The sequence below is a fragment of the Styela clava genome, chromosome 8, assembly GCF_964204865.1.
Source record: "Styela clava chromosome 8, kaStyClav1.hap1.2, whole genome shotgun sequence".
NCBI lineage: Eukaryota > Metazoa > Chordata > Ascidiacea > Stolidobranchia > Styelidae > Styela > Styela clava.
In genome coordinates, this window is record NC_135257.1 from 17147906 (window position 1) to 17219994 (window position 72089).

Below are 72089 nucleotides of genomic sequence, written 5' to 3' on the forward strand. Positions count from 1 at the left end.
CTAGCGATTGGTGTTAAACTGATTTTACTGGCTCAGATCGGGATCTTCTTTTTCGAATCACTTTCAAATCGAAAATTTTGACCGTATATATATCCAAGTGTATAATGACTGTATAAAAATGTATATATCCAAATAGTTTTTATGTGGATTTTTCAATTATTGAAATCGATATTTCTTCTTAAGTCGTTCAAATTTTCTCCGACCATGATTGTAAACTTCATATTCATGTCGCAAAAGTGAATTCTTTAAATTATCAATTGAGGTTTGAGATTGAATACCTTTCCGCCTAGTATCTGTCTCCTTCCGCCATCTTTTACCACTTCGCTTATATTATTTTAATGCTTCAGTGAAATAATTTAAAAGCATTTTTTCAAATAACTGTAATGTATTTTCAAATTCTTTTGTTAGTCCAATTGCTTAGTAATGGCAATGGGTTTCTCAGATACGAAGTGAACATACTTTTCGTTTTGCAAAATTGTTGTTTTATTTGTTATTACTTAATAATTAAAGAGATACAAAAAACTGATTTACAAACCTATGTTAAGGGCTTTTCTTCAAATTTTAGCTAAGCTGGAATGCTTTATATAAACTATATTTTATTATTTTTTTTTATTTAAATTGAATCAACTAAACAAATTTTCAAATTAATTCGTGGTACAAGGTTCATTGGTTTTGAGAAAGGAGATTGGATTTAAAATTTCTTGAATGTTTCTCAATCAAACACATCTGGCATTTACATCAAAGCCATGAGCAAAGTAACAAACACTATTTTTGAATCCATCTGAAATATGAAAATAAAAAATAACAAAATAGTATTTCTACAAAATCTGTACGCACTCTGTAGTACTAAGGTTTTGGCAAGGGGGTTATGAGACCATCGCTAAGTCGAAGAATTGTTTGATATAATTCTTATCTTAGCGATAGGACTCATTATTTCATTCTGTTTTGGTTTATTGAAAACATTATTTGTAGTTCAGATATCTACGAATAGTTTAATCCGACAATAGAACATGTCGATCCCTCAATCACTGTTCGAGCCTATTTCTGACCAAAGCGTAGTAATGATCTGTAACCAGTAAGACCATCTGTATATAGTAGTCTATGAGCATCTCCCATCGGTGGCTTCTTGCACATGACTTTATGCGGAGCAATGTGAAATAAATAGAATCGCCATTTGAGTAAACTGACATCCAATTTGTCTTATTGCGCAAAATTTTGCAATTTCCAGTTCGTTCTTAACATTCGTCGGGCAAACTTATATCTATAGACGTAACTTATCGCGTCTAAAAACCCAATTAGTGGGTTGGATGTGGATGTGATAGTGGTTTGGCGCTGGATGTGATGGCACTAAATCGTAATCTTACTCAAAACCTCAACCAGTTTTGTGTTTCTATTAGGTCATATATAGGAGCCATAGCCGAAAAGATTTGAATAAACATTTAAATAAAATCTCTTTCGTTCCGTCTGGCGGATTACGCTTGCACATACAGTCTTGTGAAATATTTCTTTTTAGATAATTCCATTTTCCCAGGACTGAAAAATGCTTAAACCTACTCTCAAGAAATTTGGTGGTTGCTTGCTTACTTACGACCTTGTTCGAAAATCCCAGTACCAGTGTAAATCAATATTTAATAATCAGTATTTTGATGATCGAAGACTAAGGACCAATGAACATCTCACTCAGAGCTTGGTTCGGTAAACCAGGGAAATCCAATCCATAACATATAATGACTTAAACAACTTAGTGAATGCTGAGTGGACGAAGTGTACATGACTTCGTTTAAAAACGAAGTAAACCTCTTCCGGCTCATAAATGTAGTAGTAGCCTGAAAATTCTTTGGTGCTACTTTGGTATGCGATCAAACGCATAGTAATCTTTTCTCAAGTTTATTAGATTCTATTGCGTTACGCAATGCGTCAGTATTGGAACGAATAATTACTATCCAACATTTGCTCAATTTTCTGGAATTCTTAAAGACTAAAAAGCCACGCATGGCAAAACCCCAATCAAAAAAATATATTGCTATGTGACATAATATACATATATATGTGTTATGTTATATTAATAACATGCAAAATTTAATCAAAGAGTAAAAGCTCGGAGAATATATATACAAGCATTCAGCAATAGCAATATCACATAAGTGTTATTAAATCAATGTAATTAGTTGTAAGTTTATAGCGGAGTTTTACGCCTGATAGGCCGTGATTGGTATTGCAATGTTTAAGAACTAATTTTAATAAAATCGGACGTAAATTTGTTCACCAAGTTTAAGTCTCGTTTAACCTTTCTTTTATTAGATTGATTTGATTTGATATTAACTTGCTGCATTTATTTTACAAATTATTTCAATCCCGGTCATTTCATTTTCTATTTCAACCCTATCAACCGAAAGAAATTTTATAGAAAGTTGCAAACGAATTTCTTTGTATATTTACAAATTGGCAGAGAGCAAAACAAATATATGTTTTTTTACAAGTGCCTACTTGTAATCATTGTTAAGGCCAAAAATCTAAAACAAATTGGAAGCATTTTTATGAAAATATCAACTGTTGAAAGCGTCATGTTATATATAACATGCAATACATTTATGTCACATATACTTGTCACATTTGCCAATATTAGGTTTCTCACTATCACAGGAAACCTTTTTCAATACTCCGATTGTGTGAGAAGAAAGTAAAGAAGGATTTTCACAAATATACCAAGAATGATGAATTCGGTAAAAAAGGTTTATTCATCTGGCGGAGCAAGGATGTCTTCCGGTCATCAGTATAGATATGTTGTGGGAATAGTGAGCCAGCTTTCCACGCGATATAATCGGGAATGGCAACTTATCGTCAAAACTAAGTGAAACAGTGTTAAAATGTGTTTCACCAAATACAGAATTTGAAATATAATTCAAACATAAGGACATCTTGAATACATTGAATTCTATTTTTCACAAATGACGCCGTGAAATTTGCTTGTAGGTGGATCGTTTCCCATTCCTTGTCTGCTGGATGATGGGTCAGTTTGAACGTGGATATACAAACCTGATTCTCCTGCGTTCGGAAATCCACCAGTCCACCACTTGACATACGACGCCCTTGTTCCGTCTCGCATGAGTACTGCATTCGTCTGTTTAATACAGATTTTAAAGTATGACAAATGATTTAATTTAGAAATCCTATCCATAAGATGTAATTTAACATTAGAATCGTTCCAAATTCCAATAATAAAAAAAATTTAACATAAAATTTATTACATCGTGTTGCGGAAAATGTTCGTGGTAAGCTACTTACTGATATATCGACTTGCATGCCTGTCCAGATAAACGTATCTGCCGATATTTTTCTGCGAATATCAGCCATCAGGTCGTTCAGATGTTGCTCGTTATAAACATTTGCAGGAAGCCCATTGTTTACTCCACAAATTCTTTTCGCTTCATCCACATTGATATCCTTAGATGAATGCACTACTGACCAGAAGCAATGACCTAGATATTGTACGGGACAAAGTCCTGTAGAAAAACAATGCAAAATTTTCCGTTAAACTTTCCGTTTTTCTAGCATTGGAGACTTAAGAATAAATCAGGCAACGTCAACTACTAGAGTTTGGTCGCTTGAATGACATAACATGTGGATCCTAATACTGCTTTGGCCACTTATAATAACTCTACTAATTCTGTTCGTTTCACTTTTAGCTTAAGGTTTGTGATTTAGTTTTTAAATAAATTAAAAGTGTTAAACGTTTTCATACAGACAAATACAAATAAACACTAATATTATATTAAATCATTTATCTCTCTATAACGCAGAAACTTGTTTATTTATAAGATCGTTCAATCTGTTAATGATAGTCTTTGTGCATATTTTATAATAAACGTTGATGATTGTCATTATAGGTTTATTTCTCTTGTGTTGATTACTGTTACGAAATAAATCCACAGATACTTCGTCAGAAATAGCTTTTTTTGATAGTTTACCTTGTAACTTCAGCTGCCTGTGAGGATCGGAAACAGTTCTATTCATTTTTCGAATCATTTCTTCCATTTTATTTATTCTTCCAACCAATCCCGTGTTCACTTTATTGCATTCTGTAAAGTAAGATGAAATCTTTTACACGACCCAGCCTACTAACTAAACACATATTATATTGTAATTTAACCAGAAAACAAGTAGGCTACATGCGTATCAAAGAAATATAAAAGACATCGCTGGAGTGTGCATTCTAGTGGCAATAGAGCTGACATAATCTCAAGTTTAAGATACTGGTCACACCACATTCCAATAAAATGAGAGACATTTGTGCAAACTTTTGTTCAAAGAAAAGGCTCGAAAAACGTTTATCGGCACAAGCTGTATCATAGATTAACCGAAACTAGGCTTCGAAAATTGGGACTTGTCGTATTATCCTAATTTCTATGATTTATTGATATTATTTCGAAAAAAATAAATAGAGGTTCCCATTGTTTTCATATTTGGCATAATTTCGACACAAAATTATGGAAAAATACCGTAAACACGACTTCTCGACAACGTTAAATTATCAAACAATTTCAATGAATTTTTTATTCGAATTCGACTGCACTCTTGCCACACGATGAAGATGTCTGTTTGTTTGTTGTATACTGATAAAAGCAAATAATCTTAATTATAACCTGAATATTCCATTCAAAAAAGTTTTTTATTTTTTTTCTCTGGAACACCGGTTATCAGGCTTAGATTAGATTTTGTCCATATTATTCTGAAACTTACCGATTTCGACATTTTCTTGAATTGCTCGGTTTATTCTTCTATAATCAACTTCTCCGGACGATCCCTTTAATCCTGCTGGGCCAACATCGCCTTTGGCGCCTCGTTTTCCTGGTCTAGAAGAATACGGATTTCTGAAATATAAATGTAATCAACCAGTGTGAATCAACAGTAAATTTAGATTTTGTAAAATGCATTATGGCTAATTAAAGTAACCTATATTTCAATATATTATTTTATATTTCAGTAATTTTTTTAAAATTTTAGTTAGGGAAAGCAATAGAATATAATATATATATATAAATATCCTGGTATCGTCCGAAAATCGGTGTTTCCATAACGAGTCACGTATGTCAAGACCTGTTTTATTTGTATTTTTATGCGGTGTTTTCATGTCTAAGATGATTTTCGCCGAACAAATAATCCTTTCTACGCAGACACGGAATGGTTTAGAAGAATGGAAACAATTTATTGCACCTCTGGTGAGTTGGTGTATTGCAGGACATGGAAATTGAGATCCTATAGTTTTATCTCTCATGAATTTCGGTCGATTGGATTACCGCTTATTAGACTGTAAGGCACTGAACCGCCCAAGGACTACTAGGCAGTGGTGGGATTCAGCCGGTTCCCACCGGTTCTATAGAACCGTCTCACGGAATTTTATAAGATTAGAGAACCGGTTAGCATTACTGGTTTATTTGCTAAAAAAAAAGATGATTTTTGAAACAGAACCGGCTGAAAAATATGACTTTTGTGATGGAACAGGCTGACAAAAAATTTGAATCCCACCACTGCTTCTAGGGTGTCTCTAGTCTAACTCTAAATCATTATAATCGCAACCATAATCATAAGATGGTAACATATATCTTACCTTGTACGTTCAATCACAGATTCTTCTTCTTTGACATTTATGGCTTCCAGTTGTTCCAGTTAGCCCTTAGATTAGACTCTAGGACACTGAACCATTCAGAAGGTACTACGATGTTTCAAACACAAATGATCACCATAATATTACAACTAATTCCTTACCTTGTTCTTCCAATCCAAGATTGTACTTCTTCGTTATGTATGTCTTCAAGTTGCATGCAGATGCGTTGTTGATTCACTCCATTTGCCATGCAAGCGACAAACAAGGCGAAGAAGAGCAGTTGAACAATTTTCATCGAAGCCATTTTTATTTGAAACTGCAAAAACAAAATCACGATTGTAATCATCTAAATTCTAAAATACAACACGCGTCGAAAAGCCTACCATTAAAAAGCCAAAACCTAATTGGATTTATATGAGAGTTTACTATACTAAGTTTACTATTCTGTAATTATTTGGACAATTTGTAACTTGAATAATTTAAATTTTGTATGTAGCTGTTTTTTATTTAAAAAATGAGGAGCACAAAATTCTTTTCCTTGGGCAGTAGTTTGCCCATCCCTGTCGTATTATATTTCATTTGTGATGCCTCTGTCCGTCCTTTACAAAGGCGTCAAATTATTATATTATTATAATTAAAATGATAATAATCTATAATACATAAATAATCTAATACAGATTTTATCGCTTTCTTATCGTTTTCAAAACATAAAAGGCATTAATTAACTATGGTAAAAAGATTTTTTAAATAAAAATAGAGTTTTAATTTCTTTCATGAGTAATTGTTAGAGTTTTCCAATTTCAGGCAAACTGATTTATTGGGCCGTATTCAATTTTCCAACCTTTCAAACAGAAATATTCGGAAAAGAGTATAATTAAAATGATTGAAAATAAAACAAATTTTACTTCTTATAATTAAAACCGCTGGAATTATTTAACACGTTAACCTGATTTAAAAACAGAGAAAAAAAATGAGGAATAGTTCCAACTTTAAAAGTAAATACCCCAATAATATTGAGGCGTTAACTTTTAGCCTGCTTTCTTGCCTCCAAAAAACAAACATGCAACTTCACAAATAGATATTACTGACAATTTACCTTTGATTTAGTTTGTCCTTGTTATCACTTGCCCCAGTTTATACCAATCTGCTTGCCGGATTTAGCAAATAATTTGCAATGTTTGTTATCGCGGCTTATATAAGAGACGAAAGTTTTTCTTGTCGCTGAAATTTATTTTAACATTGATAAAGGTTTATGAGAGAGACAATTGTTTTGTGCGAAGCCTCTCGAAGTTAGTAAAAATGTTTTTAGATGAATGGGCCTACTGAAACGATCGTTCCGCCATACTTAAAACAGTTGGTAACATGCAAGGTAATGCGATGGACAAAAAGAGTGACTACGAGTTGTGAGTCAGCGCGGATTCGTATTTTCTAACTACCCAAATTTCTAGAGTTTGGAACTAGATAGCGATCGCAGACCGCCGACTTATCAATCTTGCGGTTTCGATTCCTTCGCTCTGACTCAATAGTGACACCGCGTCTCCCATCACTAATTAATTAATAACTTGATATATTTATAACACATCCATCCCAATCAATAGGCTTCTGGTCCGAGGTATTATAAATGCACATGCAAAATTTGGAGCAGATTCAACCTCGCTTCCGTGAGATATCGCGTAACATACGAAAGTGAAACAAAAATACCTATTAACATACTTAGCGATCGAGATCGATAAGTAATGATTCAAACTACATATTATCCATTGCATCCATGCAATAACATCGGTGGCGACTCATGTCGACTGTTGCATAATGTATTTGAATATACAGTAACTGATGCAAAGGAAAAGCTATAGGAAAACCCGTTCAAGAATATTTCTGAATAAGATAACATATTTCAATACGTCATGTCACGGTTAAGTTGACAAATCTGTGCATGAATAATTAATTGTTTTTTTATTACTTAGTTTAAAAGCGAAATGTCTATAAAATTCAGAGGATTTTAGTAGAGCTGTTTTCGAGTTTTCGTTCAGAGTTCAAATTTTCTCTGAAGAACATCGTAAAACATTGAAATTTTTCATATCAGTAAGGCAATTGAAATGACAAATGTTCGCGTAAAAGATTAAGGAGGTTTAGATTCCCAAGATAAAAAAAAACCTGGTGTATATAAAACCGGAAAAATTCAAGGAGTTTTGTTTTCTAGTTTTTGACAAATCTTATTATGAGAAAGTTGTGCGATATCAATTAACAACATGATAAACAAAATTCCATATTTTTACGCACAAAGTTTCCTAAAGTTTCTCAATTTAAACTTGACTACGTGAGGAATCTATCTTATCCAAGTATACATCGTACTTATATCAATATTTGCTGATATTTTTATTACCGGATGGCAAGCTAGCAACGCAGTGGTATTGCATGTTTTGACTTGAATTGAAATTAACAATAACAATCTATTCAATTTTAAAATTTGAAATTGCCTCGCGCTGGATTGCAGATCGACTTTTGACAAAACAAATAAGGTGCTCCAGAAGCATGCGTACCAAGATGTCGCACAACCTGAATCCTAACAGGTACACACATACTATGTTCAGGTTGTGCGCCATCTTGATGCGCATACTTCTGGAGGTCCACAAATAAATATGACACCTGAAAGCAAGGCACATGTAGACATAATTGTATCGAAAATATTGATTTTTTCTAAATAATAGTCAAAGCATTAGCGCTTCACAAGACAAAAGCCAACAGTTCATAATTTCTTTACAATACTTCTCCAAATTTTTATCGTGAGAAAATTTGAAATTATTTAGAAATACTCTAATTTGAAAATACATTTCCACATCATATATTTGCTGATACATTTTGAATTTTTAAAGCAGTAAAACAATAATCGAAGAAATAAAATAAATGATATTTGTACAGAAAATGTTAACGAATTTCAAGGAATTCATAGTGTCTTCTGTCTTTATAAATAAATTTATCTCTTTTCGGTTCATTCTTCCTTCTACAAATATAAACACCAAGTGTAAGTTGGATCAAACAAGATCACGAGTTTTTTTTTCGTAACAGATTTCTGGTGATAAAGACGCGGCCTTTAATATGATTAAATGAAGGTATATCGTTACAATGTGGATGCAACGAATAGCCTGGAATTTGAACCCCTTGAGGTCACACTGACGTGAATACAATGCATTGTTCGCAGAGAAAATGTGAAATTGTAGCTCCGTGGTCATCTGTTGTTCGTCGTGAAAAAAATCAAAGTTCTTTTAGTCATACCTTTTTTATGCGTTCAATCTTATCAATACAAAAATTCTAACATACGGAAGTTACGTGGAACAGGACCATAGGCAAGCAGCCAAAGTTTGAAACCGTTTCTTAATGACAAAGATTAAATTTTCAGATTTTCAGCTCATATTAACTTAAAGTTATATTTTGATCGGAAATGTTTAACCATTTCCGTTTGATAAATTACTAACACAAGTTTGAGTGTTATATAATCTATATCAAATGTTAAAAAAAATCTCAAAAGATATTAGGATGGATGTTTTGACTTCCCTGACAAGATAGATTATTCGGCACTCTCGAAGTATGTGTACCAAAGTGGCGCACAACCTGAACCCCAACCTGGTACATATACTATGTTCAGGTTGTGCGCCATCTTAGTGCACATACTTTTTGGGGTCCGATTATTCTTGTAGTCAAGTATAATGTTGCTATTTGGTCAAGCATAATATATTGCAATGTACTCCAGAGTTTTGCCATCTCTGGCGCAATTTTCAATTGCATGCTTCTGGTAGAACAGACAGGTTCTTGACATGATATTTTTTGGATTTGTTGTTGTAAAGTAGAAGCAACGGATAACGTGGAATTTGAATCTTTTGAGACCACACTGACGTAAATACAATGCATTGTTTGCCGAGAAACTGTGAAATTTTAGCTTCGTAGTCATCTGTTGTTGATTGTGAATAAAATCAAAGTTCTTTCAGTCTTACATTTGTTTCATTTTGAAAAGTATTTCGAAAACATTACTCAAAAAAGCACTGTTCATTTTTTTAAAAAGTTGTGTTTAAATAAAGGTCATGTGATACGCAAAATACCTTACCGAATATTCGACCTAATTTTATTTTATATATTTCCCTTCCTCCAAGCTTTCTGAAACATAACATAAGATAATAAAAAAAAACTGGTGTATAGAAAATCGGAAGAATTCAATAAGTTTTGTTTTCTAGTTTTTGACAAATCTTATTATGAGAAAGTTGTGCAATATCAATTAACAACATGATGAACAAAATTCCAGTTTTTTACGCACGAGGCTTCCCAATTTAAACTTACGTGAGGAAGCTACCCTGTCCAAGTATACATCGTACTTGTATCGATATTTTCTGAAATTTATTTTATCGGATGTCAAGCTAGCAACGCCGTGGCATTGAATGTTTTGACTTGAATTGAAATTAACAATAACAATCTATTCAATTTTAAAATTTAAAATTGCCTCGCTCTGGATTGCAGATCGACTTTTGACAAAGCAAATAAATACGACACCTGAAGGCAAGGCACATGTAGTCAAAATTGTATCAAAAATATTGATATTTTTTAAATAATAGTCAAAGCCTTTGCGCTTCACAAGACAAAAGCCAACAGTTAATAATTTCTTTACAATACTTCTCTAAATTTTTATCGTGAGAAAATTTGAAGATTGATTTCGGTTTTCTATTCAAACATATTTAGAAATCCTTCAATTTAAAAATACATTTCCACATCATATATTTGCTGATACATTTTGAATTTCTAAAGCTGTAGAACAATAATCGAAGGAATATGATAAATGATATTTGTACAGAATTGTTAACGAATTTCAAAACCCTATTTCTCGAGGAAGAAAATTTTTTGTTTACAAAAAGGTTTGACGCTCCAAAAGTATGTACACCAAGATGGCGCACAACCTTAACATAGTATGTGTACCAGGTCGGGGTTATCAGGCTGTGCGCCATCTTGGTGCACATACTTTGGGAGCACCAAAGGGGTACCTTGTGCTATGTAAAACCAAACTAACATTTTCATAAATATTCAACTATCTTTGTGGAGAGCACTTTATTCAAAAAGAGTTCGCTTTATAATTACATACGAGACGGCAGTGCCCAACTTGCTCTTGTTGTTGATCTGGAGTGGAGAAATGAACCGGAAAGAGCCAGCTTTAAAATAACGCATTTAAAATTCATTGTATGTCTATCATGCTTGGATAACTTACAACTCCTGAATCGATATCTTCCATTTTATATCTTGTCAAGGAATTCATAGTGTCTATCTTTATAATTAAATTTATCTTATTTTTTACAAACCCTTTTCAGCTCATTTCTTTTCTACAAAGACAAACATCAAGTGTAAGTTGAATCAAACAAGATCACGAGTTTTCTTCCGTAACAGATTTCTTGTGGTAAAGACGCGGCATTTAATATGAATAAATGAAGGTATATCGTTACAATGTAAATGCAACGGATAGCCTGGAATTCAAACCTCTTGAGGTCACACTGACGTGAATACAATGCATTGTAAGAAAGAAAGAGGTGAAGAAGAAGAAATAAAGTTACATTTTGGTCGGACATGTTTAGTGACCGCAAATAACAATTCCCGTTAAATAATCCACTAACACAAGTTTGAGTGTTATATACTCTGCAGTATATCGAATGTTGATAAAAATCTCAAAAGATATTAGAATGAATGCTATTCATTCCCGGACAAGATAGGTTATTCTTGTAGTCAAGTATGATGTTGCTATTTGGCCAAGCATAATATATTGCAATGTACTTCATAGTTTTTCCATCTCTTGCGCAATTTTCAACTGCATGCTTCTGGTGGAACAGACACGTTCTTGACATGATATTTTACATATTTGTTGTTATAAAGTAGAAGCAACAAATAACGTAGAATTTAAAACTTTTGAGGCCACGCTGACGTAAATACAACGCATTGTTTGCGGAGAAACTGTGAAATTTTAGCTTCGTAGTCATCTGATGTTGATTGTGAATAAAATCAAAGTTCTTTCAGTCTTACATTTGTTTCATTTTGAAAAGTATTTCGAAAAGATGACCCAAAAAAGCACGGTTTTTTTTTTAAGAAAGTTGTGTTTAAATAAAGGTCATGTGATACGCAAAATACTTAACCGAATATTCGACTAATTTTTATATATTTCCCTTCCTCCAAGCTTTCTGAAACATAACATAAGATAATAATAAAAAAAACTGGTGTATAGAAAATCGGAAGAATTCAAGGAGTTTGTTTTCTAGTTTTTGACAAATCTTATTATGAGAAAGTTGTGCGATATCAATTAACAACATGATAAACAAAATTCCAGTTTTTTACGCACGAAGCTTCCCAATTTAAACTTACGTGAGGAAGCTACCCTGTCCAAGTATACATCGTACTTATATCGATATTTTCTGAAATTTATTTTATCAGATGCCACGATAGCAACGCCGTGGTATTGAATGTTTCGACTTGAATTGAAATTAACAATAACAATCTATTCAATTTTAAAATTTGAAATTGCCTCGCTCTGGATTGCAGATCGACTTCTGACAAAACAAATAAATACGACACCTGAAAGCAAGGCACATGTAGACAAAATTGTATCAAAAATATTGATATTTTTTAAATAATAGTCAAAGCATTTGCGCTTCACAAGACAAAAGCCAACAGTTAATAATTTCTTTACAATACCTCTCTAAATTTTTATCGTGGGAAAATTTGAAGTTTGATTTCAGTTTTCTATTCAAACATATTTAGAAATCCTTCAATTTAAAATACATTTCCACATCATATATTTGCTGATACATTTTGAATTTTTAAAGCAGTAGAACAATAATCGAAGGAATATGATAAATGATATTTGTACAGAATTGTTAACGAATTTCAAAACCCTATTTCTCGAGGAAGAAAAATTTTTGTTCACAAAAAGGTTTGGCGCTCCAAAAGTGTGTACATCAAAATGGCGCACAACCTGAAAATAGTATGTGTACCAGGTAAGGGTTATTAGGTTGTGTGTCAACTTGGTGCACATACTTCAAGAGCACCAAAGGTTGTGCTATGTAAAAACAAATTAACATTTTCATAAATATTTAAATATCTTTGTGAAGAGCACTTTATTCAAAAAGAGTTCGCTTTACAATTACACACGAGACGGCAGTGCGCAACTTGCTCTTGTTGTTGATCTTGAGTGAAGAAATAAACCGGAAAGAGCCAGCTTTAAAATAACGCATTTAAAATTCATTGTATGTCTATCATGATTGGACAACTTACAACTTCTGAATCGATTTCTTACATTTTATTTGGTGCACCAAGATGGCGCACAACCTGAACTCTAACCTGGTATACACACACTATGTTCAGGTTGTGCGCCATCTTGGTGCACATACTTCTAGAGGTCCTATTTTATACATTGTCTATCTTTATAATTACATTTATCTTAATTTTTTACAAACCCTTTTTGGTTCATTCTTCCTTCTACAAATATAAACACCAAGTGTAAGTTGAATCAAACAAGATCACGAGTTTTCTTTCGTAACAGATTTCTGGTGATAAAGACGCGGCCTTTAATATGATTAAATGAAGGTATATCGTTACAATGTAGATGCAACGGATAGCCTGGAATTTAAACCCCTTGAGGTAACACTGGCGTGAATACAATGCATTGTTCGCAGAGAAAATGTGAAATTGTAGCTCCGTGGTCATCTGTTGTTCGTCGTGAAAAAAATCAAAGTTCTTTTAGTCATACCTTTTTTATGCGTTCAATCTTATCAATACAAAAATTCTAACATACGGAAGTTACGTGTAACAGGACCATAGGCAAGCAGCCAAAGTTTGAAACCCTTTCTTAATGACGAAGATTAAATTTTCAGATCTTCAGCTCATATTAACTTGAAGTTATATTTTGATCGGAAATGTTTATCCATTTCCGTTTGATAATTTACTAACACAAGTTTGAGTGTTATATAATCTATATCAAATGTTAAAAAAAATCTCAGAAGATATTAGAATGGATGTTTTGACTTCCCTGACAAGATAGATTATTCGGCACTCTCGAAGTATGTGTACCAAAGTGGCGCACAACCTGAACCCCAACCTGGTACACATACTATGTTCAGGTTGTGCGCCATCTTAGTGCACATACTTTATGGGGTCCGATTATTCTTGTAGTCAAGTATAATGTTGCTATTTGGTCAGGCATAATATATTGCAATGTACTCCAGAGTTTTGCTATCTCTGGCGCAATTTTCAATTGCATGCTTCTGGTAGAACAGACAGGTTCTTGACATGATATTTTATGGATTTGTTGTTGTAAAGTAGAAGCAACGGATAACGTGGAATTTGAATCTTTTGAGACCACACTGGCGTGAATACAATGCATTGTTTGCCGAGAAATTGTGAAATTTTAGCTTCGTAGTCATCTGTTGTTGATTGTGAATAAAATCAAAGTTCTTTCAGTCTTACATTTGTTTCATTTTGAAAAGTATTTCGAAAAGATTACTTAAAAAAGCACTGTTCATTTTTTTAAAAAGTTGTGTTTAAATAAAGGTCATGTGATACGCAAAATACTTTACCGAATATTCGACCTAATTTTATTTTATATATTTCCCTTCCTCCAGCCTTTCTGAAACATAATATAAAATAATAATAAAAAAACTGGTGTATAGAAAATCGGAAGAATTCAATAAGTTTTGTTTTCTAGTTTTTGACAAATCTTATTATGAGAAAGTTGTGCAATATCAATTAACAACATGATAAACAAATTTCCAGTTTTTTACGCACGAAGCTTCCCAATTTAAACTTACGTGAGGAAGCTACCGTGTCCAAGTATACATCGTACTTATATCAATATTTGCTGATATTTTTATTATCGGATGTCAAGCTAGCAACGCAATGGTATGGAATGTTTTGACTTGAATTGAAATTAACAATAACAATCTATTCAATTTTAAAATTTGAAATTGCCTTGCTCTGGATTGCAGATCGACTTTTGACAAAGCAAATAAATACGACACCTGAAGGCAAGGCACATGTAGTCAAAATTGTATCAAAAATATTGATATTTTTTAAATAATAGTCAAAGCCTTTGCGCTTCACAAGACAAAAGCCAACAGTTAATAATTTCTTTACAATACTTCTCTAAATTTTTATCGTGAGAAAATTTGAAGTTTGATTTCAGTTTCTATTCAAACATATTTAGAAATCCTTCAATTTAAAAATACATTTCCACATCATATATTTGCTGATACATTTTGAATTTTTAAAGCAGTAGGACAATAATCGAAGGAATATCATAAATGATATTTGTACAGAATTGTTGACAAATTTCAAAACCCTATTTCTCGAGGAAGAAAAATTTTTGTTCACAAAAAGGTTTGGCGCTCCAAAAGTATGTACACCAAGATGGCGCACAACCTTAACATAGTATGTGTACCAGGTCGGGGTTATCAGGCTGTGCGTCATCTTGGTGCACATACTTTGGGAGCACCAAAGGGGTACCTTGTGCTATGTAAAACCAAACTAACATTTTGATGAATATTCAACTATCTTTGTGGAGAGCACTTTATTCAAAAAGAGTTCGCTTTATAATTACATACGAGACGGCAGTGCCCAACTTGCTCTTGTTGTTGATCTGGAGTGGAGAAATGAACCGGAAAGAGCCAGCTTTAAAATAACGCATTTAAAATTCATTGTATGTCTATCATGCTTGGATAACTTACAACTCCTGAATCGATATCTTCCATTTTATATCTTGTCAAGGAATTCATAGTGTCTATCTTTATAATTAAATTTATCTTATTTTTTACAAACCCTTTTCAGTTCATTTCTCTTTCTACAAAGACAAACATCAAGTGTAAGTTGAATCAAACAAGATCACGAATTTTCTTCCGTAACAGATTTCTTGTGGTAAAGACGCGGCATTTAATATGAATAAATGAAGGTATATCGTTACAATGTAAATGCAACGGATAGCCTGGAATTCAAACCTCCTGAGGTCACACTGACGTGAATACAATGCATTGTAAGAAAGAAAGAGGTGAAGAAGAAGAAAAAAAATTACATTTTGGTCGGACATGTTTAGTGACCGCAAATAACAATTCCCGTTAAATAATTCACTAACACAAGTTTGAGTGTTATATACTCTGCAGTATATCGAATGTTGAAAAAAATCTCAAAAAATATTAGAATGAATGCTATTCATTCACGGACAAGATAGGTTATTCTTGTAGTCAAGTATGATGTTGCTATTTGGCCAAGCATAATATATTGCAATGTACTTCATAGTTTTTCCATCTCTTGCGCAATTTTCAACTGCATGCTTCTGGTGGAACAGACACGTTCTTGACATGATATTTTACATATTTGTTGTTATAAAGTAGAAGCAACGAATAACGTAGAATTTAAAACTTTTGAGGCCACACTGACGTAAATACAACGCATTGTTTGCGGAGAAACTGTGAAATTCTAACTTCGTAGTCATCTGTTGTTGATTGTGAATAAAATCAAAGTTCTTTCAGTCTTATATTTGTTTCATTTTGAAAAGTATTTCGAAAAGATGACCCAAAAAAGCACTGTTTTTTTTTTTTAAGAAAGTTGTGTTTAAATAAAGGTCATGTGATACGCAAAATACTTAACCGAATATTCGACTAATTTTATTTTATATATTTCCCTTCCTCCAAGCTTTCTGAAACATAACATAAGATAATAAAAAAAACTGGTATATAGAAAATCGGAAAAATTCAAGGAGTTTTGTTTTCTAGTTTTTGACAAAATTATTATGAGAAAAGTGTGCGATATCAATTAACAACATGATGAACAAAACTCCAGTTTTTTACGCACGAAGCTTCCCAATTTAAACTTGACTACGTGAGAAATCTATCCTGTCCAAGTATACATCGTACTTATATCAATATTTGCTGATATGTTTATTATCGGATGTCAAGCTAGCAACGCAATGGTCTGAAATATTTTGACTTGAATTGAAATTAACAATAACAATCTATTCACTTTTAAAATTTGAAATTGCCTAGCGCTGGATTGCAGATCGACTTTTGAGAAAGCAAATAAATAGGACACCTGAAGCAAGGCAGCATGTAGACATAATTGTATCGAAAATATTGATTTTTTCTAAATAATAGTCAAAGCATTTGCGCTTCACAAGACAAAAGCCAACAGTTAATAATTTCTTTACAATACTTCTCCAAATTTTTATCGTGAGAAAATTTGAAGTTTGATTTCAGTTTTCTATTCAAACATATTTAGAAATACTTTAATTTAAAAATACATTTCCACATCATATATTTGCTGATACATATTGAATTTTTAAAGCATAACAATAATCGAAGAAATAAAATAAATGAAATTTGTACAGAAAATGTTAACGAATTTCAAAACCATATATTTCAATGAAGAAAAATTTTTGTTCACAGAAAGGTTTGGCGCTCCATAAGTATGTGCACCAAAATGGCGCACAACATTAACCCTAACGTGGTACACGTACTATGTTCAGGTTGTGCGTCATCTTGGTGAACATACTTATAGAGGTCCCATTTTATACATTGTCAAGGAATACATAGCTTTATATACATAGCAAATACAAACATCAAGTGTAAGTTGAATCAAACAAGCTCACGAGTTTCTTCCGTAACAGATTTCCGGTGGTAAAGACGCGGCCTTTAATATGATTAAAGGCTCATGGTAACTCGAAGTTACATTTTGGTCGGAAATGTTTAGTGACCGCAAATAACAATTCCCGTCAAATTATCTACTAACACAAGTTTGAGTGTTAAAAAAAATTTCAGAAAATATTAGGATGAATGCTATTCATTACCAGACAAGATAGATTATTCTTGTAGTCAAGTATGATGTTGTTATTTGGCCAAGCATAATATATTGCAATGTACTCCGTAGTTTTGCCATCTCTGGCGCAATTTTCAATTGCATGCTTCTGGTGGAACAGACACGTTCTTGACATGATATTTTATAGATTTGTTGTTGTAAAGTAGAAGCAACGGATAACGTGGAATTCGAACCCATTGAGGTCACACTGACGTGAATACAACGCATTGTATGTGGAGAAACTGTGAAATTTTAGCTTCGTAGTCATCTGTTGTTGATTGTGAATAAACTCGTAGTTCTTTCAGTCTTACATTTGTTTCATTTTAAAAAATATTTCGGAAAGATCACCCAAAATAGCACTGGTAATTTTTTTAGGAAAGTCGTGTTTGAACAAAGGTCACGTGATACGCAAAATACTCCACCTAATATTCGACCTAATTTTATTTTATATATTTCCCTTCCTCCAAGCTCTCTGGAAAATAACGTATTGCATAAGCGAATCAGATAACAATAATGATTCATTTTTTTTTCGTTTATATATGTAACTCCTGGCCTTTATATATTTGTCTGATATTTAAACACAACCACACATATTACTCTTTCTTATGGATTGTTTTCCAAAATACGTTTATAGAATTAGTGTCTTTGCGGGGTTTTTTCACCTGTGGGTTTGGCTTGTTGACGATTGTGTCTTTGAACCACGATTTCACCAAATCCCGGTTTTCATGTTTCCTACTGGGGCAGATAAATTTTATGTAGTCCTCTTCCATACATGAGCGTCATCTCATTGTGTTGAGGCAGTTTATGCTGGATGTGTTATGTATGGATCCGGAGAAGACAGGTCTTACAGCGCGCCCCGTCTATGCCGAGGAAAGATGACAATTTGGCACGGTAGAAGTCGAAAACCCATGCTGCGATATAAATCTACATTCCTTCTTTAACAAGTTTGGCGATTTCGAGTCACAACCTACTCGTATTGCCCTAGTTAAAAAATTAAATTATTAGTCATCTGTATTTAGGCTATCAATTATGGTGTTTGACTATAAAACAAAGTCCAAGTCGCGTCATAGCCCTTAAAAAAGCCATACACCGAGAGAGAGAGAGAGAGAGAGAGAGAGAGAGAGATTTATTTTTTCGTCAACCAAAATAAAATAACAGTCATCATAATGAAAAAATAATAACATGTAATAAAATAGTTTGGTATAGACATGAGGGAGTGATACGACTACACGGTCATCAAAGTCATCTCCCCCCTTCACGCTATTATGTTTAAGATTCACAAATTCAGATGACTAAATATTATAGTGCAACATTCGAAAGACTTATATTCACAAAATGAAAGAATAAAATTGGGGAGGGGAACCCCAAAGTAAATCAAAGTATATTATCCATCATTATTCAGGCTACCAAATATGGTGCTTGACTATAAAACAAAGTCTAATACATCCTTGCCGCAACATATCCGTTGAATGAAGCCACGCACCGCACACCGCTTGGTTACATTCCTTAGTTTATCCGGATTTTTTTTGCGGTTGAAAATGTCGAATGTCACTTGTAGAACCTTTGTTAAAAATATTAAATCATTAAACATCAGTACTTAGGCTACCAATTATGGTGCTTTGCTATAAAACAAAGTCCAACTAATACATCTATGTCAGTGGTTCTCACCCTTTTTTCTTTCGTGGCCCATTTTCGCTGCACAAAAGATCTCGTGGCCCATTAACTTTTAATTGCAAGGTATAAACTACAACAAAAATCTAAATTTTTATTCAAAAATGGACGCTTTCCCATTTATTAATTAGAATAAAAATTACCATTCAGTAGCAGAAAACAGCATCATCAATCGTTGGTACTACAATTAAAATTAAAGATAGTGATACGAACAAAACTAGCAATTCTTGATAGTTCTGTGGCCTCCTCAAAATCTTTCTGTGACCCAGCAGTGGGCTATGGCCCACTGGTTGAGAACTAGTGATCTATGTTAAATAAAAATGGATTTTCAGTCAAGTTTGAAAGGCGTTAATTTAATTTCTGAATGTTCAATTTTATTGAGGGTTTCCACAACATTCCTAATACAAGAAACGGAACCCAAATAAATGCCTCAATGTATTCAATATAGTTGTATGTTTTAGCGTTAAGCGCCTTTAACTTCGTTGGCGTATTTCTGGAGGATATAAATAACAAAAGTTTGAAATTACTTTAATCTGGTTTGCAGTCTAATAGCTCAGAAGGTTTGCGGTTGAGTGTTGTGTAGTGGTGATTCCAGATAGTGGTAGAGGGTTGGGGGTTGGATATAGGTAGGTGAGATATAGGTAGTCCTAGTAGGATTAGACACAGGGAGTTCAGGTAGGGTTCCTGCGTCGGATTGGCAACAGGAAAGTTGATAGGGGTAAAGGGGTTAGCACCTTTCCACCTATACCCATTCAGTGTATTTTTTCACGAACTTCAACTATTCTTGTAACTTTATCACGTTGCGTTATCTTTGTATCGAATTGGTCATTATCAGTACCTGTAATTATTAGTATTTTAAAAGTACAACATACCGATATCAATATACCTACATTTGCGTATTTTTTGTGTGTTTGTTTCTGGCCCAAGCCTCGTTTAACAAGGTTTGTGTATCTTTTGTGAGTCTGTGGTAAATGATATTTTTGATGTTTTCAACATTTATAATGGTTCTGCTCGCTCTGCAGAATTTTTAATCTATGTATATTTTGGAGTTTTTAAACTATTTATCTATATTTACAGAAAAATTTGTGGCACCAATAGGTATATGAATGAAACTATTTGGCTCCAGAAGTGGTTTGAACTAACGCCAAAAGTAAGGTTTCGTTTTTTATCAATTCTAAAAAAAACATCGTGTTTTAAAACAAGGGCTTGTTTCAAATCAATTTTTTTTCTGTATTTTTTGATTTTTTTTATATTGAAATACCCTTTGCATCGCCGCGAAACTACGCCAAAACGTTGCATTCTGGCAGCTGCACACGTAGCCGGAATTGTAATTTCAAAAATGTAAGTGAAATTTTTTATTTTGACTTTTACCACTATTGTGTACATTTATCGCCACTTTATATCTCCACCAAAGTCATAAGATTTTACCCGGCAAGTGCAGCCCTTCGGCAAAATGAGTGGGTTGCGATAATGAAGAATAATATGCTTATATCGGCGGTAATCTACTGATATGAACGATGAGACACCCTAACCTAGCCAATTTTAATTGTAAGTCCTCTGATGCAAAGGCGCCACAACTAATCTGTTATGACCCATAATATGGATTTCGAGGTCATGCTTTGTCATTTTTCTCATAAAACCAAGTCATTGTTACGGTTAATACTGTTCGGTTAATTTGTGCTTATCATACTCTGTTTTTCAAGGTTAATACAAACTGATTTATTCGATCGCATTTCAATTTTCGCAAGGTGGTTTCATCGCAGCAGGGTCGTTCACGCAATGGCTTATCGGTTGCGTCTTACTGCGCCAACTACTGAACTACAGCTTGAGAAGGAGTGCATGAGCCTCTATCGATATTTGTGGCGTTTTGAAAGATTTATTGCAAATAAGTAGCGCTTGGCAAGTTTTTACATCCATTTTTCTTCAACCTATTTAATACAAAAAAATCAAATAGTACAGCTATTTTGAACAAAACAGGCAAAAAAAATGATTTAAAACAATTGTTTTAAAAAATTTTTTTTTTTTTTGAACAAATCCCTAGCCATAAGAAACTTTCAATTCAAAGATTTTGCAAGATCCAAACGTTGTCACATATTAAATTATAGGTCAAGCCGTGAGTGTGACTGAGGAGAAACGAAACCTGAATAATGCAGTCTACAGGGTTGAGATTTAAAGAACTCTGAAAGAAATAGGGCAAAGTAAGTGCCAATTATAAAATATCGCTTTATTTCAGAAATATTGGGTAGGGTCATTTTGGGTGTGGGTGTGTTGGATCATTTTTGTCATTTATTGAAAACATTATCAAATTTACAATATTTTGTATCACAATCACGTCGGATAGAATGGTGATTTAGTATTCGCTAACCCAACTTTATCAACAACTTGAATAAGCGATACTGATGGTGATACTCGTTTCCAAAATGTGTCCACGCGGAATCTTTCCAATATACAACGAGTTTCCAAATCAATATAGCCTACATTCAAACTTCATAAAACTAACTGAGTATGCAATTGTGAGTTTTTCTCCATTTGATAATATTAGTTGTCGTTTAACATTTTTTAGTTATATATATATATGCGCTACAGTGATTGCTATCTCAATATACAATATGAGAAAATAAATGGAAATCGTGCCGTTAAAAGTTTGAGATTTTTTTATCTGCTCTGCATATACGTAAAATTGTCTTTATGAACAGGAACGGTGGATAAAATTCATCATTCAAGTTTAGTAGACTAGATCATCTGGAACATCCAAAATTGTACGTTCGTACGACAAAATAGATTTTACATTCGTAAAAATCTTCATCTCCAACGTTGATTAGCATGCTACGAAGAAAAGTATGACTCATATTTTTCATTAAAAAAATTAAGATATATATTTTAGTGAACATTTAAAGCAAAAAAATGAATATATCTGATCTGTTTATTCGTCTATTTCGGAAGAAGTATCTATTTGGACACGATAAGCCTAACTGATATATATATATATATATACTTTTTTCTCCTAGGATAAATCTTGAATTGTGGAGTTTTGCGAATTTTGGTTGTAAATTCCAAGTTTGAATCACTTTCTCTAAGTATAAGCCAGCGTTTTAAAGGATATGATACAAAACAATGCAAACTTTAAATTCATGACTGATGTACTTACGTAGATTACAATTTACTCCTGTCCAACCTTCATCGCAGGTGCATACTTCGGTTTTGTAGGTCCCGTGAAGACAAACTAAATGTACAAAAAATAATATGTTACCACCTATACAGGGACATCTATATTTATAATATTGAAAGACGTATTATATAACTTCATATTTGTCAAAGCTTTTACACGCGGATTATTCAGCTATGTCCAACCCACAATACTTACGTATGTCGCATGCAGGACCGTGCCAGTTTTCAAAACAGTAACATGATATTAATCCGAACTGGGGTTCTCCGTTTATGCAAGCTGTTATCAAAAAAATAAATGTTAGTTTTGTTATCTTTTCTTTGATACGGTATTTTACTTATTCCGAATTCTTTACTTATAATAAATACATATAAATTTATTCTCAACATCTAAAATTAACGATAATATATCGGTATCTCCCCTTTCCTTAAAACATTTCTTTATTGCTTCTCACGAAATAATGGCAACCCTTTCCTCATAGCAGTTAATTTTGAAAAAGACAGGTAAAATGGTTTTAAGATTTTACTTTGGTTAAATTACACATAATTTGAATTAAGATGTATGCAATCAACTTACGTACGATCATGTAACCTAAGTCGGGGCCCCAACTTGTTGTTGTTATTCCGTTTTGGGTGCTTCCAAAAAATGTTGGTACCTCAAAAAGTTGTCTGTAAACCACAGATCCACCTTCATTGGCTTTGTAAGAGATACGATGGAAATACGTTAGGAAGGATTCAAAGTTTCGGGACGAACTTCTCTTATGTATTAAAATTGCGAACAACAGTTTTTTTCGTTTAAAAAAAATGCACACACGCCGCACTAACGGCCTTTTATGCGCCTAAATTTAAGTCTGCTTTCTCATTGCATATATATATGTGAATATATACAATTGCGAGTTATCGTACATTTTATTTCAGTTTTGGATCTGAATATATATAATCTTTTAGTTGTTCTGGAAGGAGCTGAACCTAGAGGATTGTATTTTGTCACTTAGTATACCTTTTATTTTGCCATCGTGTATTGCAGCAGGACAAATTTGAGTACGTTGTGTGTATTGTCCAGTTCCCTGTAATTCGTTGAAGATGTATAAGTCACAGTTTGCCGGACAGACAATAATTGTTGCGTAATTTGTGACCACATCCCCACCCACCATTAAACACATCGGCGGAATCACCACTAAATAAAAATAAATAGTTACAATGTGAATAAACTATGTATCTACCATTTAACAAGTAGTAACAAAACATGGATCTTTTGTAGAAAACGTCCGTCACCAATACAAAATGTGAGATTCAAATGATCAGGAACGGTTAGGAATGTTTTGAAAATTTGAATTTTTCGAGCAATCTGAATTCGTAACCCTAACTGGGTAATTACTAATTTTCTTATTTTGAGCATTGGCGGCGGTGTTTTTTTTTTGGCGGGGGTTTTGTACAAAAGATCCCAAATCCTCGCCGAAGCAAGAGTTATTTTTAGGAACTCCAGTTAGACGGAATTCAATCAGTATTCACTACCACGTCGTTTTATACGATAAGTGTTATAGCCTCAGTATCACTTGGCACTGGCCGTAATTTTGCTTACAACCCAATTTTCCTTTATTTTTGAGTGAGTGCCCGTGACCCTGGTTTTATTAAATTTCCTAAAAGAGGGGGAATAAAAAATTCAAATTCGCTCAATTGCCATTACCCGTTTGGTTGACAGCGGTGCGCGCCTGAGATTAATTTTCTTTGCTTTTAAATGAGAGCGCGTGGATGGGCCTTGAGCAAATTCTATTAAAAAGCTGTATTGACATCTAAAGTAACTTACTGTTAAAAACAAATCCTGGATAAAAAGAATCCCAAGTTTCAGTGGTAACGCCATTTGCTGAATTTCCCTGGTAGGATCCGAGTCCCGGAGTTTTAACAACGACTAAACTTACGATAACTGGAAACAAGCAACACATGAATATTCGAAAGGGCTTAAAAGTAGAGATGTACCAATGTAGTGATATCGACAAGATCGACCATTTGTCGGAATTGGTATTTGATCGGTATCGGATAAATGTAGACCGATATATTTAGGTTTTAATTAGATCAAAAAATTTTTAAAAAATAAGTCAGAATAAGGATGTTCAAATTTATTTTTCCGTGCAGGGATCATGTTCGTGGTGTTTGCTCCGTTTCAACCATGCTCGTCCCCGCACCCGCAAGTAGTAACGGGAACAAAATTCTCATTACATGATAATTATGAAGAAATATATCAGTCGAATAAAAGTGGATTTTCCAATGCGTAAAATGCAAGGTAAGACGTTATATTGACACAGTCCTGCGCACGCAACTCAATGAATCCGTTTGATAGGATAAGTAAACATTTATTTATTTTACCATTCTTTCTAGCCAAACCCTATCCATGAGTTTCCTAATTAAACACCGAGATTCCTAGCGTCGGTGCAAAATGCATCTGAGTCACAATTTATTGTTATCTGGAATATCTCTTTTCCAAGCTAAAATAATGTGCACTATGAATGATGCTCACAGGCTAATGTTTTACCGCCTGCCTTGCACACTTGAGGTAATAATAAAACAGTATCGGTATCGGTCTTTTGAAATATCGATTTCGGCGTTTTTCGTTTGAACAAAAGTGGCATCGATACATGTCTACTTAAAGTGAATGAGAGGTCATATCGATGTATATTTTTCATTGCATTTTTCAATTATTTGCTTCCAGAGTTTACCCGCCATATTATATGGGGTACTCCCGAAGTATGTGAACCAAGATGGCGGACACCGCAACGTAGTATGTGTACCAGGTTAGGGTTAGGCCATAATTTCAGGTACAAATACTATGGGAGTCACTTGGGTAGTCCCCGAACTCGTAATAGAACTAAAATAAGGAAAATTGGAATAAATTATGGTCTAACTAACCCTAACCTGGTACACATACTACGTTCGGTGTCCGCCATCTTGATTCACATATAGAGAGGACCTATTATATAATGTACGGTATAAACATGATAAATGTAATGAATGCGTAGAAAAAGGTATAATATATATATTAATAATCTGTTTTATTGAAAAATAACCAATAAATATCAGAAGAATGCTAATGAGGGCTAATAGCCAAAAGAATGTGAAATACCATTTTCTTCCTCCAGTAATCCGTGATGTAACGCTGCCGTACAAATCTGAGAATCTCTTGTATACTCCCCCGTTCCCCAGGCATCGCTGACAAATGTGTGGCAACCTCGAACACATGGGTATGTAAATACCTTTAAATCAATATCTTCCGCCACCGTTGTACAAGCCGGAGAAATGGTCCCTGTAAGCGTAATTTGCAAGGGAATGTTTATCATGACAATGAACTATTTTGGCCTCACCCCAATCTGGTACACACATTCTACGTTCCGGTGTTCGCCATCTTGATTCCCATACTCTGGGAGTACCAGTATAATATATCATTTTTGTCCTAGGTAAGAGTAACGCTAATAGAACGGCTTGATCATACAGCCTCTCACCCGGTTGCCAGTCTATGCGGGTATGGGAAGTTTGTCAGTTATTTTCTTTTCAGATGCATAGACTTGATGAAGTCCAGCAACAATCCGCTCACACAAAACTATCCCCCGTGGGATTCAAACCTGCGAACCCACGCGGCGTATTCAGAGGTGACAGGGCAAGTCTTATGTGCCATAAGCCTATATTCTGCAAAAAAAGATTCGTGTCTCATTTTTCTTGGTGATTTTATTGAAGACCGCACACGCATTCTGACTCCCATTAATTAAGCAGATTAACTTTCTTGAGTAATGGGAATTCTAGACAATAATATATTTCATCGTCTGTTGTGATCTCGCTGCTTACATCTTTTAATGCTCGATACTTATAGCCTATCACAGTCAACTTTACGACCTCGGATGTGAATGCAATGAATGCCGCAAATGTAATTACGTTTTCTGAAAATCGCGATAAGTCAAGCTAGCTGAACACTTTATTTCTGCAAGACTAAAGCAGATAACATATAACTATATAGAAGTTTTTTTTGAGCATATGCAAGTAAGATTATCATAAAAGGGGAATATAAATATATATAAAGTTCGTTAGACAATAATTAAAACTTCAGAACACATATATATAGAATTTAAAGAGCTTTATTTTCATTCTCCACTAGTTTATTTTTCATTTAATAATGATAACTTATATTTCGTTTTCTAAAGGATACAACGTTTAGAAATTGATATCTCAACGGTTGACGTTTTAAATAGCTTGACAGCAGAACTATGAATTACATCAGCGATTATTTTTATCACAATTCATACTTACTGGAGAATGTGAAACTGTCGTAAGCACCGTTGTATGTTTGAGTCGTCACATCGTTTTGCTCTGATCCAGGAAATGATGATTCCCCTGTAGCTTTCTCAACCACCACTGTTCCTCCGAATTCCTCTTTTGGAAACAAGATAATATAAATTTTGTGCTTCACAGATTACGCTACTAAATTTTGTCGATTTCTTGTCATCGGATGTATATAATAATTTTTTCCTTCAAGAAAGACGGAAGGAGCAAGTTTGTATAATCATCTCGAAGTATATGAACCAAGATGGCGGACACCGGAACGTAGTATGTGTACCAGGTTAAAGTCAGGCCATAATTTCAGGTCCAAATACTGCGGGAGTCACTTGGCTAGTCCCCGAACTCGTAATACACAAATATCGGAAATGCGTTTAACCATAGAAATAACATTCCGGTATAATCGTACAAACCTAATACGTTTGAATCAATCTCTCCGGTAAAATACAGAATGTATAATTTTTCAGTACAGGTATATAACATATATACATGAAGTCAATATAAAGAAATACCATATATACCTGTTATTCGCTCATCGTGAATAGCAGCCGCACAAATAAGAGAGTCTATAGTATATGGCGCAGATCCGTAAACTCCGAGAACATTTCCAGTAAAACAACCAGGAGGGCAGGTGAAAGTAAAAACATTCCGTGAAATTGATTCAGCGGTTTTATCACAGCCCGCTGGTTGTAGAGTTGGTACTGCTGATCCAGTTGGTCCAGCTACAGAATGTTACGAAATATTTTGTTTGTGTATGTGCTCGTTTGATCTAAAAGCAACATAGACGACCGACCGAATCATTTCTGGGCCATTTTCACAATATACGGAAAATATACTGCGTATACGTATACCACACTTTTTTCTGACGAATAAAAGTAATTTTCTGCGAAGAAATGGGAAAATAATGTACGTGTATCTCCCACAGCCGTCCTATACATGAATTCCTACAAACCCCTAACCAGTGTTCCCTCTAAGGTGTGCGCGTGTGCGCGCGCACACAGCTTTCCGAGGCTGCACACATGCATAGATTTACTGCGCACAGACGTATTTCGATGTAATGTAACAATGTGCTCGGTTGGCAGGTTGAGAAAGTTTGTTGTTGGCCCACTTATTACCCGGTTAGAACGCCAAAATTTCTTCATCGGTTTTTGCACAAATATTAGTCATTTCCAAAAAATTGCGCACACACCAAAATTTCTGCGCACACATACTACAAAAAATTAGAGGGAACATTGCTCCCAACCCTTGTTGTAAATAAGAAATTCGCTACTCTAGGGAAATGCTCATAATTGTTAGTTTCTATTTCTTCAAGAATATTTATTCAAATAAATGTATTCAAAAAATAAATAAAAAGCCCGAAATAGTTTGCTATTTGTCTATCCTCACTTACATCTAGAAAGAATCAAGAAAATCTAAATTTTTAAACATGATATATATCTACAAGATAGATCGAAAACAAATAAACAATCAAGTTTACACACATCTTACCTTCGATATAAACATTCGAAATAATGATCGAGACAGTCATCGTCATTCGGATGAATTTTAGAAATAACGCCATGTCTCGTTGAAGATGGATACTTCTTATGCTTCCAAAACAATCACTGAACACTATCCGGCTATATCAGAATTCTTGTTCTGGTTTCTTGGAAAAGGAACTCGCGTGTATATTGCCCGGAAAAGGAGTATTACAATGATTCATTACCCGGGAAAATTATTCGAACAAATAAACTCGAGTGGCTGAGCAGCAATGCTACAAATGATGACGATAGACCCAAAAGATCTGTATAGTTCCCATGATTACATTTGGGCTAAATATCTACTCATCCAGTAATCACGTGTCTTGTTGGGTTATTGTCAGGACACTTAAAGACGTTGCTATAAACAAATGAATACAATACTCGAGACTTCCAGGAACACAGCTCGTATTGTTGAAAACATCGGATTGAATAAAGAACAGTATAAAGCAGCACGTAGCATTAAGTTATAAACTCCAAGTGACTATTGCGCATGCCTTGGGTGCAGGTTACAGTCTATTACTATGACGTTATAAATATATTCGCGCAAAGCATTATTATGACCTTAAATTATTATAGAACATCATGTCTGGTCAATTTATATCACTTCTGAGTACTGATCAAATGCAAAATAATTACTAATAAACGGACTTTTCGGTATTTTTTAAAACACCTTCTGCGCGGATTTAGTCAAGAGGAAGAAGATACGAGTAAATGCGATGAAAAACATTGTCAAACAAAAATTACTAGCGAAATAAGAGCAATAAGGTGAATATATTCGCGCAAAGCATTATTATGACCTTAAATTATTATAGAACATCATGTCTGGTCAATTTATATCACTTCTGAGTTCTGATCAAATGCAAAATAATTACTAATAAACGGACTTTTCGGTATTTTTTAAAACACCTTCTGCGCGGATTTAGTCAAGAGGAAGAAGATACGAGTAAATGCGATGAAAAACATTGTCAAACAAAAATTACTAGCGAAATGAGAGCAATAAGGTGAATATATTCGCGCAAAGCATTATTATGACCTTAAATTAGTATAGAACATCATGTCTGGTCAATTTATATCACTTCTGAGTTCTGATCAAATGCAAAATAATTACTAATAAACGGACTTTTCGGTATTTTTTAAAACACCTTCTGCGCGGATTTAGTCAAGAGGAAGAAGATACGAGTAAATGCGATGAAAAACATTGTCAAACAAAAATTACTAGCGAAATAAGAGCAATAAGGTGAATATATTCGCGCAAAGCATTATTATGACCTTAAATTATTATAGAACATCATGTCTGGTCAATTTATATCACTTCTGAGTTCTGATCAAATGCAAAATAATTACTAATAAACGGACTTTTCGGTATTTTTTAAAACACCTTCTGCGCGGATTTAGTCAAGAGGAAGAATATACGAGTAAATGCGATGAAAAACATTGTCAAACAAAAATTACTAGCGAAATAAGAGCAATAAGGTGAACCTAATGATCACCAATGTAAAATGCCTCGACAAAGTTGAACAAGAAACAATATTTGATTTAAATCAAGAAATCTTTTCAACATTCCTCACAATTGACTGCTCTTGGTTTTTATTATCTTGCTGTAGGTAGACACTATTCGTGGACTGATTCTCCTGGACCGTTCGCAATCTGGAAATTATATGTGCATTCATCATTAATTCTCACTGCCACGTTGAATACTTTCATTATTCACTTTTCTTCAGCTTCGATGAAGGTGCGAGCACACTTCATAAATGATTCACTGTACTTGTTAACACGTTTCAATGTTTGCAAGCCCACATCCTTGTTCATAGTAGAAGTGCCAAATTATTTTTGTACCCATATCTACAAAATAAGCTGTGTAAGTGCAGGGTTCTGAAACTCGGGTCCGCGAACCCTCTGGGAGCCTTGGAACTAAATAAATTGCGTTTTTCAGTATTGAAGTGATGTCAAAACTGATGCGTACAGATTTTAACCGGACGCTTGTTCTAGCGTATATCGTGAAATTGTGTTTACGCAGATTCCCAAAACACAGAAAAATTGTCCGAATGATTTGCCACTAGTCAGCATAGGGAGCAGAGGGGGTTGAAACAGGTAGTTTGCACAGGGCTAGCGGGTGGAGTTGGGTAGTAAAGTAATCGTTTAGTTCGGACAGGGTGGAGTCCGGTAGTAAATAAAAAATCGAAAAAATGAAAATATTTTGTTTCCATTTTTATTGGAAGAAGTCAAGAATTAAATAAACAAGTCAATTCAATTTTATTTTTCCTACCAGAAAAAAATCAATCCAATACAATATTCGAGAGAAAAATATAATCACACAATTTACTGGGGAATGGAAGCCGCGGGGAACCAAAGCTGGGTATCGAGCTATTGGATTGGGCATCATTAGAATATACGAACATTTGGCATTCAATAAAGAATATTAAAATACACAGTCACTATTCTTAAGTACCTACTTGCTACAGTACAAATATCAGATTCAAAAAAAAATGTATACATAATTAAGTATTGTCGACGAATACCGTATGGTTCTACCGAATTATCTAACTAACATGCTAGAAATAGATATTCATGAACAAGGTAAAAAGATTACTTCAGATCTTTCGCGACATATCACAAAGCGTTGTCGCCATTCAGCAGCTTTTGCAAACCAAATAAACCATTAGGCATGGGTATCTACGCTAATAATGACGCTTTTTTTACTAAATATACATGGAGATGGTCAACAAAATTGTTACACTTTTATTGACGATTTATTGTATCTAGATCAATACTTTTAGACCATTGAATCATAGCCGCAATTACATGAATTATGTTATTATGCTACAAATGATTCGGTGTGTTTTAAAAAAATTAGATTTTTGCATTATGAAATAGATCTTTTGCATGTGTTTGACCTTTAGACCTTACACCTGACATGGCGAACCACGGCCCGCTGGCCAAATCCAGCTCGTTGGGTAATTCAATCCGTCTCGCCTGATGCTGCCACAACCAAACTAAAGCTGAGTTTTGATATTTAAGCTAAAAAAAAAATAGCTCACGGAATTTGTTAAGATTGCGATTAAATTTAGTTTTGGCACGAGGCTTATTCATTTCCACTTTTGTAACACTGTAAATATTGTTCATATTGTAACTTTTTACGTCACACTTACATGACCCCCCGAGTCTAAGTGGACAAACTTTTTGGTCCCTAGTCCTAAAACCTTGTCCATCTCTGCCTGAGGCATACAATGAATGTATCACAATAATGAAGGTATTACACAAAAAATAAAGCATCTCTTGGTCTCTAAGCACTTATTGTATCAAACACTCTCGAATTGTGCCCTGTAGGGCATGTCCCACTGAACCCCGGTCCATTGTTCTCCATAGGAAACAAATATTTTCAGACCATCCCACGGCGAAATTCGGAAGGCACATCCACTTGCCAACGTTATGAATATTTTAAAGTGTACTGAAGCTGAAAAATATCAGACGGTGGTTTGTCATGTTGGAAAGGCTAAAGTCGAAAAAAGAAAAAAATGGAACGGTGAAATTTTAGTTCCAACCTCCCCAAACCAATTTTACCTCATAGCTTGCGCCGCTCTACCCGTCCGTTGTCCGTTCGCGGGGACGTTGTAACTCACCGAAGGGAGGATTGAAACATCGAACCGCGAACAGGATTGCGGATATAGTATTAGTGTGAGAGCTGATTTTCCACTGTGCCCCATGTCCCAACGTGCCCCACCTTCCCCTATGCATCTGCGATGAAGGCTGGACAGGAGTAAATTGTAATTTACGTAAGTACATCAGTCATGAGTTTAAAGTTTGCATTGTTTTTGTATCATCTCTTTCGAAACGCTGCTTATACTTAGAAAGTGATTCAAACTTTTGTATCATCTCTTTCAAAACGCTGCTTATACTTAGAAAGTGATTCAAACTTAGAAGTTACAACCATAATTCGCAAAACTCTACAATTCAAGATTTATCCTAGAAAAAAAAAGTATATATATATATATATATATATATATATCAGTTAGGCTTATCGTTGCCGAATAGATACTTTTTCTTGCGAAATAGACTAATAAACAGATCAGATATATTCATTTTTTTGCTTTACATGTTCACTCAAATAAATTTCTTGAATTTTTTTTTAAATATATATGAGTTATACTTGTCTTGGCAGCATGCTAATCAACATTAGAGATGAATTTGGGGCACGACCGTACAATTGTGGAACTCCCAGATGATCTAGTCCAGTAAATTTGAATGATGAATTCTATCTACTCATCCCGTCCATAAAGACAATTGAACGTGTCTAGATAGCAGATTTGAAAATATCAAACTTCTATCGGCACGGTCTCCATTAGTTTTCTTATTACTTATCGATCTTAAGATCGGTAAGTATATTGATAGGTATTTGTCTGTATGTATGTCTGTCTGTGTGTGTGTCTGTTAGATGAACGCGATATCTCGCGAATGCGAGGTTGAATCTGCTCCAAATTTTGCATGTGCATACATCATATCTCGGACCAGAAGCCTATTGATTTTGGGTTGATTATGTCGTATATTTAGCGAGTTATTAACTAATTACCAATCTAAGATCGATAAGTCTTCGGTCTCCGACCGATATTCTCGTATTATATATTGAGTTAGCAATCACTGTACCTAATATATATACATATATATATAACTAAAAAATGTTAAACGGCAATTTAAATTGTCAAATACAAAGAGACTCATAATTGCATGCCCATTTAGTTTTATGAAGTACGAATGTAGGCTATATTGAATATACCCCACCTAATATTCAAGAAATAAAAGCGATATTTTATAACTTGCACTTACTTTGCTCTATTTTTTTTCAGAGTTCTTTAGAACTCAACCCTGTAGATTGCATTATTCTGGTTTCATAGACGGTCAAGTGTGTTCCACTTCAGTCACACTCACGACTTGACTTATAATTTAATATGCGACAACGTTTGGATTTTGCGAAATCTTTGAAATAAGAACTACCGGTAACTGTCATCCATCTCTCTCATATCGGGATCGTTGCGACGAGAAAACGAGAGAAATAGCTCTTCGATTTCGGGTGCCCGTCTCGAATGACAGTTCGTATAGTTTGAAGGGCTCTATTACGTCACTGTGAGGTCGTACTGACGTAATTTTTAGGTGGCGTAGTCAGATGGGGGTTAGGATTGACAGATAAAAATTGTTATGCTACGTCCACTAGAAGTATGTTAGGTACGAAACTACATGAGACCCCATTTTTGTTGGGTCTTATTTGAGCAGTTACGGCGTTTATTTCTCATCGCAATTTTGTTAGGCGCTATTTAAGCAATTACGGCGTTTACGTTACTAGACCCTTCATTTTCACACCACATTTCTGTTTACTGGTTTAGGGGTAGTTACAGACTTAAGCAGTTACGGCGTTTGCTTCACGAGACCCCAGTTATTTGTTTGAGATGCATGGACTTAACGATAGAGGAAGATATACCGTACAGATGAATATACCGACCAGGAGTTACTGAGTTATGTGAACCCACCCTTAGATCATAAGATGGAGAATGATTGATTGGTCAGTTACCGTAGTAGGGGAATCCAGCAATCTTCTGGCATATAGCCTAATTGTCCTCCACCGCATTCAAACCAGCGAATGATAATCCAGTAATCAGAGGTCAGGAGGTGCAATGTCAGAATGTCAAGCATATTCCTAACCCATTAACCCTTAGCATGCTACACCAACCTTTGAAAACTACAATTTGTTTGTCTTAAATGCATAAAATGGAACATGCAGCGGATAAATAATGCGTTGTATTATTGCAAATAACTGATTTTAATATATTGACATTGCATATGAAAACAAACAAAAAATATCTAAATTAGAGACTATTGAGTGATTGGTATGTATTGTCATATTGTGGCTAGTTTTTTCAATAATTGACTTGCTCATAAGACTGTACAGCCCGACAGCTGTAGGATAGCATAATTTATACATAACCTATATTTTGTATTTACTGTTTTTACGCTTTCATAATCTACAAAATAATTCATTAAAGAAATATGAAGCTTATTGCTGTATTGTAACTAGGTATTTGATTTGAAGCCATTGTGATTTTTCCTTGAAAAAGGCACAAGCAGTGCCATGGCATCTCATCTCTCTACTGGTGTGGTAAACCTGGCAATGGTCAGGGAAGAAGCAAGACGAGAATTGTTACGTTTACTTGACAAGTGTGCTGGACCGAAGGTAGATCTACTATAGGATTTTATTTTGGAAGTTGAAAAAATTACATTATTAACTCGTATGTTAAACAGGGTGCCATCTAGCCTCCATTGAAGGTTTAACTTTTCATGCTCATCACACCATACTAACCCAGTCGGACTGCCCATTGGATTAGCCTTTGGTATCACAAGATGATATATACGAAAATTTGAGGTGAATGTATTCATGCAACATTCATTTTTTCATACCACGCATGTTTTATGATGTCTATTCATGACGACCAAATCCCTGCCCTAGCAACCATTGATATCTAACTACAGTAAAGAACTACTATTTTTTCATAGGGAACGCTATCTGTCTTGTTAAGCATTGCCTACCCAATTCATCACACTCTTGATGAGGTTTGCGGGCATGGGATTCGAACAGACTATGACAACACATGCTTGAACCGCACACATTTATTTATATTACATTCGAATAAAAATCTATTCGCATTATATTATCAAAATAAGCGATGGCTATTGTTTTATTACCAGCTTTATATGTATCCTCTTTAGCCATGATCTCATTAAAATATTACCTTTCTAGGCATTGGTTTGGGACTATGCTCTCACAGATCGATTTGGTCTCATTGCTGAGTTTCCGCTGCTGAAAGAACATGAGGTTGAGAGAATGTTTCCACTTGCTGGAGGAAAACTTGCAAAATCTACTGTACAGCATATTATATTTATAACAAGGCCAAAATTAGATCAAATGGACTTTATTGCTCAGAATATACAGAGAGAGGAAGATGGAACAGGCTTTGGAAAAGAGTTTCACGTTTTCTTTGTACCGTGGAAAAGTTATCTTTGCCTTCAAAAGCTGGAGGTATTATTTCTTCGATCAAACGAGTGGCCGTATGATTACTGCCTTGTCGACTTTCCTTCCCCCAATGGGTTAAATATGAAATAAAATTGCTTTTATTTTTACCAGGAACTTGGAGTTTCAAGCATGCTGAAAAATATAGAAGAATACAGACTTGATCTTATTCCTCTGGAGTACGATCTTCTGTCTATGGAACATTATTCTTCATTATTTGACTGCACAATCAATGAAGATTACTCGTCACTTTATTTGGTTGCTAGAGCATTGAACAGCTTACAGAAACAGTTTGGAATTATTCCAAATATTCATTGCAAAGGCAGATATGCCCAGGTATTCTATGTGTATAATCTTACATTTGGTATATGGTTACATTATTAGAATTTACCATATAAGTATTTAATTTTGGCGTGATGGCATTTGAACATAAAATCCCATTAAAATATTGAAATATATCAATCGCAATTCCAAAATATTGCTTTATTTTTTATAGGCTTAGTCATCTATTTTCAGACAGGGATAGTGAACCACTGACCCATTGTGACACACCATGTCATTTTCGCCAATTCATGATTTATTTTAAAGAACATGCTAACATTTTTAATGATAAAAAAAATTTCGTAATAAGGCCACCCTTAATTCAATCGTCCAATAAGACACAACGCAGGATTATATAAGACTTGTCGAAGAGATGCAACAGCAAGTTTTTTATTGATGCAGACATTGTATAAATCTATGACGCTAAATTTTTCATCGAAACATGAAATAAAATATTTATTATTATAACCTTTGGATATCACCTCCCTGACCAAGCGAGTACTAAATGTAAATTTATTTTTTATTCATAGATGGTTTGTGAAATTATGAAAAGAATCCGACTTGAATCAAAAAGTAGTGAAGATGAAGGAGAGGTTCCTCCACAAATTGATAGATTATTGATTCTAGATCGTTCTGTTGATTTGTTGTCGCCGCTTGTTACCCAACTGACATACGAAGGATTGATAGATGAAGTTTATGAAATTAAAAATGGTAAATTTTTGATCAGCAAGTATAGGATGATTAATATTTTAAATTTGATCATGTTCTACTAGGGCCCTGGGGTCAAAGTTCATTATTTTTGCACTGGATTCAGAGTTGGAGCTGGAGACGTATTTTTCTAACTCCCCACAGTGGAAATTGTGAATGCCCTGGAGTCTTTAATTGGAGTTGTAGCCTTTCTCAATGGTGATAAATAAAGTCAAAACTTTTCACTAAAACTCAATGGGCATCTATTTTACTGGTGCTCCAGAAGTATGTGTACCAATATGGAGGTGACTAGTTTTGTTCGCCTACTTGGCATCAAATTGTGTAGGGAGGGACTGAAGCCCATGGGGGTATATGCACTTGGCTAACACAGAAAGTACCTGAACTCCCTAAACTATCCCTGTAAATAACTAAAATAAGGAAAATCGAAATAAAATTATGGCCTAACCCTAACCTAGTACACATACTACGGGAGTACCGTTTTAGTAATCATTCTTAGCAGTCTATTAATGAAGGCTTGCATACGCCAAAGTTGTGTCATCAAAATTTGATTTTCCTGGAGATGGAGTTGAAATTTTCTACAACCCGAAGTTTTGTTTTCTGTATAGAAGTCAAGTGCATCCTATTTACTTGTAATCCTTATCTTTTATTATGCCTTCAGCAACTGCAAAATTTCCACCTGAAAAGTTTTCCAAAGAAGGTCAAAATGATGGAGGCACTACTGAACCGAAGAAGATCATACTCTCATCCAAAGATGAATTATTTGCAATACTACGAGACAGAAACTTCAATGCCGTGGGCCCCACTTTGAAAGTGACAGCAAAGCAGATTACTGAGCAGTTTGAGGTACTGTTTTATTTATGTGTGGAAACTCCTAACATAGTAATCATTAGTCTATATTTTCACCCTACTGAAAATACAGTTTGTACAAGCAGAATATAAAATAAAGTAAAAATGGCAATTAAGGTGAAGGGAGGCGTGAAAAACAATGTTTTCTCGAACAGCGATACCCGTGATCCAAGCCTAACATTAATTCATACCAAAGTAAAAAGTTTGAATATTGAATAAAGTTATTTTTTAAACTACTCGAGAGGCAACCTGATTCTTTACAAACAAAAATTTTTTATTCTGATTTTTCTCATTTTAGTTCTATTTCAGTCCCTTTACACAACTTGATGTAAAATAGACAAACAAAATTAGTCACCTTCATATGGCTACACACACTTCTGGAGTGCCCAATTATCAATTCAGAGCACTGGCAAGTGAGGCGACCACAGGAACGGCATCACCTTGACACCAAGATTTTTGATACTCGTTTGTCACCAATCCAAAATAACCACACTGTTCTTTATTTCATGTACATGCGAAGAAACATTAGTGAGAGGTTAATTCGGAGCTTTGTAAAATCTTCATAAAATATCATTGTATTTTATAGGAGAGGCACGCAGCAAAAACAGTTGGTGAAATTAAGAAGTTTGTTTCCCATTTGCCACAAATGCAACAGGCAAAAGCAAATTTAGCGAGCCACACATCAATAGCAGAATTAATCAAGGAACATACTGGTGAGACTTTCAAACAATTTTCATGTTCTATTTATAAGAAAAGATGGTATGATGGCATAATCATATGGTGAACCACGGTCTATTGTCTCTGTCAGATATGGGAATAGTTATTCAGTTCAGATGCATATACTTGAGAGTGGAGGACATCTACTGATTTACTGAACTGACCAGCTGTTTCTCGAACCACCTTCCAACATAGATGAGTTCAGCAATTCTTTCGTATATAATTACGCGACAGGATTCAAACTTGAAACCCATGTAGGGTTCATTGTCAAGCCTGTTGTTGAATAGTATAATTGTTCAATTTTTCTTTTTCTCGATAAATTAGTAATACCGGTGAGTGGGATAATTGACCATGTCCATGAGACCAGAAAAAAATGAATCACAGAATCAGTATGAAAAAATGATTAGGTTCTATCTATAAATTACAACATGCTTAGATTTGAAGGCTTCAATTTAGCTTGTTCTGGCTCATTCTTGAAGTTCAGTTTTAAGGTATAATTTATCATCAAACCATACTAAAACCGACATTTATTTATTTTTTTTGTGCTATTAATAAGATATTTTGTTTTAGTAAATCAGAATTGTTTATTTTCAGACACTGAGGGATTTCTAGACACAATAGCTGTTGAACAGGAGTTTTTAAATGGAATCGGAACAGACAAAGTGAATCCTTATATAGAGGATTGTCTATTCAAGAAAAAACCATTGCATAAAGTTCTGCGACTTTTATGCCTTCAAAATTTAACCAATAATGGTTTAAAGCCGAAGGTGCTCGATTATTACAAGCGAGAAATACTACATGTGAGTTTATGATATATTGACTTTAATTTGCATAAGGTCAACACTGAAAGAATGTTTTGTGTTGAAGTTTTTTTGGTACTCCCATAGTATGTGTACCAGGTTAGGCCATATTTTATTCCGATTTACCTTACTGTATTTTAGTTCTATTACGAGTTCGGGACTGTCTGTGTTAGCCAAGCGAATATACCCCCTGCCCATATGTTTTAGTCCCTTTACACAACTTGATGTTAAGTAGGCAAATAAAATTAGTTACCTCCATATTGGTACACATACCTACTTCTGGAGTGCCCAAGCATCCATTGATATCTAAAAATATTTAAGGATGAACAATTTTTGGGAGGACCTGACTCTTTTCAGTTTGGCGTTGGTTACTCCAGTTATTACAACTTGTTTAAGGTGATGGGCATGAGATTAGAATCCGAGATGGCAACACAGTTTATTGTAACACTTTGATCGCTAGACTAATGCGCCGCCTGTAATGTGATATCTTTATACAAATCTGTATTGAAATGAGTTCCAAGGACCCAAGTTCCACTTCCAAAACGTTAATTTCCTATTTAGAGTGATTGAGTATTGTCATAAACTTTTCTGGTGAAAACAGCATTTTGTGGCATCACCCCATAATTCAGTGGTTCTCAAACGATCGGCTACAAAGGGACATAGACAATTTTTTGAGGGACTGTGAAGCTAATTAAATATAAAAAGTTGGAGACCCACTGTTCTGATCGAACATAAAATAAAAGTGAAATATAGTTAGAATTCCTATTGATTGTTTTGTACAGACCTATGGTTTCGAGAATGTCATAACGTTGAGAAACCTCGAAAAAAGTGGTTTGATGCAATTGCCATGCAAGTTATGGAATTACAACACCATCCGTAAATCCCTGCGTCTCGTAGTAGAAGACATCAATGAAAAGGTATACTTCACTTGAGAGTTTAAGATAAGATGAGATAGTGTAAATAACATTTTAGTCATGGTATTTGCAAGTGTTGACGTATCATGATAAGCATTAGGAACATGCTTGTTGTCGCACCTCTGTTCAAGTTTGCAGTTTCATAACCGCTGGCCAGTTATGGCTTCCTTCTGAAACAAGTAACTGTTTATCTATCATACCAGAGATGGACTGGTAAACGGACAAGGGTCTTGATTTGCCATATGATTAAGCCATCTTATCATCATTCCTCTCACCCGAGATAAACATTAAAAAACCTAGTGTGCAATCCTAGGTGCAGATAATAAATAATTTGCTTTATATAGAGATGATTATATTTGTGGATAATACAGTGGGATCTGTAAACTGGAAGATTCGCCAAATCTCATTGTTCAATATAAAATTATTCTGAAGACTAATTTAGAGGGAAATCATGAATTTATAGGCACCATATGTCATTCTCCAACTTTTTATTTCTCACTAAGCATACCTTTTGTGTTTTTATATTTCTGAGCACTATCTGCACGAATTCGCTCCCATTTTTTTCTTTTTCAGGATCCTCGAGACATAGCTTATGTTCACAGTGGATATGCTCCACTTAGTGCAAGATTGACTCAAATTCACTCTCATCCTGGTTGGAGGAGTATTGAGGAAGTTCTACGCTTGCTGCCTGGTCCACCCGCTCAACCAATAAAGCAGTCAGCCCCTCGTAGAAAACGTAAGTATATTATCACTTCCTATTCAAGAGCTGTGAAGTGGAGAGTTGGGCATGTTTTTACTGAAGTTGTATTTTCAAACTCTACAGAGTTGGAAGTTTGAATTCCTAGTCAGAATTCGACATTCATCAGGGAAAGCTTGCATGCTCAACAAAAGTATCCAAATTTGATTTTTTGGGTCCAGTGTATTTCGTACCTCAAGTAGCCTACTTCTAGTGGGCGTAGCATAACCCCACCTGACTGCGTCATCCATGTCACAGTGATGAAGAAGGCATTCCAAACTATACGAACTGTCATCCAAGACGTACAGACGATCACCCGAAATCGAGCAAGCTATTCCTCTCGTTGCAACGATCCCCATATGGGAGAGATCGCTGTTGTTAGTGAGTTCTTTATCGTTGGTGCAGATGCCATTTCGGGCGATCGTATGCACACTCTGGCAAGCTCTACGGCGTGATGGTGACATTATTTTTGAATGGCGTGGCCAGGTGAGGGTTATGTGCAAAAATCGTTATGCTGCGCCCACTAGAAGTACCGTACTTGAGATGCGAAACTACACTAGACCTGATTTTTTATCCCCGTTTTAACGGCCTTGCTGATGGGTATTTGCAGAAATAAAATTGAACTCTTGTGTCAGTCACTCATTACTTATCGATCTTAAGATCGGTAAGTATGTTGATAGGTATTCGTCTGTTTGTTTGTTAGATACACGCAATATCTCCCGAAAACGAGGATGAATCCGCTCCAAATTTTGCATATGCATTCATCATATCTCTGATCAGAAGCCTATTGATTTTGGATGAATTATATCGTATAATTAGCGAGTTAATAATTAATTAGTGATGGGACACAAGGTGTCACTATGGAGTAAGAGCGCTGTTTTGGGGGATCCCCTGACTTTCGATCGATAAGTCTTCGGTCTCTGACCGATATTCTCGTTATTACTTTTTTACAGGAATGGGAACCAACACTAGTAATGGATCAATTGTCACTCTTGTGTTCTTTGTTGGTGGCGTTACTTATGCAGAAATATCCGCTCTAAGATTCCTTTCCTCATTGGAAAGTGGTGGACCAAAAGATGAATATATTGTTGCTACAACTTCTATTATCAATGGGAACTCCATGATCAAAGGCTTCTTAGAGACTTGTAATGATAAATCATAAATCTAGCATCTTCTACATATATTATTGTGCAATAATTAATTTGAAATTGAGCAAAGTTGTTTGGCTTGCCTGAGATGGTCGGGGTTTAAGAGGGAAGGCGTGGTTGATATATTTGGGTCAAACATGGTTCGATCTTGTTGGTTTTGGGCATTAGAATTGTCATGTTAATGGCGTTGTGTGAAACTTTGTTGCTGTCATTGAAGCTGCCCACTATTGACAAGGATAGGATGAGAGATGAGGAAATTCACACCATGTAGGCAGCAGGTCTCACGACCGACAGTAACTTCCTTGGTCATTGTAGCCGCACACTTACAGCAAGAATAGATGAGAGGTAACAGGTTTCTAAAACATTTCATAAAAAAATTTTAAATTATACATGCTTCAGACAGGTATTATTCACTTGGAAGTACGTATAATGCTTCAGTTTTTTATGCAATCCTCAGAGGAACAAGAGGCTACAATCTGATATGTTACTATAAGCTCCAATCGAAAGTACCACAAGGTGACAAAGCCATTCATTCATGAAAAGTTCTGATCAATCGATATGCTGATTGGCAGGTAAGGCAGCTTATCTCATGTATCCAACGATCTTATTCCAAAATTCTGATCTCACATTAAAAACGAAACTTTTCTAAACGATGATCAACAATAATTCCAGTAAAGAATATTGTTTGTAAGAGAGGAATCCCGATATTACAGCATAATCATATCGCTTATCATGTCATGCGGTCAAGTAGTTGAATTCCATATATTTAAACTAATTGTCTGGTCATCCATGTCAATATCTCACCCAGGCTGATTACTGGACGAGTCCTGGTTTGGTTATAAACTCTTTCCTTTGGAGAAAAATCCTATAACAAGTTATGGTCACAATTCAAAGTTCCAATATTTGAAAGAATATATCACCGTAAAGGTGTAAAATTTCTTTAAAGGTCTACTCTAATAAATATACAGCCTTTTCCGATGACTAATCTGAATCCCCCAAAATCCCTTAACATTACCAAAACAACTCCCAGCCCTTAACATAACATAATGCAAACACATGTATATACGCAGACACGAATTTATGCAAGATATCAGCTATAATTCAGTTGAATTTCAATAGACTGGCATTCGTTGTCATGGTTTTGTTAAAAGTACACAGAATGATTCGTTGCCTTAGATCCTTTTTAAACCAGTACAATGCAATGAGCATGTCCTTTGAACAGTTGTTATTCGTCTTTCTTCACCCAGTTGCATGGATTCTGAATACTTTATGTAAAAATAAAACAAAACGCTGTTAAAATGATTTAGTGAAAAAAATAATAGCAATATGAATGAATTGAAGACCTGAGTTAATAGATTGGATAAAATTATATGCAAAGTAGTCCAAGATTCAAAATTAATTACCGTAAATATCAATTTTTCTGAACTTCCTCATAAATTTTAAAATGTTTGAAAAAAAAAACCCAAAATGGAAATAATTTTTCTCCCGGTCTTCATAACATTCTAAAAATCAGTACCACACACTCCTTTCAGGAGTTCAAAATTATTCTTAGGTCACATCACTTGTCCCAAGTCCAAATACATATATAATGGCTCTGTAGTGATTATTTTCTTGCATTCCGTGAAGCAAACATTCAGTCACACAATCTGAATTCTTTCCATTCTCATTTGAACACCACTATAAAGTTGTACTTCAAATAAACGGCTTAAATTTTTTTAATACCTAACGCATGGATGTAATTTATACTATACTATTATCCACTGAACCCAGGGATAGTACAAAGGATATAGTATAATCGATGTAGAATCAAGAGTCATCATCAAGGTAACTATTCCAACCATCATCTGTTGAAACTGGAGGCTCCAACCATTTTGTAGGTATTCTGGTACCAGAGCTAGAAATGAATTGGTCCCATTGTTGCCTGGAAAATAATTGGAGTATTCTCAAATTAGGTCAGCTATGACATTTAAGCATAGATGAAAGGTACGGTACTCCCGAGGTATGTGAACCAAGATGGCGGACACCGGAACGTAGTAGATGTACCAGGTTAGGGTTAGGCCATAATTTCACGTACGAATACTACGGGAGTGTCTTAGCTAATCCTCGAACTTGTAATAGAACTAAAATAAGGAACTAATTGGAATAAATTATGGCCTAACCTGGTACACATACTACGTTCCGTGTCTGCTATCTTGGCTCACATACTTCGGGAGTACCGGATAAAATGCAAGGAAAGACACAAGACCAAATATAGCAGTAATATTGGGACTAACACAAATTGTGAGTATATCCAACTTTGAAAAAAAAACGAACAGATATCTTCAAAGTTTCACAGGGTGATTAACTGGGAATTGTCCTGAAATTCATACAAACATCACGCTAGAGATATTAATATGAGAGTTAGGTATGAATTGGTCATTATCAAGACTTGCTTTATGTATTGTTAATATTTGTTCACTTCCATATTTCAAGCAGTTAACAGCGGCAATATTTCAAAACAATAATGGAAAAACTATACCAGTTTCAGGGATTTTTTGTTAGAAAGCAAACCAAGCGCAGAAAAAGTTAGCATAAATATGTATGAAAATAGGAATTGATTGCTCCATAATATACCTAGTGTTTGTCAGCGCAAATAACGTTGAACTGGCTTGTTTGTGTAATTCTTGTATTGGCCACATTGAATCAAAAGCATTCAGTTGATCTAAATGAAATGGTAATTTAGTCAAACAGCAAAATACTTTTCCAGTTCTAAATCAATTAACAGACTAGATCTGCACTCAGCTACAGCGTGCAAACTTGGTGATCTAAGGTGAATGAAATGCTGGTGAAAGAAATCAAATCAACTTCAATTTTTAGAACTTGTATATAGAATACTAAAAAAATTACTAAATGCTTTAAAAACTTTTGAAACTATTTGATCACAAGAGCTGAAAAGGCGAACAGGGTGTGGTTAGTGTTACTGAACATTTTTCTGCATATGACAAAATAGAAATTCAGATCTATTCTATCAGTTACGTTTGAAGAATAGGACAATGGAAAAAAGTTACAGACTGAGTGTTTTCAAAACTTATTTTGAATGCATTTGAATTTCAGAATCATTACAGGAGCACCAAGTTGTGCAAGGGCAAAACAATAATTGTAAAAACCGCTGTGTTTTGATCACCAGTCCTCAGCAGACTTATTTATACATCGCTTATTCACACTCTTCACTCTGAGCAAGGCACTGTACAAGTGACCACTGTTATCTAACGGTATGTAAGACGCCACCACTCCAGGAATCTTTCCAGTTGAGCATTACCATCCAATTTATTACACCCTGGGTGAGGTGTGGGATTCAAATCAGGAATGTGTAATCTGAGATGCCAATAGGTTTAAGCCCAAAGATTTAACCGCTGGATCATCGACTTCAAATGCTATATCAAAATGTTAAGACCACATATGACGATTTTGCTGTAGAAAATAGGATAAAATATTACTGCAAAAGTGACAATAGCATTTACCATGCGTTCCGAACAAGACTTCCCAACGATGTTTGTTCCAATCATTATGTTTCTCCTCTTCAACTTTTGATTTTTGTTTTTTAATTTTATCTTCCTCTTTCTTATGCTCTTCTTCCAGAAAACTTCTCAATGACTTTTCTTCCTGATTAAATTTAGCTAAAGTACACACAATATAATCTTTAGCTTCTGAATGTGCATTTGAAAAAACTTTATCATGAGTTTCTGATGCTTGTTGATGTCCTTTCTGAATAGCCGATTCTTTTCTTACTTTTCGAAGTTTTCCCAGAGCATTTATTATTTCAAGGGATTTTTTCAACTTCTCTTTACTTTGAGAAATTTCTTGTAAATGCTTGTCCAGCTGTTTTTGTACTTCTTTTTCCTGGTAAAACAATAATTGTTATTTATTGTTAGGAAGAAAAAGCTTTAAAATATAAGTTTGAAGCAAACAAAATTGGACAATATGAAGCAACCAGGGATGGGAGTCGCAGCTGGAGCCAAAGCTACCAGGAATGTTAGTAGCTTCAGCTCCTTCCTACCCATCTTATTATTTTTCCACATTTATAATTTTGTGATACACTGTATAAATAAATAAAATCTATCCCTCTCAGATTCAGCATATATTTTTTTTAAATTCAATTTGTTAAGTTTCAAGTTGAATTAGTATAACTGAAGATAAATTTCAAAATTTGGACTGACGTGTCATGGTAGTTCGACTGTGAAGCTAAAAAATAAAGCTTCAGACCTGGAGCCATCGTAATTTATATCCAGCTCCTCAGTCCTGGAAGCAACATTACTTTAACCTAGGCTTTAGTCCTTCACTCAATTTGACTTACTAAATATTCATTTAGGAATCAGTGATTCAAGTTATCTATATGAAATGACTAATCAACAAACTCATAGTGATTGGCCAGACTTCGAGACTCAAATAGAGACTCTGATGACCTGTGACTCAACTTGACTCGCTCGCGGTTTAGGGAGTCTTTTATGCATTGTTTGAGGGAAAAAAGGTTAAAAGATGTTAAATATTGTTTTTGAGCATAGTTTAAAAGTCAAAACAATAGATTGGCAAGTGAGCCTTCGAGCTGCATCTTACCAGATATTACAACCGCTTCATACATGAGTTTTAGGAAGAGATTAATACTAGGAAAAAAGTACGTCAATGATGCCGGTAATGGGGTTTAGAGCCTGCCATAGAATGATAGAACCCATGCCCTGCTTGTGGCGAGGTTATATTTAAAAATGGCAACGTAACAGAATCTTGTATTTTGACTCCTAATGGAAATATTAATTTACGAATTTTTCAACTCACTCGTTTTTGTCTTTGTTCTAATTCTGCTTGTTTTCTGACCCATTCATCGAATTCCTTATGTTTTTGCTCTAGATCGGCTTGTAATTGTTGCTTCTCCAAATACTTTGATTTTCTTTTTTCTTTCATTTTTTGCCTTTTCTTCGCTCGTTTTCGTAATTTTTCTGAAAGATTCGACACCATGGCTTCATCTGAGAGTTTGGACAAAACCTTATCCAGCTCTGCCTGTTAAAAACATTAACAGACAAAAAAAGAATGTTTTTTATATTTTATCGATAAACCTTATATAGCTCCTATATTGTTCAATATGTGACATCTATAATCCAATTAATATTTCACAGTAGGCTTGCACGTAATTGACAAAAATCAATTCCGTAATTACGGCAAAATCAATTACGTAATGACCCCGTAATTGTGATATTTTTCCACGCATTTAAACCTATCATAACAACCAATTGAATCCACTTCTTTTCCGAATGGGACATTGAAGTTGGGTTTTCATATTCTTGGCAGTACTACACGCCATCGGCAGATGTTAAAGACAAATATCAAGGAGTGAATTCAAATTAATTTTATTCTGATTTTTATCTTTTGTGTTAGCTTTGATTTCCTTTATCACCTTCGCAAATTAACCGTCCCATTTTTATGCGATCAATTTTATTTTATCAATACCGACACTGGTATACGGTTATTTATGAAAACGATAGTTTTTTAAAACCACCTTAGTACTGAATAAAAATTAAGGGTTTCTAATTTATTAACCAACGACGAGCGTATTCACTCATTTGATTATACTTGCGATTTCCTCGCGACGAAGACTTGTTTTTGCAGCGTCTTCTGCATTATCCGACATTACTGCCTTGTTAGCATTTTATAATAATAATTATTGATGTCGACTTATTGACGATATTCCGATTACCATGCTTCATTTTACATTTAATCATTTCGCGGACTGAATGTTTAAAACATTATTTGCGATAAATTTAGATTAAATATTATTTATTTGAGTATAGTTTAAATATCGAACTTATATGATATGCCTTCTCCGAAAATACAAAAGTTATATCGCAAAACAATGCATTTTGTGACATTTATTTTACACTCACGACATTAATTTGCTAACTCAAGTCGGCGATCCTATCGGCCAAGATTGACACAAGTTTGGTCGAGTGCCGGTGGTATTCAAGTCGACGATAAATCAAAATAAGTTGCCGCATTTGGTAAGACAGTTAATCATACATGGCCGAAATATTGAGAGGAATTGTGAAAAACATCATGCGCAAGACCAAGTCCGGACTGATATATAACGATAAAACCGTTAACAGAACATCAAGATTTTGTAATAGAAAATGGATCTCGCACAGAATAAACACACTGGCTCATATTTGATTATATATGATAGCAGTTAAATTTTTTTGCGGTCCGCGAGGAATCCGTCGTTTTGCTGTTTCTCTGCCGTCTCAATCGCTTTACCGATGCCGAGAAGACGAAGTTGCGTTGGTTCATTACGCAATCTCTCTTTTGTCGTCATATTGCTATTTGATAAGCGCGACATTAATTATCACGGCGAGGTATTGGCGCGAGTGATCAATCGCTCTTTTGGCTTATTTGGTTCCAATTCGTCGCGAAAGCTCTTCGTTAAATTTCACAAAATCGTCGTGTTGAAAGGTTATGGATATTTTCCTGTTTATACCCTAAGTATGAAATAAAACAGCCAAAAACAGTATGATATTCCATGTTCATATATCAAGTGTTGATATTAACATTAAAGAATGGTTAAGCATTGCTAATCCACACTTGGTGGGGAATTCCCACTATTTAAACGCGTGACTATAAAATAAAATGAAATAGAAACGGAACATATATACCATAAGTAACGGAAAACTGGAACAAGTAAATAATAAATAAAAGTAAAATGGATACAAATGTTTGATAGACCATGTTTGAAAGATTGATCTCCTGCGTTCATTAGTCATTTCACCCGAAGAAGTTGAAACCGGGCGTGTTAGCGTCCATCGGTCTTAACACAATTCTTCCCCCTATCTACGGTTATTATGTACATTGGCCATGGCCATGCTAGATAAGATGCGAGAGAAGTTGAAACCAGGTGTGTTGGCGTCAATCGGTCTTAACGCAATTTTATCCCTTATCTACGGTTAAGTTACGGGAGAAGTATAAACCAGGTGTGTTGGCGTCGAACGGTCTTAACGCAATTCTATCCCCTATCTACGGTTAAGTTACGGGAGAAGTTAAAACCAGGTGTGTTAGCGTCAATCGGTCCCAACGCAATTCTATCTCTTATCTACGGTTAAGTTACGGGAGAAGTTAAAACCAGGTGTGTTGGCGTCAAACGGCCCTACTCAGTTCTTCCCCCTTAACTACGTTAATAATTTACATTGGCCATGCCAGAGAAGTTGATAATAGGTTAGTGAATGGCAACGCGTCATGCCCTCCTTCACCTACGTAACAAGAGAGAGAAAAACGGCTGCGAATACCGGAACTCTAACTTCTACTTGTTGAGCTTTCATTTTTCGCAATCGACGAAATTGACTGCTTTGAAGAAAGCTCGTTTCAATGCAATAATTACGACTTTACGGAATTCGTAACTTCCCTTCCGTAACTCAAAATAATTACGTAATTCCGTAAATCCGTAAATTACGTGCAAGCCTATTTCACAGTAATACAGGGGGGGCCATAAAGTAAAACTTCCAATCTATAAACGCCGATGTACATCATTAAGTGACACATTCTAATTTTAGAAGGTCATCAGAGAAGACAGTGTGTCAAGATCAAATGATTCAAAGGTTTTGTATCTTCAGAATTTTGATATTTACCTTGGTGCGTGTCTTTATGGTCACCCTGTTTATGGTACTGAATCATGAAAACAGAAACGACAATGCCTGCTGCTTCAAAGTATGAAAAATCAGTAATTTGAAAAAAATCTAATTTTCCCATTGAAATCTAGATTTGAACATAATTTGGCCACATTTCGCTATCCATTTAGAATACAAATATATTTGCTATTTCATGAAGATATGTTATTTCTAAGCTCAACACTGTTTATACAAGGAGCAAGGACTTGTGGTTCAATTTCAGCATATCCTAGTAATTAAAGTATAAATATTTACCTTTACAATAAGTGTCCTTGGATCATCTAAATTGGTGCTCGATAAACCCTTCAGCTCATTTGTTAGCTCACAAGCTTTTGCATGTAGATCTCGAACTTGAGAAATCTGTAAATGTTTATTTTTTCAAAGCTCATTCACTTTGACACTCGGTTATAGCATGGTAAAGTGTACAGTGCAACAAGAACATGATCTCATGTTAATCCAAAGGGGAAAAAAGTTTGACTAGACAAATTAATCAGATACACGTCCATGTTGGGTATGGAAACAGCAAAACCATTTACCGGTTGCAGATGCATGGACTCTGTGGTGGAGAAAGCCGTAACCCACCCACAGTTATGTAAACCACCCTGCAAGTAGTCCAGAACATCAGAAATTGAGGTAAACAATGTTTCAGATGTATTACACAAACTAAATAAATGTGGTGTTTCATCAAGTATACTTACTGTCATAGACTTTAGGATTAAGGCAAACAGATGTACGTAACCAAACAAATTAAATGCGGCGTTACAGTGTTACATCCACTGTACTTACTGTCATTGATTTTACTGATGAATCTTGACATTCAGAAGACATTTTGCATTTGTGAACAAAATTCTGCAGCCAAATTTTATCTGATTCGTTTTGTGACTGCATTATCATTGCAGGCTTTGGCTGTTGAGGATTAGAATTCCATTGCATAGTCAGATTTGATCTATTATCTTTCATCCAAGGTTGAGATGGAGGTGTTAATCGCACAGAGTTGGAATATTCGTATGGTGAAGCTCTTCCTGGAATTGGCGGAGGGGTTGGCATGAAAGGTCTTTGAATAGAGTGTTGCTGTGTTGAATGTTGCCCAGGGAGCCATTGTTGAAAGCCAGGCATAGGTGGCATCGTTGGAGTAAAAGGTGGGGGTGGTAGATGTGGGGAAAATGGTGGTGGGTAAGGCATATTTGGTGGAGGAAAACGGTGATCTCTAAACATATTGTAACTTTAATCTAAATTATAACAAATATAGAAGTTTAGTTTTTCTTTAATCAACTTAATATATAAATATATAGACAGCAATGAACTATGTTGTAAAGCATGCTTATAAGCCTATCGTTAAAGTTTTAGATTTGGCAGTAGATGCTGGAAAATTTACAATAAATAGCAAACAATGATTGAATAAACTAAAATTCCAATGAAAACAAATACTATATCAAAAAAATAATATGAAGTGAGGTAAAGCAACTTTTCAACCATGTGTATATCAAAAAATTGAAAAATAATTTAGAAATTAATAAGAAAATAGTAAATGAACTAAACATCACTATGCAAATAATAATCAAGTTGGTTGTAATAAATTGGATGGGTTTTAAAATAGCAGACTTTAATTAGGAAGATTCGCCCAAGCAAGGTCATGTACACTCATCTGAAGTAAAGTAGACTGATCTGTGAGAAAAAACATGAATGACCAATGAAGTGTCGAAAGATACTGGGATTCTATGGAATAATTGAGGTGCATTAGATGTTGGCAATTACTGGTGAGGTGAAACTTGAGGCTGTTCAAGTTAGTATAGTCAGGAAAATAGCAATTAGGTATTGCAGTGGTTCTCCCACGGTAGGGACATGAAGCTAATTAAAAATATTTGCTAGATTTGATCTTGCCCGCTCTTTTTTGGATATTTACATTTAAAAACTTTTCACTTATTTCTTTACGTTCCATTCAAATATTTTCAATGTGTTTTTTGATTAAAACATTCTTTTGCCTTACTATCTGTTATTTGTAGCTTATTGATAGCTAGTTATTTTTGAGGTGGGGCATGAGACTTGACAAATTCTAAAAAGAGGGCGTGGCGTTAAAAGTTTGTGAACCACTGAGGTAGTGAATTCCACGCAACTGAAGTTCTTGGAAATAAAATTAGACATAAGAGCTTCTTATCTAGTGCATGAACCAAGCATTCCTACCAAGTTGCTTTTCATTTTCTTAAGAGCTGTAAGAACAGCCGAGGAAAGAAGAACAAATACAAAATAGGGTACTCCCTTAGTGTGTGTACCAGGTTAGAGTTAGGCCAAAATTTTATTCAGATTTTCCTTATTTTAGTTCTATTACGAGTTCAGGGACTGTCTTGTGATAGCCAAGTGAATATACACACCCCTGCCCATAGGCTTCCGTCTCTTTACACAACTTGATGTAAAATGGGCGAACAAATTTAGTTACCTCGATATTGGTACACACTACACACACTTCTGGAACGCCCAAATAGAATCAATCACAAACATAGCAAATAAAGATTTCAATGGCAAAAAATCAAGTAATACTGAAACTTCGAAATGGAGCAATCCACAAATGCCTCAATCAATTAATACATAAAATGCAAAAATCTACTATTTGAAAAATTTATCTATTGTGCGAGACGGTTTTGACATTGTTTTCTGTCGTTTCCTAGGAGGCCCCGAAGTCTTAGAATTCCGTTTAGTTTTTGTCTTTTCTGAATCTGAGTTCGCATAATTAGATTCAGATTTAACAAGTTCCATAATAGTTTTTCTATTAAGACAAGAATCTACATGAGTATTAAACTTTTCCAAGGTTATATCCTGACAACAAAATGTAGCATTGCATAGCGGACAAGTAAAACACGTTATTTGTTGAGTTAAATCATTATTATTTACAGAATTATTCTCCTCTATTTCAGTATGCTCTTCCAAATATCCATTTTTATTATTTTGCGTAATTCCACATTCGTCCAAATGTTTATTAAGAGCACACAGATCGTTAAATTCCTTTTCACATATTGGACAGTTGATCTCTTTATCTGCTGCATCATTGCACGGGTTTAAAATGTGTTCAGAAGGTTCTTCATTTGAAGAAGTTGTGCTTGCATTTGCGCCATTCACAATTTCACGTTGACCACCATCCTCAAGATCTGTAGTTTGAATGCTTTCACATTCAGAACTAGTGACGGCAGAAGAAGTTAGGCTTGAATCAGGGTGATATTCACTGTTTTTAATGCTACTTGCAAGTGTATCTGTGTCTTGTGATTTCTTTTTCGCTTTCACTTTCTGGATAAAATAATCCAGAGATTTCTGTTGGCTATCTTTTCCAGCATTTGAGAGTTTAGAAAGTCCAACTCCTGTAGAAGGAAATGATATTGGAAGAGTGATACAGATACAATATCTTCATGCTCCTTTTAATACACTAACATTATAAACTATCGTACCTATCGTAATAATTCCCGTAAAATATTAATGAATATTTTTTGTCACAATACAAACAAATTTAAAATAATGCATCAAATTATTCCACAAAATGTAATTTTAGCTCATTTAAAAAAAATTATCAAAACTTTTCCGCAATATGATAACTAATTTCTTCAAATTAAGTAAGTGCTCATATAGAAATAGAGAACTACTTCAATGCTCCACAAGCAAAACTTTTATTGCTAAAATAGTGAAATATAGGAACAAGCTTACATAAGTTACACATAAATCCGCAGAAACAAAATAAAACATTGCGAATTGCGATGTTCAAATTTTCACAGATAATATAAATCGATACACAACCGGTGAACAATACTTCCACAACTAATTTGGTATAGAATTTCAACGAACACACGATTCCTATTAACCAGAAGTAGGTTTTAAAGAGCTTTTGAACTTGTTACTATCTCATATTGAAATTTTGAAAAAATATTTTTTTCGAGATAGATATTTTTATAATAAAATATTCACCAATTAAGCGCAATTTCATTTGTCCTTTGTTAGCAGCCAGTTCTTGTTTAAGAAGATCAGCTATTACAGGATATATCTCACTTTTGCATCCAACAGGATAAAAGAGGGTTTTCGAGCGAGTATGCAACTACAATGAAAATATCTAAGTTTATTCTAAGACAGACACTGGCAGTGGAAACATATGTACATGTAAGGCATTGATTGCTGCATACGAGGCATTAAGAACAAACTTGCCATCATATGCTATCAAGTCACTTGCTTAATCATATGGCGAACCACAAGTTAGCCAGTTATTTGTTTTCGGAAGCATGGACTTGTTGGTGGAGAATGCTGTAACCAACTAGCAGGTATGTAAACCAGCCTACGGCAGTGAGGAGTCCAGCATTTCTCTCGCACTCACACATAATCATCCCTCATGGGATTCGAACCTGTGAAATCATGCAAAGTAATCAGAGGTGCGGTGGCGAGCCTATTCCCAACGCTTAGCACGATGTTCCACACAGCCGAGCTTAGGTATAGACTTGATCAGGACCTCATTCAGAGTGCAAGGGGTGCTTCTGTGTTAAAAAAAAGCACCTCGAATGCAGCTGTTTTAATTTTAAGTGTGACAGTCATTCCCTTGACGTCTGCTTTTTTGACATCAGCTTCCAAAGCTTCACAAAGTTCCTCACATTTTTGAAACATTTCCTGATGGTTTGATATATCTCGGAATGTTCTGTGGAAAAAAAAAAAATAGACAATTTCAAATAATAGCAATAAATTAGAAAAATGAATAATATGTTGTAGATTGCAATATGTCGTAATCATATGGTTTATTGTAATTATAAAATGCATTCAGTAGTCGAAAACTCGTTAATTTCCTTCAACAAACAGTTGTGAGTCCTTATACACAATCGCGCATCCAGGGTTTATTTTGGGGTCTCTCTCACATCTAAAATTTTAGTGGATTGCAGTCAGCCTTTTCAATGAGTGTTGTGATCATGGCAGCTCCAAGGTAATTTCAGAGTCATGAAAAGGAAATTTTTAAAACAAAAAAGCTTTTGGACAGCCTGGCTGCACCTTTGATCATATGGGTAAACATATTGGAAGATATAAAGAATTTAACGCATCACAATTTCAAATACTACGTCAAAATAGCAAACCTCTCAGTGCTGATGCTTTTACGCTCAGATTCATTTTCCAAAATTGTTGATCCAATGCCGATACAAATTCTAAGTAAGGAATTACTCATTACAGATGAAAATACAGCATGAAGTACAGCTCTATTATCATAAATATCTTGACATGTTTTCACTCCAAGGGCATTTAACATTTTTTCTGTGACTTTTCCAATTCCTGGCACCTGGGTTATACAACAACATGTTAAATTAACATTTCACTGTGAAGGTAGATTGATTCAACAAATGGTATTCATAATATTCCAAAGTCCATGCATCTGAATAAATAACTGGCCAACTAATCCGATATCCGACATGGAATGGTAACCGGACCGGATACTGTGGTTTGCCATATGATTAAGCCGTCTTATCAACTTTCCTTTCCCCCAGGATAAATATTTAAATCATATCCTATTCAAACAGGTTTGTCCAATAACAATTGCAGTACCAGTAACTAAGCCTATTTTACACATCCTACAATGAATTGTGTCTGAGCATCAGGCTTGCGAAATCCAAATTTAGGTCGGTCGTGATAAACGCTTGACGAAATAACAACAGTGCTCACATGAATTGAAATAAAACAGAGGTAATTCGGTAGAATAATATCGGATCCCATAATAGCAAACTTGAAAAAATAATAAAAGTTTTCGCCTTCTAACAACTATTTCCAGCTTCTAAGTACAGAATATTTAAAATCACTTATTTCATAAGTCACAGTTCATTGCATTGATAAAATTATAAACTAGTAACATTTTTTTTAAATGTGCACAAACCAAGGTTACTCAACTAAAGGTGCAAAGATTACAGCTAGAGAGTTACAAGTTTACAACACAAGTAAACACGACAATCTGTTTATATTTAGTACATTCAAAGATGTTATTAAACAGTGGCATATGGAAATAAATGAGCAAAAGCAACAAACTTTTCTGATTGGCAAGTTTTTTACAAATTCCATGACACTTTCCCTTGTTGGTTCCAAATAAAACTGTCCGTTTGGTTTATTCATATCACTTGCGACTTTCGCTAAAAAAGTATTGCAAGCTATCCCAGCACTTGCAGTCAACTGAGTTACCTGGAAAACAAATGTACTTTATTTAGTGTATGCTCACCATTGCACCTCTGATTACCCTGCATGGGTTCGCAGGTTCGAATCCCATGAGGAGAGAGTTATGTACGAGACCGCTGGTCAAATACGGCTTTCTCCACCATCGAGTCCATGCTTCTGAAAACAAATAACTGGCTAACTAACCCCAAACCCGACTTGGCACGGTACCCGCACGAGAGGCCGTGGTTCGCCATAATATGATAAAGCCGTATTATTGACTTTCCGGACCTCCTGAAGTATGCGCACTAAGGTGGCGCACAACCTGGTCTCAGGTTGTGTACCAGGTTAGGGTTCAGGTTATGCGACATCTTGGTGCGCATACTTCAGGAGTACCGACTTTCCTCTACCCCAGGATAATTATGTAAATCCTATCCTATTAAATGACTGAAAATAAAATTTTAGAAATGAATTTGTTACTTGTTGAATCTTGGATCTCATCTCGTTCACAACTTCTTCTGCTGCTGTTCCAGACCCAATTTTTTCATCGGATTGATGACTGGGATTCATCTCATCCTGTTCCTTCAAAGCATTAGTTTTTATGATTGTTTCATCTGCCTGAAGATATAGTGTAATAAAATATCCTACAATGAACAACAACGAGAATAAATGCCGCACCAGAAATGTGTGTACCAATATGGAGGTAACTAATTTTGTTCGCCTATTTTACATCAAGTTGTATATCGGGACTAAAACCTATGGGCGGGGAGTATATTCACTTGGCTAACACAAACAGTCCTTGAACTTGTTGTAGAACTAAAATAAGGAAAATCGGGAGAAAATTATGGGCTTATAAAATTATGATTACTTTTTTATGACAAAAAGAGTAAAGTCGAGTCAGTCACTTATAAAATGTGAGTAAAAATACTTTCTAATCCTTACAGAATTTGTAATTTCACAAGATGAAAAAATACACATTAAAAGAAATATTCAATTAAAAACAAAACCCAACTAAAAGTTCGTGGAAAGTATTCCCATCCATAAAATATATTTTGTAATTACTTTCAATAACAATGTGATACATAAATAATAAATAAAAACATATATTTCTCATCAAAATTGTAAGCGTAATAAAATATCCTAAAAATAAACATCCAACAATATTGAATTCATATTGTACTTGCCATAGAAGTTGATTTCTTTGTTTTCAAATATGATGTTATATCAAGATACGCTTCATCCAAACCCATTGGTGAAAAGTTTGAATCATATTCCGCAAGAATTTCACGAACTTGAGCACTTACCTTGAACAAACAAAATGAACAAAAAGAAATTGAAAAAATTGAAAAATGAACACAAAATTCTCACAGCTAAAATGTCTATGCAAAGTTGCAAGGAAATACAAATAACTGATATAAATTGACTTGAAATTTTCTGACCAGAGATCCTATCTAAGTTATCTGAAACCTGTGGGCCTGATATAATATTTCAGTTGCAATAGAAAAAAGTTCAAGCATACACTGAAAAGTTCTGATAGGTGTTTTCCTGGGCATAGATTTGTGCCTTTTACGTAACAATTGAAATTTTAGCAGACTCTCAGACTTTTCACTCAGGTGGATTTGGGGCATGTGTGTATACAGTAGCCTACTTCATTCATTCCGTAAGTGCTTGCCAGAAGGTCATATAAATTATGGAAGTTTTCTTTATAAGAGTGGGTGGAGGGCCACACACGACTCACATTTTCAAGGTTTTGCTAGATATTTGTCAGTTTTTAGACTTGTTTTATATGAACCTCAATATTTGTTAGCCTCAACTCGCGAAAACACTTTTGAAAAAATAATCCTCTAAAATTTTGCAATGGTAGAGCACAGAGAGAATTTTTCTGGGGTTGAGGGTCGGGAAAAGGTTCATAGAAAGGTCCTTCTAACAACAAATGAATTGAAACAAAATATTCTTCATACTTCTCTGTATTTGCCAAAATTGAGTGGAACAAGAATCAGCTCAGGACACAATTTCTTTGCTATAAAACCTGGCATTGCAGCTCTTACGCCATATCTTCTAGCAATGTAGTTGGAGGTTGACTGAAATCAATATCATCAATAGTAATATAGATAATAAATCATTAATTATAATTAATTCTAAAAAAACTTACATAAGATAGAAATTTGATATTTTTATAAGTTGTATGGAGGGCGAAGGCTTTATTTTGTGGTGAACAACAGCAGATATGTGCATAGAAAATTAACGAGTTATTATTTCAGATGCAAAAGCTCGAATGGGAGGAAGGCTCTCTTGTAATCAATTACCAAGAGAATTTGAACCATCGAACACAGGCAGAATGGAGGGTGCAGTATGAAGCATATTTTAAATAATCAATACACTTACAAGCATATCTGAGCCTCCCACTGCCATTGGCTTATTTTTTAATTCCGGATTGTCTCTTTCCTCAACAGAAGCATAAAATGCATCCATATCAATGTGCACTATTGTTCGTGATAAATCTCTGGATGATTCAAGTTCTTTCAAAATAACATTTGTCTAAAATATATTAATAAGATATTATCTCAATTCTCAATATAGAATCTTGAAACAGAGCGAAGTCCCTAAAATAACTAAATCATGTGATGAACCATGATCAAGCATCTATTTCTCACAACAAGAATCAAGGAAAAGTGATCAGTTTAATGATCCTGATCCTCAAACAGGTGGAGAAAGCAGTAACAACTGATAAGTGTTTCAAAAATGTTGTGTCACATTTGTCCAACTGTACTATTGCATGCTAAGAAATACCTATTGTGGAAAAAATGGTAAAGTATGCATAATATGAGGTGGAATTCATGCTATGTACCGGGTTAGGGTAGATTAATGCTTTGGAACTTGGCCGAATGCTATATTGAACCATTTGAAAATGATATTCATATGAGTGGGACATGTGGTGGGATAAGTGTGACTAATTAGGACAAATATGGGGCACCACATTTTTGAGACACCCACAATTGATTGTGTAAATGGCTTTAAGAATACTATTATCGTAGTTATTTTACACTTATAATCAAGCTTATTTAAATAAGCATTTAAATTTGTGATATATGCAAAAATACAATTGAATAATAGGCTAGTTAAGTTACAAAGAGAACTGATTTAATATAAACAAAAAAATTTATTATCTGAGAGACTGAGACTCTCTTCAAATGCATGTAAAATTGTTTGAATTAAATTCTCTTAGCGCCACTCAAAATAAATTATTATTCAACTTTGTGAATAATGATGTTTTATGTTCTACGAATCGGATAACAATTGTATGCATGAATGCATACTCTGCATAAAGATGTTTCCATTTGCTCAGGAGTGAGTTTTTCAACTTGTTCCAACATCTTCTGAATTCTTGCATCAACCTGAGCATCCTTTTTTCTCTCATTTTCGTAAAACTTTGAACCAACTGAATTTTCATGAATAATCCTAAACAGGAATGTTGATAAGATGTTAAAAAATACCGGTAATCATTTTATTACAAATATGTTCTCTAAATCATTGATATCCATTGAAGAATAATTTCCAGTAGTGGTATACAGCTGCATTCGTTTCGAAGTTTGTTAATGTTGCATGGATGAATGATTCTATTAGGACTTGGTTCACATGATTCTCATGGGAAAAATTGAAATGGTAGAAAATGTGTGATCGTATAAACTCAGTAGTTCTCTCTATATCCATGGCTACTTTTGTAGAGCCTTGCTTGGAGTAAAAAATGTATGAATACGCCATATGAAAACATCCAATTTACATTGTAACTCATGCATAAAAGATAAATTGATATTAAAATATAAGAAACTCATATTGCACACTGACTTGTTGATTTTCTCCTTGTCAAGACCTTTCATGCCAGCTTTATTGTCATTCAATGCCATTCGAGACAAAACTGCAGTATTTTTATTTCTTTCAAATCCATCTTCATCATTCACATCATTTTCAGAACTAATTGCCGAATTCATTTTAATAGCCTAAGCAATAGAATGACTGTAAATCTAAAACTAAAAAAATAAATGTGGTTATTAACAGGAAGTTAGGTAACAAAGTTAACCCGCATTAAAAATTTAAATATATGCCTAATCATTTCCAATATTCATTCGTATTTTTTGATGGTTTAGACCAGCATTTCCCAAACTTTTTCGGCCACGGAACACTTAGACTTTTTATCTCGCCTCGCAGAACACCAAAAAATGGAAAGCTAAAATTGATAAAGAAAAACGGTGTAATGTAGCGGTTCCCAATGGGTTCGCTAGTATATATTTATGGTTAAACCGTAAATATGTTAAATCGTAAATATATACTACTATGGTTAAACCGTAAATATGATTGAATATTTTACATATTACATTTATTATAAATGTTTTATTGTTTTCTAATTAGAATGCTGTGTATATGAATCAATAAATTCACCAATTCACAATTTTTTACCTGTCTATGTCGTTTACTTTCCATCACGTAGTGTTTGCCTCCAATGTTACCTCTAATGGAGATAAAAGTACTTGCTGCAATTTCGCGAACTGCAGTTTATTTATCTGCTGAATTGAATTTAGCGAACATAAGTAATTTTTCAGCATTTCATAGTAAAGCCAGGCAGAGACGGAGGAAGAAGAGTTGACCCTTGGCCTTTATTCTTTAGACCCACTTGTTTGCTTATAACAAAACCAAAAGGATTGCTGTACTTAACAGTCAAAAAGCTACGCCGACAGTTAACGAAAATGTCACTCCTCTACCTTAGTTAGTCCGCTTTAGGCCAACGATGACGCGAAATTGAACGGTCAGATGGGCAACAACTTCACGATCCCTAGATCGCAATGGCGACATTTTTGATTCCTTCTCCACAGAACGCTCGCGGAACACAGTTTGGGAAACGCTGGTTTAGATCAATGACATCTATGTAAATAAAAGGCCTCTGTGAGGATGTCAGATTAGGAAATTCTTAACAATATCAAATTTTTTAAAAGTTTGAAACGACTTAGGTAGTATTTAGTGCAAATGATTGTGTTTCAATTGAACTTAATAACTTTTTCTGTAATGATATATAAACAATAAATTACAAATCCAAGTACAATAAACTACAATTTAGAATCATAACAAACAATATAACAACAGTGAATTGGTCAGTTATTCTCATCCATTTTGGCATTCTTTAATGGAATACTTTGCATATAATTGAAATCATTTCTAGAAACACCAAGAAGAGCTGCAGCACGGTCTGTCACGGGTCGTTCACCATAAATTTTAGCAAGTTTTCTTGCAGGCTCTTCGTCACAAGTTGTTGGATTTAATAAACATTTCAAAAGAATTTTATCTTCAGAGTCTGTGAAAAGATGGAACCCTTCAGGTACCTCTCCCTGATATATGTAATATTTGGCAATATCCTCATTGCCGTTACATTTAAACAACACTTTATAAATTGATTTTGAGTCCAATTTTGTAACTTTTTGCATAGATTTCACAAAGTCATTTATTAATACATAATATTCTTTTTGTGATAGTCCAGGAGATAAACTATTCCTTCTGCTTTCGATTTCAGCTAAAAATGATCCCGGTCTCTTTTCTTCGAGATCCGATGTTGTAACAATATCAAGTTGAGCAGGAATTGATGTTGATTTAGCACTCGTACCAGGCATTGTAGTATTTCTATTCTGAGGAGGTGTGGGTAATGGACCCAAAACCCTGCCCTCTAGTGGATATGAAGATTCACGTCCTTTTAAATGTTTTAAATATCTATCTCTCAGTGATTGCCAGGACCGTCCTTTCAGTTGGAACATATTTTGTTTCTCAAGTTTTTTCCAAAATTCATTTCCTGATAATTTACGTTTATCTTTCAGCTTGGAATCTCGAACATAGAGTAAAATATTGATATCTTCTGTTTTTGTATAAGTCATTCGTCCTTCAGCATCGTTGCCATTGACATTGTAATTACTAGGTCGACAATGATATCTCTCCTGTGGCATAAGGCTTCCGCTGTTCGCAGAATCAAGAATATATCTTGCAGATATTGTATTTTCCTTCCAACTGACTTCTCCATCAGGTAGAAGGAATATGGCATTATCTCGATAACCAAAAGGTACTTTTTCTATGTATGGAAAACACAAACCACCGCCCTGAATAATGTGTTTCTTGACTTCTGCTTTTATTGAACATGGTCTAATAACAAACACCATAGGTGTCTCGTCTTCATTTTGAAATAATCCACTATTATCGTCATGAGTAGAAACCATTACGAAAACTGAACATAAATTTAAATCTGTTCATAAGTGAAACAAGAGAGTAATGCTACCAGTATACAAAGCTTGCTATAAAGATGGATGAATGAGCAACAAAGGGGTGGTCGTCAACGTCAAGTAATAAAAAGCGTCCAACTGAACTTCAAAAAAATTTGAAACTATATGGCTAGCAACTGCTTTCACGTTTCCATACAGAAGATTTGAAATTGATCTGTTCAACAGATGCAGAGATAAGAGCTTTGTACCTTGACAATCAGCCCAACAACAACTACGATAATAACAGCAACAATAATTTAGCAAGCCATGAACAATTCATTAGGTTGACAATCGTATACAATACATTTCATTTCCATTTCAATTATAGCTATTGAGAATGATTAGTGTAATGACTAATGACGAATAGTAGTCTCTATTTATCCAGTTCTTAATTTTATAATTGCATGTTTATCATTTGCAAATATAACTGATATCCTTATACAATGTAGCCTATATCTTATGGAAAAATTACATGGATTCATCAACATAAATACAAAAATATACCTACAGGAGTACAGGTAATTACACAATCGAGCTAATTTAGCAAACAGTGAATATTTTTCAATAGGATTTAGAAACTAAGAATAGAAAAAAGACGAAAGCAATAATAACTTTATCACACACTTTATGCTAGCATACTTCTTTTACCTATTACATTGATAAAGAATATGGTTCAAGAGTTTTTTTCTAAATTGACCAAGCATGAATGATTTATATACAGATATAACAGTTATTTCATACAGTTGAAATATTTATAATTTGTTCGCAGAAAATTGGGAATGGGAAAAACTATTTTTCATTCTATTCTTCATATTGTTGATAATACAGTAGTATTTATATTTGTCACATGACTACACAAAATAAAATCATTGCACTGGTACATCAGAATTTAAAAAAATTCTCCATTTATCCAGATATCATGGTAGGCCTATCAAATAATAAAGAAAAAATGTAACGATTTGCATAAGCATACAAACAATTATAATGTTAATCTTTCATTCAATAATCATTATTATATACATTCCATTCATATTTAGAAAAATTTATATAATGAGGTACGGTATTTTATGTAGAAAAAAAAGAAAAAATTACCTTAGTTCAGAGTTTCTTTGTAGCCAAAATTTATATCTCACTAATAATAGCAAGAAAAAACACAATAATTTGATAGTAACCTATTGAACTCTCTTCTCGTAACAATGGCATGTAATAGCCTAGATCAGGGTGGTCCAAACCCAGGCCCGCTGGCCACATGTGGCCCGCAGCGTCATTATCTGTGGCCCGCGTCGCCTTTGCTGAAGGGTAATCAAAAAATCGCATTTGGTGTTGTTTCGCCATAAAATTAATCAGGAAATCTTTTCGACATCACTAATGTCACTAAATAGACTAGTGTCACGGCTAGCTAAAAAACCAACTAGCGAGTGTGCTTGGGTGCTCCAAATTGTTCACTGGCTTTCTATCTTTTTGGTTGGTAATATTATTATATTCTAACAGTTATAATAACTAAACATTAATGTTGTGGCCTGAGAATATAATTGCTTCCGGTGATTTTTTGCAACCAGCCTAAACAGTATTAGCTACAAAAAATTCTTCCAATTTGTCAGAAAAATTGTTAATTACTCTCCTGTACCTTACATTTGATAAAAAAAACTAATCAATCAATCTGCAGTTATGGCAAATATAATCTGAAACGATATTGCCTACACTATCATGTAAGCAATGAGAACTCCATCAATGTTCAATAGCACTTACATTTCTGCATTTGCAGGAGCATTTTTGAAGAGTTTCAAATCTTACATTGTATGTAGTTATAGAAAAACTTTTGTTGCATGTTTCAGTACTTTTTCTAGTGTATTTTGCATGTTTTAGTGTGATAAATGACAAACAATGATCAATTGTTTGCGCAATACTGCAATAAAAGTGTTTGTTTTGTATTGCCTCGTTTACCTATTTCTGACACTATTGTGGCCCGTGAACAATGAAAAAGTAATTTTGTGGCCCGCGAAGGCGACAACCTTGGACCACCCTGGCCTAGATGGATAGATAAATAGTTTATTTTGAAAACTCCATAAAAACACAAATTGAAAATGAAGAATTCTCTCAAGTCTAAAAAACAAGTTTCACTATTTTTCATAAGTCTGATATTATTTATTTGTCCAACAGTGTTTTCAATATAACCAAAAACGTAATTAGAATATCTGAATTATTCAGTGAATATTCACAATTCAAAATAGATAACTAACAAAATCGGGTTATTTTCCTCATAAAACAAATCATTTCCTGTAATATTTCTTATTCCTGATTTTATTGTAACTGGTAAAAAGTCCCACCATCAACGTGTGATTAAAAGTTTTCACATTATTTTATACTGAACAAAATATCAAAACAGGCAAAGTAAACATAATGAATTGTACACTGACGAATTTCGCGGGTCGTCAACTATATCAGCTTGGCTCCTCTAGCGACAGATTTTTTGCATGGTCAGCAAAAATATATAACTTTGGTCTCCTTCCAGATTTTTCATTGTTATTTGGTTTGGGGGGATCAGATTTAGCCAGAATTTATTTCATCTGTCTGTGTGGTAACATATTCTGTCCGAGTGGTACCGGTAACTAGTGGGAAGTGTAATGAAGTAAACCCAGAAAGTGGTGAACATCTTAATTCTGTAGTTTGTCAATTACCACAAAGGAGATACGGTACCGGTACATTTCATGTGTCAGTGTTCTCTTTCATACGCTTGGAGTGAAACTACAGGAATTGGCCGTAGGGTGTTTAGGTGTTTTTTTATGCAATTAATATGAAATTCATTATGGCATTGGACAATACTGGGAATTATCAAATATGATATTGAAAAGAATTGGATAGTCTGGTTTTCGATATTTGTGTACCAGTATTAAATGGGTTAGCAATATCAGGGTCTCGTGTAGTTTCGTACCTAACGTACTTCTAGTGGACGAGGCATGACAATTTTTTGACATGCCAATTCTAACCCTCACCTGACTACGCCATCCAAAATTTACGTCACTACGACGTCACAAACTCACAATCACGTTATAGAGCTTGCCAAATACCGTAAACCCGGCTAACTTCGGATGATTTCACTATATTTTGAACAATATCTCCGCCGCATGTTGTTCAACTGAAGCCAAATTTGGAATATAATACATTGTGGCTATTCTCGTCTTGATAAAGTCGGTTCCATATCCATCAAAGCCTTTTTTCATTGAAATTATTGTCTTTATTCGTCTATTCTAAAATTATCTAACTTCGGATGGCCACTTTTCTCTTTGCGTCAACTCGTCGTGAGAGAGAAATGTCTGCGTAAGCAATGACGCGTGACAACGTCGCTGAATAGACCTTACGCCGCCAAGACCTGTCTTGCGTGTTGAATACTGACGTTTGTACGTGACGTTACTCTTGCCGCTTCGCGAAGCTTAACTATTTATTCTTGTGTCCTTTATTATAACTCGTATATATTTCACTAACTACTCCTAAGTTATTGCAAAATGCTAGTTCGTTCTTTTATGATCGTTTATTTTCAATGCAAGAAAAGGATAAACAAAAACAAAAAAACGGAAGAATTGAAAGTACCTAACACTGGTGTAGGTTGAAATTGAAATGCAATATGGAACAAGTAAAGAATGAACAAAAATTAGACAATTAAAAATAAACGGATGAATCGAATGAAACACTGGCAAAAGTAAAAATTGAAATCAAAAAGCAATATGGAACAAGTAAGGTATGAACAAAAATTCGACAGTTAAAAATAAACAGATGAATTGAAGGAAACGCTGGCAAAATCAAGAATTGTAATCATTTCCACATGGGTTAGACGGGTCTTTGCAACAGTTCTTGTGGAACCAATGTGTTTCGCTGCAGCTTTCGCAACCGACCCATTCATCCTCAATTTCCGTACTTCCATTTCGATCATTCCATAATCCACAAGCAGAGCAGGTTTCGTCTTGATTATCACTTTTCATATTTTCTGATTTTCTCAGAGCTCCTCGTTGATCGGCTCGGCAGAGGTTCCTGCCCGGTGTGACTTTCGATCCTCGCTTTCGTTTCACTCAATAAAGTCAAATGACAATAAACGGATAAAAACGGCAAAAAGAAACTTTGCCACTTTTTTTCATTTTGCGCCTCACCTGTATGTGGTCCAACCTCCTGCTGTGTGCATGTATGTAGAGTTCTACGCTCACCTGTTAAAGATATTATTATTATCTGCCGATCGTAAACAGACATATCTAATCATTATGATCGTATAGATACATGTTTCAGGCCTAACGTATTACCAATTGCTACGGTATCTATCGGTGTCGGAGGAAGTATGCAAAAACAAAAATCGACAAATTTCATATGCATTAAGCGTATGCAGACCCATATTTTTAAATAAACAACATGACTGAGACGATAGTGATGTTTTTGTAGGATTTAGTGACTAGGATCATGGATAAGCATAATTTTTAAATTTCACAAAACTGGGCGCCGCGATGTCTGGCGTTCAAATGTCGCAGCGAGTAACGCACGAGCTACGCAAAGTGACGTCGGCTACGAAGAGAGAGAACGGGACTTGCGTCGTTGACGTCACGCTGTACGTAATCATCAAAACGTCGATATTTTGATGTAATTTTTAAATCAAAATAATCGATTTCACTCGAATCTCGTACGACACCTTGTGATCACTGTATTTTTTTGTATACATTGTGTACGCTCTCTAGCGCTTGGCGGTGATTTGACGAAGGTAGCGTCTGTAGAAGTTACGATTTGAGCCGCTCGAAAAAACGGTGTCATTTTTTTGGTAAAATATGATTTTTTGAATGATAAAAAATCAAATCGAGCGATTGGAGGCTACGACAGATTCAGATATGTGAGGCCTTACTATAGAAACCGACAGAAGCGCAATACGACGAAATTTAGTTGAGGTATGAATGATTGAAAATTTCATCCGAAGTTACAAGGCATCCGAAGTTAGCCGGTTTTACGGTACTCGTACGATCGCCCGAAAAGGCTTCGGCGCCGACGATAAATAACTGACTAACGTCAGCGATCTCTCTCCTATCGGGATCGTTGCGATGGGAGAAATAGCTGTTCGATTTCGGGTTCTCGTCTGCGCGTCTTGGATGACAGTTCGCATAGTTTGAAGGGCTCTATTACGTCACTGTGACGTCGTAGTGACGTAATTTTTGGATGGTGTGGTCAGGTGGGGGTTAGGATTGACACATGAAATAATTGTCATGCTACGCCTACTAGAAGTACGATAGGTACGAAACTACATGAGACCCCAATATCATTAGGTTATCGTCTAATGTCCTTTCCAGTGCTTTTTAGTCATAATATGTCTAGTCTTAATTCAGTAATTGCCAATTTTTGTGATACATTGTTGTTATACAGGTGTTATAGATCAACCAATCAATGTTGGATTATTTTTTGTTTCGGCTTTAGCGTGTTGTGTTTGTGATAATGAAATTTTGCATCATAAAAATTTGAATTCACCTCTACATGAAAATTTCTTCTATCAATCAATGCCCTATTTGAAAGTTCATCATTGTTTCAATTAATTTAACGAAGTTCTTATTTTGATGATATGAATCAAATATAAGATTTTTCCTAATCAAATGAAAAAGTATAAGTGCATCCATGGAAGGGACTATCATTTATGTTTCAGCAACAATCTTAAAATTCCGTATTTTACCATTCTAAATATGTTCCATTACATCAAGCGACATGATAGATTTTCAATCATTATTTTCACTTATCGCTTTTTCGTTTTGAAAATTTGTGCAATTGACGTGGTGAAAGTGGTTCCTTTTATTATTGATTGAAATATTAAAAAAGATGATAACGAGATTTTTTCATTGATAACTGAAAATATAGGGGGCAAGAGTTGACAACATTAATCCTATAAACATATAAAATGAAAAATAAATGAAAGCAACCTTTTCCATCATACAAATTATAAGTTGAAATGCTATTTCTTTCTTTATAAAACTATCATTTTTTTTACGAGAAAGTCGACTGACTGATTGAAATTTTGGGTGTGTTTGATTTTTTAAGTTCTAGATTCCACGCCATCTTTTTTTTATAATGTGCTTTTCTTCCTGCATATTTTGTATATGTATTCAAAATAAAATAATTTCATCACGGACCACCTTATTTATCAGTGATTTTACTTGACAAAAGAAATTGTAACACTACGATAATAGCTTCTTATGGTTGTTTTTTGTAAAAATTGATCAAAATCGTGTATTTCATTAAACAGCTACACATAATTAATGTAAAATTTATAATTTCAATGTAATTTTGTGAAAAATGTGCCACCTATGGGTCAGACTGTGATATAGTAATGAATTTCAAAAGCACTAACAAGAATAATACTGTGAACTTTGAAGTCGGCGATGAATATTCTTTGCTACAAACAATTGGAACTGGTGCTTATGGAGTTGTTTGTTCTGCAATTCACAAATCATCAAGTTAGTTTATTAAATTTGTTGTATGCCTCTAAGCATTTAAAATTTCATGTTTTACTGTTAAGTATATATCTACTTTTGATTCAATTGGGAAATCTGCCTTGTTGCCATTTTTTGAAATCTTATGGACTGATTTAAAAGGTCAATAAATAAATAAAAACCGATACACGATAAGAACCAATTTACTTATTTAATTTTCTTTGGATAACCAATCTAAAAAATCAACTATTGATTATTTTAGCAAATTTTACTTAATTTTTTTCTTTCCAAATTATGTGAAAGTTGTATTTTGTATGTATTATTCAAAAAAGTCGTTACTAGCATATAATTTATTAACAAAATGTATCCTTAGATGGTATTGAATTTTAAAAAAGGGTTGAAAAATAATTTATACCTATTTTTTTTTATTTCATGTAAAAGTGAACTATAGGTATATTTTTTTGCTATTTTTTAAATATATGATTTCAAATTTCAGATCAAAAAGTAGCGATCAAGAAAATTTCCAGTCCTTTCGAAATTTTGACCACAGCAAAGCGTACTTTGCGGGAACTTAAATTACTCCTACATTTCAAACATGACAATATAGTTGGAGTGAAAAACATTCTACATCATGAATCTGAATCTTCAAATATTCAAGATGTTTATGTTGTAATGGATTTAATGGAATCGGATCTTCATCATGTAATACGGTAAATTCATGAAAAATTTTGTTCAACTTTTTTTAGCAAGAATTTCAGTTATCTGGAATTCACTACCTCATCGCTGTTTTCCTATTTGTATTGATATGAACTGTCGCAAGTATTACGTCAACTGTGTTTACTAGCATGTAATTCTACGCTATAATTTCTTCACATTGTTCTACATACTGTCTTCTGCTCTTTCTTTCAGGTCTTCACAACCTTTAACAGAGAATCACATTTGTTACTTTGTTTATCAATTATTGAGAGGACTGAAATATATTCATTCTGCTAATGTAATTCACAGGTAAGTTGAAATTAAATTAACCAGATAATCTTAATTTTATGAATTTTATATTTTCAAAATTTATCGAAAGACCCAATAGGCTATAGCATATTCTTTTTAGTAGACTAATCAGATGGAAATTTGTTGTTTTATGAGGGTTTCACGATATTGAAAGTTGTGTCACATCAGTCTAATAATATTCAGTTTGTGAAGATGCCATGCTATTAAAAATATTAGATAAAAATTCAACGCCGTCATTGCCTTATTAATATTGCCTTGAAACTTGCTTTTGGTCTTATTAATATCTTAGTTCAGGGATTTTCAACATTCTCAGTGCCATAATCCCTTTGAAGATTTGCCTCAAAAAAACCACTTTCAATAAAAACATTAATTTTATGAACAAGTGGTCTCCACCAAAAGCCATATATATAACTTCGGTTTATGGAGTGATTTGATTCTTTTGCAAGAACCACTAGAAAGTTTCATGTTATGCACACATAGGTCATCGATCCTTAATATCTTTTTGTGGACCTGTATGGTTCATTGACCCCTTTGTTAGTAATTACTGGCCTAATTTTTTGGAGTAATGGCTCAAAAGTTTTCATCCGTGCTGTGAAAGATTATATTATTCAAAAGTTATTATTTTTTCCATTCTGCATAGCCTACTGTTTATAAGATAATTCACCCCTATCCTATGTTTATTAAACGAAGAATACAAGTTAAAAAAGCAATACCTTTTACGACTTACTGATTTTACTTTAGAGATCTCAAACCAAGTAATTTACTGGTGAATGAAAACTGTGAGTTGAAGATTGGAGATTTTGGAATGGCAAGAGGTGTTGCCAACTCTCCAGAAGATAATAGAAATTTTATGACAGAATATGTAGCAACTAGGTATGGAATAAGAATATGTAACTCAGGGTTTCCCAAGCTAACCCTTGACTATGTACCATTCTCAATTACTATATTAATTGAAGTAAATTGACTGCTACATGCTTAATTCCTAGACTGTACTGCAGTCAATTTTTTGCTTTCATTTCTTGGCTATTTAATATTCAACGGGGAACACAAATAAACAGGTGGAAATGCGTTAGAGAGGCAATACTGGGTATTTTTTATGAAAGGGCTAGGGACGACAAGTCTTTGGAAGGTGGTCATTAATTATCATATACCGTATGTTTGAGATTCAGTGGTGTAGCTGTTTTTGCATTTACTGAACTTATAATAATTTGGTTAGATAAATGAGCTAGCGCTTGTGTAATGCATTTTTCATTATATTTTCTGCGTAAAAATTGGTCGACTTTTGGAAATCCATCTTTACTATTTTGATATATAAACTCTGTCATGTTTAGGAATATTTATTCTTATACTAATGATGTACGTTGTGCTTAACCCGAGTTTGCAGTGACAAACGTGAACTTTCTTTTGGCATTGTCTAAAGCCATGTCATGTTAACTACATATATGCAAATTAATTGATTTGTTGATTGATTTAGTAGATTGCTAACTCAATTTTGTACTTGTAGAATAATGAAAGCTTGTTGTCCTTTTGTTATAGTTTTTAAATTTGCAATTTTAAAGTTGAAATCAATTTCAAGGTGGTATCGAGCTCCCGAATTGATGCTTTCAATGTACGAATATAGCATGGCCATTGATATGTGGTCAGTTGGTTGTATATTTGCTGAAATGTTAGGAAGAAAACAACTTTTCCCAGGTTCGTTGATGGCAAGTTTTATTTCTTTCATGAATCACGATAGTTGAATATCGTTTTGTAAAATCTACTAAAAAGAGTCAAAGATTTAAGTTTTAAAATCACTCCCTTATAGCCATTATAAGTGTACACTGAAATGTAAATCTATGACCAACATCCTCCATCTTTTTATTAAATAAAAATATAATGTGATAACTTCAGTAAAAGGGTTCGCCATCTCTCCCTAGTCCCATGAAAGAGTGATAGCTGCCAGATCTGATTAGTTACCAGAGTTTTATACTGCCTTCTGGTTCGTCAAGTTTATTTTTTCTGGCCAGTAAATTAAAAACAATAGCAGAAAAAAGTTGAACGCAAAAATTTTCTAATATCTTTAGCTTAATTTCAGGTCAGCATTACATTCACCAACTGAAGTTGATTATTTCTGTATTGGGATCGCCATCAACAAAATTAATTGGATCAATAAGGTCTGATCGAGTGAGGTCCTATGTACAAAATCTTCCACACAAAAGACCGGTTCCACTTAAAACATTATTTCCAAAGGCTTCAGATACTGTGGTAAGAGTTGTTTAATATCATAGATTGCAGTTGAGAATATATCAGGTAATATATTGCTATTGAAAATTAACAATTATATGACAATTCTGAGAATGTAAATATGTTTGTATATTCAATGAAGACATTTTTGCAAGTTATATGCATTTGTAAAAAATGATTGTTGTTGGGATGTTAAGAAATGAGAGAATATTTGATTTTGATTAAAAAACTTTTTCCTAATTCTGTAAATTATAGTAAGATTTATTAAAAATAGAATATTAGTGATAGTAAACTGTATTATTAATAATTGAACATCCAAAGTCCCCTGATCTATATATATGTGTGTGTTCCACATGGGGAAGGCTATGAATACATTGCCTAAAAAAATAATTTATTAATTTGTGATACTCTAGCGCCCGCATATCCGCGTGTACGTTAATAATTATAATTTAATACACTGACTATAACATTTCCATTTTAATCACAGATTGACTTACTTTCACGATTTCTTCAATTTGATCCTTCACGTCGAGAAAGTGCGGAAGCAACACTCGCACATCCGTTCTTCAAGGAATATCATGATCAAGAGGACGAACCAACTTGTCCGAGGATATTTGATTTCAGATTTGAAACAGCACAAGCAGTAGGTGGTGGTCCAACGAAGGAAGATGTGAAAAAACAAGTCATCAACTTGATCACTGAATATCATGCTAAACGTAGTAGGTAAGTTGCAAATTGATTTGAATAAACATCATGCATTCCTTGAATGTAAATATATCATGTGCAAGTAATTCAATGTTGTTTATCATCTGCAAAATGAACTGCCTCTTCAGCATATCCTTGAATGGTTGTTTGTTATCATGTAGTAATTTTCTCGGTACTCGGTAGAATGTGTACCAGGTTAGGGTTAGGTCATAA

The 72089-nt window shown here is 34.4% G+C and overlaps 6 protein-coding genes across 8 annotated transcripts in view; 2 read left to right on the forward strand and 4 right to left on the reverse strand.

Annotated features, from left to right (window-relative positions):
- Positions 1–1991: 1991 nt before the first annotated feature.
- LOC120345958 (uncharacterized) lies at positions 1992–6764 on the reverse strand. The gene is made up of 6 exons (XM_078115270.1): positions 6702–6764; positions 5767–5921; positions 4741–4871; positions 3969–4079; positions 3286–3503; positions 1992–3121 (listed from the first exon to the last, which is right to left on the reverse strand). Exons 2-6 carry the CDS (start codon positions 5907–5909, stop codon positions 2936–2938), a joined length of 789 nt encoding a protein of 262 aa, XP_077971396.1. The 5' UTR covers positions 5910–5921; positions 6702–6764; the 3' UTR covers positions 1992–2935.
- Positions 6765–34156: 27392 nt separating this feature from the next.
- On the forward strand, positions 34157–41453 carry LOC120345700 (vacuolar protein sorting-associated protein 33A-like). Its single transcript, XM_039415245.2, has 10 exons — positions 34157–34360; positions 34925–35203; positions 35309–35530; positions 36046–36226; positions 36882–37066; positions 37656–37782; positions 38381–38586; positions 39369–39503; positions 40074–40236; positions 41190–41453. Exons 1-10 carry the CDS (start codon positions 34259–34261, stop codon positions 41396–41398), a joined length of 1809 nt encoding a protein of 602 aa, XP_039271179.2. The 5' UTR covers positions 34157–34258; the 3' UTR covers positions 41399–41453.
- A 1008-nt stretch (positions 41454–42461) lies between these two features.
- On the reverse strand, positions 42462–50402 carry LOC120346325 (programmed cell death protein 7-like). 3 transcript variants are annotated; one of them, XR_005569979.2, is made up of 7 exons: positions 49850–50402; positions 49319–49423; positions 46194–46415; positions 44885–45263; positions 43998–44085; positions 43107–43305; positions 42462–42649 (listed from the first exon to the last, which is right to left on the reverse strand). XR_005569979.2 is itself a non-coding variant. In XM_078115098.1 (7 exons), the coding sequence occupies exons 1-7, from the start codon at positions 50276–50278 to the stop codon at positions 42624–42626; spliced, it is 1332 nt and encodes a 443-aa protein (XP_077971224.1). In that variant the 5' UTR covers positions 50279–50402; the 3' UTR covers positions 42462–42623. The 3 variants fall into 3 exon arrangements, 2 of the variants coding, with proteins under 2 accessions (XP_077971224.1, XP_039271968.2); XM_078115098.1 differs by having other exon boundaries at positions 43223–43305; XM_039416034.2 differs by having other exon boundaries at positions 42462–43305.
- A 1262-nt stretch (positions 50403–51664) lies between these two features.
- On the reverse strand, positions 51665–59280 carry LOC120345668 (DNA polymerase kappa-like). The gene is made up of 11 exons (XM_078115097.1): positions 59054–59280; positions 58525–58666; positions 57593–57745; positions 57169–57288; positions 56388–56511; positions 55688–55821; positions 55088–55237; positions 54151–54350; positions 53585–53723; positions 53009–53135; positions 51665–52410 (listed from the first exon to the last, which is right to left on the reverse strand). The coding sequence occupies exons 1-11, from the start codon at positions 59194–59196 to the stop codon at positions 51665–51667; spliced, it is 2178 nt and encodes a 725-aa protein (XP_077971223.1). The 5' UTR covers positions 59197–59280.
- Positions 59281–60128: 848 nt separating this feature from the next.
- LOC144425655 (telomeric repeat-binding factor 2-interacting protein 1-like) lies at positions 60129–61799 on the reverse strand. Its single transcript, XM_078115099.1, has one exon. It carries the CDS (start codon positions 61456–61458, stop codon positions 60352–60354), a length of 1107 nt encoding a protein of 368 aa, XP_077971225.1. The 5' UTR covers positions 61459–61799; the 3' UTR covers positions 60129–60351.
- Positions 61800–67760: 5961 nt separating this feature from the next.
- Positions 67761–72089, forward strand: part of LOC120345608 (uncharacterized) — a 10103-nt gene continuing 5774 nt past the window's right edge. The window contains exons 1-7 of the mRNA XM_078115154.1: positions 67761–67967; positions 68440–68653; positions 68853–68948; positions 69690–69821; positions 70525–70640; positions 71023–71192; positions 71659–71894. Of these exons, the coding sequence (XP_077971280.1) occupies positions 67841–67967; positions 68440–68653; positions 68853–68948; positions 69690–69821; positions 70525–70640; positions 71023–71192; positions 71659–71894 (1091 nt within the window). The 5' untranslated portion in view covers positions 67761–67840. The remainder of the gene's footprint in view (positions 67968–68439; positions 68654–68852; positions 68949–69689; positions 69822–70524; positions 70641–71022; positions 71193–71658; positions 71895–72089) is intronic.

What these genes read in the sequence shown, in the direction of transcription:
- LOC120345958 (XM_078115270.1), bottom strand. Translation starts at nt 5,909, where the DNA reads ATGGCTTCGATGAAAATTGTTCAACTGCTCTTCTTCGCCTTGTTTGTC. An exon ending in TCAAGAAAATGTCGAAATCG is followed by an intron (nt 4,080 to 4,740) that starts GTAAGTTTCAGA and finishes CTTACTTTACAG; the next exon opens with AATGCAATAAAGTGAACACG. An exon ending in GCATGCAAGTCGATATATCA is followed by an intron (nt 3,122 to 3,285) that starts GTAAGTAGCTTA and finishes TGTATTAAACAG; the next exon opens with ACGAATGCAGTACTCATGCG.
- LOC120345700 (XM_039415245.2), top strand. Translation starts at nt 34,259, where the DNA reads ATGGCATCTCATCTCTCTACTGGTGTGGTAAACCTGGCAATGGTCAGG. An exon ending in TTTGCCTTCAAAAGCTGGAG is followed by an intron (nt 35,204 to 35,308) that starts GTATTATTTCTT and finishes TATTTTTACCAG; the next exon opens with GAACTTGGAGTTTCAAGCAT. An exon ending in ATTAATCAAGGAACATACTG is followed by an intron (nt 37,783 to 38,380) that starts GTGAGACTTTCA and finishes GTTTATTTTCAG; the next exon opens with ACACTGAGGGATTTCTAGAC.
- LOC120346325 (XM_039416034.2), bottom strand. Translation starts at nt 50,278, where the DNA reads ATGTTTAGAGATCACCGTTTTCCTCCACCAAATATGCCTTACCCACCA. An exon ending in CATCAGTAAAATCAATGACA is followed by an intron (nt 49,424 to 49,849) that starts GTAAGTACAGTG and finishes AAACATTTACAG; the next exon opens with ATTTCTCAAGTTCGAGATCT. An exon ending in TTTGCGCTGACAAACACTAG is followed by an intron (nt 43,306 to 43,997) that starts GTATATTATGGA and finishes ATTATTTTCCAG; the next exon opens with GCAACAATGGGACCAATTCA.
- LOC120345668 (XM_078115097.1), bottom strand. Translation starts at nt 59,196, where the DNA reads ATGAATTCGGCAATTAGTTCTGAAAATGATGTGAATGATGAAGATGGA. An exon ending in ATTTTGGCAAATACAGAGAA is followed by an intron (nt 56,512 to 57,168) that starts GTATGAAGAATA and finishes TGTTTGTTCAAG; the next exon opens with GTAAGTGCTCAAGTTCGTGA. An exon ending in TTAAAACAGCTGCATTCGAG is followed by an intron (nt 53,136 to 53,584) that starts GTGCTTTTTTTT and finishes TTTTCATTGTAG; the next exon opens with TTGCATACTCGCTCGAAAAC.
- LOC144425655 (XM_078115099.1), bottom strand. Translation starts at nt 61,458, where the DNA reads ATGGTTTCTACTCATGACGATAATAGTGGATTATTTCAAAATGAAGAC.